The sequence below is a fragment of the Nicotiana tabacum genome, chromosome 4, assembly GCF_000715075.1.
Source record: "Nicotiana tabacum cultivar K326 chromosome 4, ASM71507v2, whole genome shotgun sequence".
Taxonomy (NCBI): domain Eukaryota; kingdom Viridiplantae; phylum Streptophyta; class Magnoliopsida; order Solanales; family Solanaceae; genus Nicotiana; species Nicotiana tabacum.
The window spans coordinates 68851797-68923885 of record NC_134083.1 but is presented as its reverse complement, the minus strand read 5'-3'; the positions used below and the strand labels follow the sequence as shown (position 1 = coordinate 68923885).

At 37.2% G+C, this 72089-nt stretch overlaps 5 protein-coding genes across 5 annotated transcripts; 2 read left to right on the top strand and 3 right to left on the bottom strand.

Moving 5' to 3' along the window:
- Positions 1-10823: 10823 nt before the first annotated feature.
- On the bottom strand, positions 10824-11426 carry LOC107797304 (uncharacterized). Its single transcript, XM_016620180.1, has one exon. It carries the CDS (start codon positions 11424-11426, stop codon positions 10824-10826), a length of 603 nt encoding a protein of 200 aa, XP_016475666.1.
- A 10531-nt stretch (positions 11427-21957) lies between these two features.
- On the top strand, positions 21958-25385 carry LOC107797365 (dihydrodipicolinate reductase-like protein CRR1, chloroplastic). Its single transcript, XM_016620251.2, has 9 exons — positions 21958-22359; positions 22442-22516; positions 22601-22666; positions 22762-22857; positions 23056-23172; positions 24243-24335; positions 24520-24621; positions 24720-24806; positions 24883-25385. The coding sequence occupies exons 1-9, from the start codon at positions 22105-22107 to the stop codon at positions 24913-24915; spliced, it is 924 nt and encodes a 307-aa protein (XP_016475737.2). The 5' UTR covers positions 21958-22104; the 3' UTR covers positions 24916-25385.
- Positions 25386-26964: 1579 nt separating this feature from the next.
- On the bottom strand, positions 26965-32972 carry LOC107797345 (protein COFACTOR ASSEMBLY OF COMPLEX C SUBUNIT B CCB2, chloroplastic). The gene is given in 8 exon segments (XM_016620236.2): positions 26965-27159; positions 27689-27880; positions 28033-28186; positions 28305-28448; positions 32192-32241; positions 32244-32262; positions 32355-32473; positions 32616-32972. Coding segments are annotated over 8 exon segments (927 nt in total). The 5' UTR covers positions 32818-32972; the 3' UTR covers positions 26965-27112.
- LOC142180323 (uncharacterized) lies at positions 29384-32022 on the top strand. The gene has a single exon (XM_075251984.1). The coding sequence runs from the start codon at positions 29424-29426 to the stop codon at positions 31902-31904; it is 2481 nt and encodes an 826-aa protein (XP_075108085.1). The 5' UTR covers positions 29384-29423; the 3' UTR covers positions 31905-32022.
- Positions 32973-56718: 23746 nt separating the features above from the next.
- On the bottom strand, positions 56719-57048 carry LOC142179965 (secreted RxLR effector protein 161-like). Its single transcript, XM_075250870.1, has one exon. The coding sequence runs from the start codon at positions 57046-57048 to the stop codon at positions 56719-56721; it is 330 nt and encodes a 109-aa protein (XP_075106971.1).
- Between the last annotated feature and the right edge of the window lie 15041 nt (positions 57049-72089).

The window sequence follows — 72089 nt, the reverse complement described above, 5'->3', positions numbered from 1 at the left end:
TTTAAAAACTAAATGTGAAGGCTCCTGCGGTGATATAAGGAAAGATTGAAATTTATTTATGATTTGGGACTATGAGGCGGTACATCGAGAGTGCCCTTTGTTGAAATTTATTTATTATTTGGGACTACGAGGCGGTACCTCGGGAGCACCCTTTGTTGAAATTTATTTATGATTTGGGACTACGAGACGGTACCTTAGAAGTGTCCTTTATTGATATTTCTCTATGGCTGCACTTACCTTTGGCTATTTTTTTTCCCGTGATATAAAAATTCTTGTGTTCTTCCGTGATGTATTATTTAATTTTATAATGTGTTTTGTATTCCTTGTTGTATTATGTTGGCTTTGGCTCTTTGTACAAGACTTTGAGGATTTGTGTATCTGATTTTTACTGGTTTTCGAGGTTTGAGTTATTTCGAATAAAATAAATTGCTATTATATTTTAATTTAATAAATTTTATATTTAATCAGTAGCTATGCTTCATTTTCATTGAAATGCCATTTTCTTTACCCAAATGAGTTCAAAAATAAACTCATTTCTTTGTTGATTTCTTACTTGGCTTAAAATTGTAAACTTACTTTATTGAAAATAAATTTATCTTGCGCATCTTATATATATTGATATTTTGGTACGTGAGTTGTCCGTGTGGGTGTAATAGAGATATGAGCACGAGGTGCCGTGAAAATATGAAAGTGGGCTGAGACCCGTGTTTGATTATGTAATGAGGTGTCACAGAGTGACTTTTATTTGAAAGAATTATACTCGAAGGATATTTATTTGAAGGAATTATATTCGAGAGATTTTTATTTGAAAAACTTATATGTTAAAGATTTATATATGAAGGACTTGATTATTTGGTTGTACTTGTGTTCCTTATTCGTTTGAGCAATATTTATGGTGTTCTTGTTGCCTTGTTGTTCATATCCCTGTTTGATCTTTGTGGCCGTAACTGCTACTTATTTTATATTATCCATGTATGTTACTATATTGCACAGGTTAAATGACTAATGAGTGTCTTGACAGTACCTCGTCACTACTCCACCGAGGTTAGTCTTGATACTTACTGGGTACCGACTGTGGTGTACTCATATTACACTTCTGCATATTTTTGTACAGAGCCGGGTATTGGGTATATCGGATTCGGACAAAGATTAGAGTGTGATCGCAAGGATTCAAGGTAGGACTGCTTGGTCATCGCAGTCCTTTGGAGTCTTTCCATTTTTATTTTAGTGTCCACTCTTATTCGAACAATATTGTATATTCGATCCTTGGGATCAATGCATGTACTTAGTTAGAGTTCGTGACTCAGTATTACCAGTCTTGGAGGTTTTTATATTTGTTTCTGCTTTTGGTTTCGACACTTGTATTAAATTATATGTTTAAAAAATGGATCGAAATGTAGTTGTAATCGGCTAACCTAGTCTTAGAGACTAAGTGCCATCACGACGCCTGTGGTGGGATTTTGGGTCGTCACAAGTTGGTATCAGAGCTCTAGGTTCATAGGTTCTATGAGTGACGAACGAGTCTAGTAGAGTCCTGCAGATCGGTACAGAGACGTCTGTACTTATCTTCGAGAGGCTACAGAGCTGTTAGGAAATTTTCACTTCTTTCATTCCTATCATGCAAAATTTGTTGATTTTGGAGTTTGAGCCTTTGTACCTCTATTCTCTCACAGATGGTGAGGAGACGCGCTACCGGCTTAGCTGAGCAGACACCCGCACATTCTGCTAGGGCTACAAGAGTCCAGGGCCGAAGTAGAGGCCGAGAAAGGGCACTTGCCGCAGCTAGAGCTCCTATCAGAGCAGCAATTAAGGAACCGCCAGTATCTCTGGTTGGGGGATTCATGAGACTTTAGCACAATTCTTGAACATGTTTGGTACATTAACTCAGGCGGAATTGATCTCTGTTTCACCAAATATTTCACATATTGGGGGAGGAGTTCAGACTCCTATCGTACGTACTCCAGAGCAGCAGGTTCACATTGGTCAGGTTTCGGGTATAGTACCGATACAACCTATTATTTCGGTTCAGCCTAAGGTAAGGCCAGAGGCATCAGAATAAGAACAAAAAAGACTTGAGCGATTTAAGAGGTATAGTCCACCTACCTTCAGTGGCACAGCAGCCGAGGATGCCCAGGGATTTATAGAAACAAATGTCACTGTATTCTCCGCACCATGGGCATTGTGGAAGTGAGCGGAGTTGCCTTTACTACATTTCAGTTGTCAGGAGCAGCATATCAATGGTGGCGAGTTTATGAAGAGGGTAGACCAGCCGATGCAATACCTCCAACTTGGGCTCACGTTTCGGAGATATTTTTGAAAGAGTTTGTTCCCCAGACTCTCTGGGATGCGTGGCGCACAGAGTTTGAATGGTTGCGTCAGGGCTCCATGACGGTGTCAGAATATGCCATCAGATTCAGTGAGTTAGCCCGTCATGCACTTATCTTGGTTCCTACAGTTAGAGAGCAAGTCCGCAAATTCATTGAAGGGCTCGATTATGATTTTAAAATATGTATGGCTCAAGAGTTGCAATCTGACATTCCATTTCAGCAAGTAGTAGAGATTGGGAGAATGTTAGAATATGTTCGAAGTGAGTCTAAGGAGGCCAAAAGGTCTCGGAACTCTAGAAGATTTAGTGGATTCTACTCTGCAGCTATGACTCATCGTGGCGGAGGCACGGGCAGTCGGTCAGCCCAGTCCGCAATTCAGAGTACTCGTAGTGCCCCAGTTAACACTTTTAGTTCACCATTAGCACGGGGTTCTTACAGTAGTTATTCCAGTTATCATGCACAGTCTCAGTATGAGCAGTTGCTCCCACAGAGGGGTTGTTATGAGTGTGGTGATACTAGGCACATCATGAGAGATTGTCCCAGACTTGGGAGAGGTGGATTTCATCAGAACACTCAGGCTACACACTCTATTCCAGTTACTACCCCACATGCACAACCAGTTAGGGGTGGAGGACAGGCGGGTAGAGGGCGCCCTAGAAGGGAAGGCCCAGCCTGTTAATATAATTTATATGGTATGGACGAGGCTTCTACACCAGATGGTTTCATTACAGGTACGATCCCGATTTGTTATAAAGGAATATTTTCCTTAGTTTGATTCGTTTTTGAGTATCGAGGCGAGTCCTCCTATTATGCTCCACTTATGGGTGGGCTTCATAATTCTGAAACCTATTTATGTGTTTATCCCTGTTGGGAGATTTGATGGTGTTAGCACGTGTCTATCATTTTTATTTTATACATTATTGTGGGCTAAGAGTCCGAAAGTGACTTTTTATTACTCACTACGGTGGGTTTTGATGTAATTTCGGGATAATTGATTACAATTTTATGAATTATATACCCTACTAGTATGGGGGTTCATTATGTGTTGTGAAATTGTTCCACGAAATTTATTAAAAGGAAGAAAGAAAAGAAATGGGAAAAAAATTCAGTTGGCACGATGTGCATAATACTTGTGATTCAGAGCTGAGGATGGGATCCTCGCATTTTTAATATAGATTGATATATTTGAACCGGGCTACGTGCCGTGGTGGAAGTTGAATCAAGATGAGATCTTTGTGGTTAAATTCATATGTTTTAAATTCTCCCTTGTGAAATTTTTTGCATTATAGTACAAATAGGGAGTTATGCCTGCTGGGCTTGTTTGATAATTCATTTGTGTGTTTATCTGCGCATGTTAGTCATAGTTGTGTTGTGCTTATTGTGTTTTAGCCTACGAGGTGAGTGCCCAGGTGGCATTAAATGTGACTCGTTAATCCGAGTAAATAATTATGAGGTCTTCATGCCTCGCGTATTGTTGTCAGTTTTGTAAAAAATTTGAAACGAGGTTTTGGATAATGTGAGGTTAATTGACGATGCTGGAATTAATTATGAACAACTTTTATGACCAGAGATGTGATTATGGGAATATGTATGATGTGTGTGTAGGCACGAGTTTCTACAGCCGGTTGAGACTAATACAGTGTGTTGATGTGAAAATCAGGTCTTTCGAAAATGTTTGGAGTGTAAGAAATTGATTTTAAAGTGTATAAATGTGTATAAAAGAAATAATCTCAGCTGAGATGGTGTTGTCAGACCCATGTTAAATTTGCGGTGACGTAGAATCACCTGCGAGTATGTGTGTAAAAATACACTCAGTAATTTAATGCCCTCAGAATAATTCTTGGCGCATTCGAGGACGAACGCATGTTTAAGAAGGGGAGAATGTAACGACCCGACTTAAGGTCCCGAGCAACTTCGTAATATGTATTATGACTTGCGTGTGCGGTCGAGTTTGGTTTTCGGAAGAATCGAAATTTAATTGAAAGAACAATTCTTATTTTTGGAGCTTAAATGAAAAGAGTTGACCGGAGTTTGAATTTTGAGAAACGACTCTGGAATGGGATTTTTATGGCGTCAATAGCTTCGTATGGTGATTTAGGACTAAGGCCTATGCCCGGATTTGGATTTGGAAGTTCGTAGGACAATTCGACGCATTTTGACGAAAGTTGGAAAATGGAAGACTTTTAGAAAGTTTGACCGAGAGTTGACCTTGATGTATTGGGCTTGGACTTCGATTCTAGAAATTTGAATAGCTTTGTTATATCATTTACGACTTGTGTGAAAAGTTTGAGGTCATTCCGAATCGATTTGTTATGTTTCGGCACAAGACCTAACTTAGGACGAGAGTATCTACATATATATAAGGATATATATATATATAAGGAGTTATATGATGGACAACCTATCAAATGAAAGATCTTCAAGTCTAGTTTCTAACGCTTTAATACGTTCTTCATTTAGATATTTCTACAAGAAGTTATGACCAAATTACCAAAGGACGGCAGAAAAATGAACTGCGGATGCGAAGCATTCGGGGCCGCATCCGAAAGGATGGATGGCAGTGAAGTGCTGCCATAGCATCTGGGGAAGCATCCGAAATCCAGAAATCTGGGCCTATAGATACACTAGGAAGGATTTTGGAGCTCTTTACTTGGACGGATTTTGGAGCTCTTCTCCACTCACTCAAGACCACCAACTCCTCTCTTCTTCAAGGTAAGCAATCCCCATTATCTTGGTATGAAATTTCATCATTTCTACACTAGTATTGATGAAATCTACACATAAAGTACTTAGATCTTCAAGAAATATCTTCAAGAACTTAAAGGAGGGCTTTGTAAGATTTCTTCCAAAAAAGGTAATCCTACACCCTTAGACTTACATGTACGAATTTATTATGCAAATATGAGTATGAATTAAGTATTGAAACTCATGATATGGTGATTGGAAGCCATAAATTCCCAATTTAAATACATAACCATGGTAGGGATTGAAAGGGGATTAATTGATGTAATTTTGTTGGTTGGGTGTAGATGAATGGTCACACATGTGATGATTGGAAGTTATAAATTGTTGGTAAATGGTGGTAGTTTGATGAACTAATTCCATGGTTAAGAGATGTAGAGATTTATATACTCTAGGTGTTTGATAAAATTCCTAAATGGCCTAAAAATCTGGAAATTTTTACTAATATTGGTACAATCGAATTATGTTGATGTAGATTGAAGTTATAAGAGTAGCTAGAGGTTTTAATACCACTAAAGAGCTTAATCAAGAAAGCTCGATTTGTGGCAAATTTGCCGAGGGATTTTCAAGGAAATATTCATTTGGATTCGAGCCATTCGGAGTTGGACAATCGCGGAAAAAGGCTTACCAGTAGATTGAGTTGCTTGAGGTATGTATATTGTCTAACCTTGAGTGGGGGAATTACCCCTTAGGCATTGAGTCTTATATGAAAATTGTGTAATTAAAAATCATGTACGCGAGGTGACGAGTACGTACTTGGTTTATATGTGCAAATTACATTGGTTGAAATTTGTAAACGCCCTTATGTATTAAATTAGAAAATTATTGAAACATAGTAAATCCTTTATTTGTCATGCCTAAATCCTGGTTTGTTGAATTTGTTTTTATATGATAATTTGGTGTGATTGCCACCTTGATTTTTATGTGAATCCCGTATTTTTATTGAGTTGATATTTAATGGAGATAATTTAATTATGGATAACTCATTTGCAAATAATTTATTAAATAAATTTAAAAAGGAGGCATTAATCTATTTGCCAAAAAAATTGGATTTAAAGAAGGCGTTGTTCCTTGATGAATTACTTTCCAGTTCATGTTGTTGAAATTGGTATTGAGTTATAAAGGCCGGATATCATATTGAGGCAAAGTGTTAAATTGTAAAATATTATTTTGTTGAGTTGTTCACTCCCGGATATTTTTGTTAAGATTTTGTGCACATTACGGTCGAGCCATGGGCTCCTTATTTTGGAAAATAATGTATTGTTGATTTGTGTGGCAAGTTGTGATATTTGAGCACTTGATGTGTAATTTGTGATATGTTGTAATATTTGAGCCATTGATGTGTAATTTGTGATATGTTGTAATATTTGAGCACTTGAGGTGCAATTTGTGATATGTTTTGATATTTGAGCACTTGATGTGCAATTTATAATATGTTGTGATATTTGAGCACTTGAGGTGCAAGTTGTGTTATCCTTTGATAATCGGGGCACTTGAGGTGCGAATTGCGATATATTGTGATTTTTATATGCATGCGGTGGTATTAGGCGTGGGTGTTGAAACGTATGCGGTGAGATAAGGGGGGCTTGATACGCATGGCTAGTAGGGGAACTACTAGAAGCCATGTGGTGCGATAAGGGTGGCTAAAACGCTGGATGCTATTTCGGAAAAAATAATTTTAAAAATTAAATATGAAGGCTCCCGCAATGATATATGAAAAGATTGAAATTTATTTATGATTTGGGACTACAAGGCGGTACCTCGGGAGTGCCCTTTGTTGAAATTTATTTATGATTTAGGACTACGAGAGAGTACCTCGAAAGTGCTCGTTGTTGATATTTCTCTATGGCTGCACTAGCCTTTGGTTATTTTATTTTTCCGTGATATGTAAATTCTTGTGTTCTTCCGTGATGTATTATTTGATTTTATTACGTAGTATGTGTTTTGTATTCCTTCTTGTATTATGTTGGCTTTGGCTCTTTGTACAAGACTTTGAGGATTTGTGTTTTTGGTTTTTACTGATTTTCGAGGTTTGAGTTGTTTCGAATAAAAGAAATTGCTATTATATTTTAATTTAATAAATTTTACATCCAAATCAGTAGCTATCGGATGCTTCATTTTAATTGAAATATCATTTTCTTCACCCCAAACGAGTTCACAAATAAACTCATTTTTTTGTTGATTTCTTACTTGGTTTAAAAATTATAAACTTACTTTATTGAAAATAAATTGATCATGTGGATCCTATATACATTGATATTTTGGTATGTAAGTTATATGTGCGGTTGTAATAAATATATGGGCATGAGATGCCGTAAAAATATGAAAGTGGGCTGAAACCCGTATTTTTATGATTATGTAATGAGGTGTCACAGAGTGACTTTTATTTGAAAAAATTATACTTGAAGGATATTTAGTTGAAAGAATTATATTCGAGAGATTTTTATTTGAAAAACTTATATGTAAAAGATTTATATTTGAAGGATTTGATTAATTGGTTGTACTTGTGTTCTTTATTCGTTTGAGCAATATTTATGGTGTTCTTGTTGCCTTGTTGTTCATATCCCTGATTGATCTTTGTTGTCGTCACTGCTACTTATTTTCTATTATCCATGTATGTTACTATATTGCACAGGTTAAATGACTAGTGAGTGTCTTGACAGTACCTCGTCACTACTCCACCGAGGTTAGTCTTGATACTTACTGGGTACCGACTGTGGTGTACTCATACTACACTTCTGTACATTTTTGTACAGAGCCAGGTATTGGAGATATCGGATTCTGACAGAGATTAGAGTGTGATCGCAGGGATTCAAGGTAGGGCTGCTTGGTCATCGCAGTCCCCAGAATCTTTCCATTTTTATTGTACTGTCTACTCTTATTCGAACAGTATTGTATATTCAATCCTTGGGATCACTATATGTACTCAGTTAGAGTTCGCGACTCAGTATTACTAGTCTTGGGAGGTTTTAATATTTGTTTCCGCTTTTGGTTTCGACACTTGTATTAAATTATATGTTTTAGAAAAAAGGCCCAAATGTAATTGTAATCGGCTTACCTAGTCTTAGAGACTGAATGTCATCACGATGCTTGTGGTGGGATTTTGGGTCGTGAGATAATCGGATTCCAAAAAGAAAAGGCTCCCTACAACCCACATAGCAAGTATGTTTCCTAATAACTGGCTTTGCACTCACTGTGGTAATACTGGCCATTTCAAAGATTCTTGTAAAGCAAGGTTTCAATCCCAACAGAAAAAAAAAAGTTTTTGTTGAAAAAGTATCTACTACAAAGGAACCTGGTTCTCTCAAAACGAAATGTGTGATACTGACAAGCGAAAAACACAACACGAAATTGATGCTCACTAATCAAAGATAGTATTGTATAATATCGTCTCTACAGGAATTGAATTTAAACAATGTTCAAGTAATTCCTGGTTTAATCGCTATTCAGGAGGATCAACACTTGAGTTAAATGATTATGATTTAAGTTTAACTACTAAAATAACGCAATTGACAATTGACAACAAGGAATCAGGGATTCGCAGAGTGGTTTCTTATCAATGTGAGGGATAAGGGTTTGACATGATAGGTTCAAGATAGCTATTTAGGACTTAACTCTAGTTTAATTCACTCTAATATTCTAATAATTCTCATGAATTCACTCGATGATTAGTTCAAACGTGTAGTCAAGACTCCTCTCTCGATTAAATCTTAACTCTACGAGATGAACTAATGTAAGCACTGTGAAGTATGCAAGCATGCGTTAATGGATTGGTCCTTAGGAAAACGTCTCTCGAATATTCTCCTAACTTGATTTAATCAACAATCCAACAAGCTCTTCCGATTACTTAAGAGAATCAATGAATTAAATCAGACAAAATAATGCAAAGATAATCACCAAAATAGTCCTATTTCGATTAAATAAACTGATGAATAAAGTTTCAACAATTCAAAACTCCATAAACGAATTCAAGCAAGAACTAGAGTTAAAATCCACAAATATTTATCAAAACATCATATCCGTCAAACTCTAAGGTAAACTACTCCATAATCATGGAGAAAGTCATCAAAAATATAATTAAAGATTGAGAAAAAATCAATCTAACGTTACAATCCAAACTCATGTATTGCATTGATGGAAAGATGATGGAATCATGTGTCTTGTAGCCTCCAATGCTCTTCCAAAGGTTCCAAGGTCAAAAGTCCCTTCAAAAATGTCTTTTTGGTGTATTTATACCTTATAGGAGTGGGCCCAGGCGAAATTACATTTTTCAAGCCAAAACAGGACAACTACTCTGAGAAAATTACACAGGCGCCCTGCGCCGCCCCATGCAGGGTGCTAGTGGGGAAGTTTAGAGAGCAAGTTCTGACATACAGTAGCAAAATGTACTATAGCGCCGCCCCAAGTTGCTCTCACAATTTACTGCAGCGCCGCCCCAAGTGCCGCCCCAAGTAGCAAAATGTACTGCAGTGCCGCCCCAAGTGGCTCTCACAATTTTTCAATTCTCTACAAATGGCTCTCACAATTTTTCAACTAGTGCACCTTTCTCATTTTTTCTATAGTTCCACTCAAAACTCGACCATACCTCACTTAGATTTTACAAGCTCATACAAAGTCAAGTGCTCACGAGAGGTAAAAGGTTCAAATAGATAGACAATTCAAACAAAGGTAGGGTCAAGCTTGTGTGGTTGCCAAAGAAATAGGAATATAGGCTCAACAGGGCTAAATAAGATACATATTCATTAGGTCGGTACAAGCATATGTGTGGATCAACAAAGAAATACCTATATCACGTCCTAGACTAAACAAGACTACTATTTCGCTTTGCAAACACACAGGGAAGGTTCTATACATCAACCGACATGTACAGACTATCACAAAACCTCACACACACATTGGCACATAACTCACTCAAGATTGGATATATCTCGACTCTCTAGTCAAAACAGTTAAGTAAATTTAAAATCAAATTATTTAAGGCACTTATAGACGAGTCAAAAACTGAGCCTAGGTGTCACAAATAAGGAACTCACCGCTCTCAAGTCACAACAAAGTCAAGGAAAGTCATCTCCATTTCATACATAGCACAAGACTTCACTACTCCTACTAAAAGAAAAACTAACTATACACGGTTCAACCAAAAACCTTGAAAAAGAATTGCGGCATAAAGAAAAAATAAGGGGGAATTATTACACTACCTAAGAAAAACAAATTATTTATTCTTCGGCTTTGATCCCTCAAGAAGACAGTCGAGGAAATCCATCGTCGGGAAAAGTCAAAAAAAATCTCAAAAGCATCAAAAGAAATGCCTACAAACACACATATACATATATACATTCTCCACCCCACACTTTAAATTATGGAATGTCCCCAAGACACACAAATAAAAAGCAAGAGGTAAAGGAAACTTCCCTGATTCATCTAGTTGGGGTCTGAATCAAAGTCGGTATCTCCTTTGCATGCCCGATTCATCTAGTTGGGGTCCGAATCGAAGTCGGGATCTCCATTGCACGCCCGACCCAGTGCACACATCCACGCAGAGAGCTTTTTTCCCTCCTTCTTTAGGTACACCCCACACCTATCTGCTTGACTCTCTCCAAGTTTCTCCCTCAGGGCCCCTCTTTCTCCTTCCATTTTGAAAATCAGCTTTTCATCTCCCACTCTGAGCATGAGCTGTCTTTCTTAGATATCCAGAATTGCTCTGCCTGTAGCCAAGAATGGTCTTCCTAAAATCAGAGGGACCCCCATATTTTCCTACATGTTCACCACAATGAAGTGCACAGGGATTACAAATTTGCCAACCCGAACCAACACATCTTCCACCATTCCTTTAGGTATGATTGTGGTCTGATTCGCCAGCAGCAAGAATATAGGTATCGACCTGATTTCTCCAGTCTCTCCCTCTAATTTCCTGAAAATAGACAATGACATAAGATTAATAGAAGCACCTAAATCGCACAAAGATTTTTGAAATATAGTACTTCCTAAAGAGCAAGGTATAGTAAAACTCCCTGAATCTCCACATTTATTAGGGATCTTATTTTGCAAGATGGCACTACAATGCGCTGTCAGCTTGAGAACCGATGTATCTTCCACTTTCCGCTTCTTGGACAATATCTCCTTCATGAAATTAGCATAAGCTGGCATCTGAGAGAGCACCTCTGTGAAAGGTATATTCACATGCACCTGCTTGAACACTTCTAGAAAGCGCTCGAATTGTTTGTCCAACTTCTCTCTTCTTTGTTTCCGGGGGAAAGGTAGAGTTGGCATGTACTTGCTATCTTCAGTCTCATTATTTGTTGATTTTTTTTTTCTGAGCTCTAATCTTCCCCTCTTCTTCAAATCTTCATCTACCATCACTCCTCATTCTTGGATGTTGTTATTTTTCTGTTGGTCCACAATCTCTACATGTCTCTCAATCGGCTTATCCTTTTACTTTGCTATGGGATCCTCCAACTTGTGCCCACTCCTCAAAGACACTGCATTTAGTTTCCCTTTTGGATTTCTTTCAGTATTAGCAGGGAGCGTTCCTGGAACCCTCTAAGACAATAGAGTGGCTAGTTGCCCAACTTGTCTTTTCAGGTTTCGAAAAGATATGCCCAGTTCTTTGATAACTGCACTGTGGGTGTCAAGCCTCTCATCTGTCTTAATAATAAAGGCCTTCATCATATCTTCCATGCTAGACTGATTGGACTGTGGAGGATGATATTGCTACCTCTACTGATTTTGAAAACTTGGAGCTCCTTGTCCCTAGGGTCTAGAGTTACTTTATTTCCATGAGTTCAGGCTACCACTGGGTGAATTCCAAGAAAAGCATGGGTGCCTCTCTCTCATAAGATTGAAATTATTACTACTCTGGTGGTTGCCTCTATCAAAGCTTCCCATAACATTTACCATTCATCTGCAGCTAAGGCATGACACTCATGTGTTGGATGACCCATTCCACAGAAATCACAAACTGGCGATGGATGGCTCTGGACCTTGGCTAAGGTCAACTTTCGTATCTCTTTGGCCATGGCGTCTAGTTAGGATTGCACTGTGGTGTTAGAATTTACTTGATGAACCCCAATTGATCTTCTTCTATCATTACTCTGAGCAGGCCACTGGTTAGCATCTTCAGATAACTCATCAAGATTTGTCACAATCTCCTCAGGAGTCTTTTTCATTAAAGGACCTCCGACTGCAATGTTCAGAGTTCGTCGTGAGGGGGGTATCAGTCCATCCCAAAAGTTATGGAGTTGCATCCACAATTCAATTCCATTATGCTGACACGTTCTCATTATCTCCTTGTATCTTTCCCAAGCCTCGAAAACTATTTCAGTGTCCGTCTGGCAGAAGTTGTGAATTTCCCTTCTGAACTTCACCGTTTTTGCAGTTAAGAAATATTTGTCGAGAAACTTTCTAGCCATCTCTTCCCATGTCCTGATCGACCCTCTTGGTAAGCTACGAAGCCAGTGCTTCACGTCATCCTTTAGTGAAAAAGGGATGCCCTTAAGTATACTGTATCTTTTGACACTCCGTTGTACCGGAAGGTGTTCATGATTTTCTCAAAATCCATCAAGTGATTGTTCAGATCTTCATCCACATTTCCTCTGAAGACACAGTTGTTCTAGATAGTTTGAAGCACGCCTCGCTTCTATTCGCTGCTACTGGTGGAGGTCTGACACTGTACAGTCCCTGATTGTAGACTGGTCTGGCGTAATCACCCAATGCTCTACCAGGCTTGGGTACTACATTCTCTAACTGATCTTCAATCAAGGGTCGATTCATATTGAATCTTCGACCCCCATCATCGTTGACCGTCTCATCAGTAGCTCTAAGGGCTGCCTCAGCTGCTATCTTTGCAATTTCTTCTTTGTGATGTGTTGCTTCTCTTGTAGCTAAATTTACCTCATCTTCACTGTTATTAGCCATGTGTTCTTAGGTTGAAGGTTTCCCCAAGAACTTTCCCGTGAGTTCTTTCTCTTTCCTCAATTGTCGCAAACTCTTTTCTACCTCTACATTGTATGGAATCATTTCCTTTGAAGAAGATCGAGTCATACACCAGAGACCTCAATTTGTTGCCCGCACATGAAAGAGGAACCCGTGAAGAATAAAAAAGAAAAATAGAATAAAACAAAATAAATTCCTGAAATTAGCACCAAAAACTAATTTGAAAACTATTGATTGTCAATCCTTGGTGACGACGCCACAATTTGACGAGCACAAAATACAACACGAAATTGATGCCTGCTAATCAAAGATAGTATAGTATAATATCGTCCCCATAGGGATTGGATTTAAACAATGTTCAAGTAATTCCTAGTTTAATCGCTATTCAGGATGATCAACACTTGAGTTAAATGATTATGATCTAAGTTTAACTACTAAAATAATGCAATTGACAATTGACAGCAAGGAATCGGGGATTTGCAGAGTGGTTTCTTACCAATGTGAGGGATAAGGGTTTTACAGGATAGGTGCAAGATAGCTATTTAGAATGTAACTCTAGTTTAATTCACTCTAATCTTCTAATGATTCTCACGAATTCACTCGATGATTAGTTCAAACGTGTAGTCAAGACTCCTCTCTGGATTAAATCTTAACTCTTCGAGATGAACTAAAATAAGCATTGTGAAGTATGCAAGCATGCGTTAATGGATTGGTCCTTAGGAAAATATCTCTCGAATATTCTCCTAACTCGATTTAATCAACAATCCAACAAGTTCTTCCGATTACTTAAGAGAATCAACGAATTAAATCAAACAAAATAATGCAAAGATAATCATCAAGATATTCCTCTTTTGATTAAATAAACTGATGAATAGAGTTGCAATAATTTAAAACTCCATAAACGAATTCAAGCAAGAACTAGAGTTAAAATCCACAATATTTATCAAAACATCGTATCCGTCAAACCCTAAGGTAAACTACTCCACAATCATTGAGGAAGTTATCACAAATATATTTAAATAATGAGAAAATATCAATATAATGTTACAATCCAAACTCTCGTATTGAATTGATGTAAAGATGATGGAATCACGTGTCTTGTAGCCTCCAATGCTCTCCCAAAGGTTCCAAGGTCAAAAGTCCCTTCAAAAATATCTTTTTGGTGTATTTATACCCTGTAGTTGTGGGCCCAGGCGAAATTACCTTTTTCAAGTCGAAATAGGATAACTACTATGAGAAAATTACACAAGCGCCCCACGCCTCACGCCGCCCCATGCGGGGCGCCAGTGGGGAAGCTCAGAGAGCAAGTTCTGACAGACAGCAGCAAAATGTATTGTCGCGCGGAACCATGCGGCACGGCAGTGGAAGTTTTTTAGAGTAAAATATTTTTCTTCGATTTTTGATATCCAGACTTGGTTCTCGACCCCCGATCTTGATCCCGGATTGATTTCTTGGGGCTTTTACTCAGACTTCAGAGCTCCAACTTGTTCAAATTAACTCCAAAGTATGTTAATAGCTCGAAATCATTTCCTACAAAGCATAAAATACATAAAAATGCAATACACTAACAATAAGCTCAAACACAAGTAAAATGCATTAATTGGAGTGCAAACTATGACTAAAATATGGGTTTCTAGCCTACCATCAGATGCTTGCTTAGACAAAATGAAGTTTAATCTGCCCATTTTCCTCATTACAAGGGACCCAAACTTGTTTGGGTTCTTAAGTCTAATCTCTAATTTTCTTGTGCATGCAGCAATGAAAGAAAGCAGCCAAAGATGGTACATGGATAGTGGCTGCTCTAAACACATGATTGGAAGTACTGATGGTTTCCTTTCACTCAAAGCCCTGCAAGGTGGGTGTGTGTCCTTTGGAAATGGCAAAGAGGGATACACTCTAGGAGTTGGAAAAATTAGGAAGACACTCACTCATTCAATTGAAAATATGTATTATGATTTCAAGTTGTTGAGTGTCTCTCAAATATGCGACAAAGAAAACAAAGTGGAGTTCTTATCAAAGCCTTGCATTGTCACTAATTTTGTAACTGGTGAAGTAGTTCTGGTGGCAAAAAGATTTAAAAACATCTATGTTGCAGACTTTGAGTCTCTGAACAGTGGCGATCTTACATGTTTGAGTGTTGTTGTTGTTGATGATACTGAACTGTGGCATAGAAGATTGGGACATGCAATCTTTTCTCTGTTGAACAAGCTAATCAACATGGACCTGGTTCATGGGTTGCCTAAGTTAAAGTTCAAATATCACAAGGTGTGTGATGCATGTGTGAATAGGAAGCAATTCATGTCCTCATTCAAGCCAAAGAAGGAAGTAAGTACCTCAAGGCCACTGGATCTTCTCCATATGGATCTGCGTGGACCAATGAGGATGCCCAGCAGAGGGCGAAAGACGTACACCTTTGTTATTATTGATGACTATTCTAGATTCATATGGACCTTGTTCCTCAAAACCAAGGATGAAACCTTTCCAGTCTTTGCTGCCTTTGTGAAGCAGATTCAAGTGAAGATGAGCCATAATGTTGTGAGCATAAGATCTGATCATGGTACCAAGTTTGACAATGCAAAATTTGATGAATTCTGTGCTGAAAATGGTATAAGTCATAATTATTCGGCTCCCAGAACACCCCAACAAAATGGTGTTGTGTAGAGGGAAAATAGGACTCTTGAAGATATAGAAAGGACTATGCTAATTGATAGTGGTGTACCAAAGAGCTTTTGGGCTGAAGCAGTGAACACTGCCTGTTAACTAATAAACAGGTGCATGATCAGGTCCCTCCTCAACAAGACCCCGTATGAATTGTTAAATAGGAGAAAACCAAAGTTGACTTACCTGAAAGCATTTGGATGCAAATGTTTTGTTCTTAATAATGGCAAGGAAGCGTTGAAAAATTTGATGCTTAAAGTGATGAAGGAATTTTCTTGGCTATTCTTAACAAAGTAAAGCATACAAGGTAAAAGACTCAATGTGTAGAGGAAAGCGTACATGTAATCTTTGATGAATCACACCACTCAAGTGGGAAGGATTTACATGATAAGAATGATCAAGATGGAGATTATTCAAAGGTACCTGAAGAGGTCATTGATATGGTAAATGGGAAGACAGATCTAATGAGTCAGGTCAAGGAGTCTAGTGAAGAAGATGAAGTATAACCTCCAGCTGATTATGAGGAACCAGGTCCCTCCATCACAACAACGGAAGCTAAAAATAGAGTTGTTGATGTTGTGCTAAGCACCCCTGATGCAGAGCAGAGAAATGGTACTCACACTTCCATGGATGCCAATGATGGGTCTCACATGACGGAACCTGGTCCCTCACACCATGAGACTCAGGTGTCTAACTGGAAGCATAAAAGCTCACATCCTCTCCAAAATATTGTCACTCCTCTAGATTCATGAATTCATACTAGATCAAAGACAAAAAACATGTCTACTTTCTCAGCTTTCCTATCTCAAATTGAGCCGAAAAATATCAAGGAAGCATTAAAAGATACTGATTGGATTGTTGCTATGCAAGAAGAGCTCTATCAATTTTAGAGGAACAATGTGTGGCACTTGGTTCCTCGACATTCAGATAGAACAAATATTGGAACTAAGTGGGTGTTCATAAACAAGCTTGATGAGTTTGGCAATACAACAAGAAATAAAGCCAGACCGGTGGTTCAAGGCTATAATCAAGAGGAAGGAATTGACTATGATGAAACTTTTGATCCAGTTGCAAGAATGGAAGCGATCAGAATTCTTATTGCTTTTGCGTCTCATATGGAATTCAAATTGTTCCAAATGGATTTTAAGAGTGCATTTCTGAATGGATATTTGAAGGAAGAAATTTTTGTCAAACAATCACCTAGTTTTGAATGCCATGAGCATCTTGGACATGTCTTCAAGCTTGACAAGGCCTTATATGGATTAAAGCGGGACCCTCGTGCATCGTATGAAAGGTTGTCCAGGTTCCTTCTAGAGAATGGCTTCACTAGAGGGAAAATTGGCAACACTCTTTTTCTAAAGAAAAGAGGGAGGAACCTGATAATTGTGTCTAATTGGTTTATGTTCTAGATTCCAATCAAGTCCTAAAGAATCACACTTGAAAACTGCAAAAAGAATTCTGAGATATCTCAAAGGAACGCAGGACATGGTCCTCTATTATCCCTCAGGAGATAATTTCGACTTAATTGAGTATGTTGATGCTGATTATGTTGGTTATCTGGTGGATAAGAAGAGCACATATTGCATGGAATATTTTCTGGGATCATGCTTGATTTCATAGGGTACAATGAAACAAAATTTTGTGGCTCTCTCAACTGCAAAAGCTAAATATGTGGCAGCTGCCTCATGTTGTGCTCAACTACTGTGGATAAAGCAACAATTAGAAGATTTTGGTGTATTCTCTGACTGTGTTCCACTGTTGTGTAATATCACAAGTGCCCTCAATATGGCAAAGAACTCGGTTCAGCATAAGAGGACAAATCACATTAATGTGCGACACCACTTCCTAAGGGACAATGTTGAAAAGGGAGCTCATCTGTATGAAGTTATGCAAGAAAGAGGACCAGGTAGTCGATATCTTCACCAAAGCATTGAGCAAAGAGAATTTTAAAAGAATCAACTAGAGTTGGGATTGATCAAATTGAACTGAGAACCTGGTTCCTCGATGACTGGCTATGAAATGATGGTAAGGTGAATTGCTAAAAATTGTTTTTTGGCAACTTCTAACTCAATTATATACCGTTACATGTAAACACATATAGTAACTATAGGACAAACAAGCAGCTAATGACATTGCAATTTGTTAGAAGGATGATGCTCATATTTGCAAAATTAGTCAGGGAACCTGGTTCCAATGACTTAGGTTAGTAGTTTCTCTTACACTCATACGCTTTTTGAACTGCTAGTGTGCCACATCATTAATTGTTTCCTCCCTCTCCCGTATCTCTTAAACCCAAACATCACACCCGTTCAATCGCGTCTTATTGTAACTGGTCTCTCATTTCCTTTTAATATCCCTAAAAGACAAGTCTCACTTATAACTATCTACATCAAATCCATCAAACTCTCTCTCTCTATCTATCTCTCTCTCTCTCTATGTCTCTGAAAACCCTCTCTCTCTCTCTCTCTCTCTCTCATTCTGAAAACCCTCTCTTTTGTGTCTTCACTCTAAAAAATTCACCATGTCTTCATAGCAATCTGAGTCTCCAAAGGCCACCACTGAAATCCATGTTGTGTCTTCGTCCCATGAAGCATAACTATCAGGATCGGAGCCCCAACCTTCACCTACTGAAACCCCTATTTCCAACCAACCACCATCCACTGTCTTCTCCCCTACTCCATCGAGTTCTGGTTCCCATCGTAGCCGGAAAAATCAAACTCCTAAGAAGTTCGTTGCTTTAATCTCTCCTTCTACTACAACAGAGAAAATGGAAGTAGAATGACTGGTGAAAAGAAAAGAAGGTACAGAGGTTTCACCGCGTTGAGGAAGAAAGTGTGGACTAAGTGGTTGTCACTGGTCTAGTGGAGCTAAGTCAGCATCTAGTGTATGACACTCCCACAGTTCAAGGATTTGATCTCAATGTTCTGTCATCATCAGGTAATGCTCCACTCGCTCTTACTGATTCTGCATTATTGGAAAATATGGGTGAGAAAGAAGATGTTGAAAATATTTTATCTATTGCTACTGAAGGGAAGTCTGGTTGGGGATTTTGTGTCTGGTTGTGTAAATGCTGGGATTCAGGGGGAAGAATGAGGGAATGGGGACGGGAATAAGGACCTAGTGCCTTAAGGTGACACGGCACAAGTCAGTACTACAAAGGAGCCAACATAGGGACCTGGTCCCTCGACCCAAGAGGATTTCTCCGCTCCTACTTGGGATGAAACTCCATGCGCCCCTGGACAGTACTGATCCTACCCCTTCCCCTCACCTTGATGAAACCCCTTTAGATATTGTATATCCTGAAATAAAGTTTGTGTCTGAAGAAGAAGGAGATGACAGTGAGGAGGACTGTGACAATGTGTCTGTATACCAGTTCATCATTGCTAGGAGTGGTGGGAGAGCTTCTCAAAAGTTTGTTCTTAAAAGACCCACCACTAGGCAGCAGAAAAAGGTTGCCCTTGATAATGTTTTAAAGGAGAATAAGGAGAAAAAGAAGAGAAGAAGACTGGTGAAAAGTAGATTAGTTGATGAGGAGGATCTGCCTCCGGCCAATGTTGTGGAAGTTGAGGATGAAGAGGTGAATGAGCAACCTGCTTCCCTTGTTCGTAAATCCTCTAAGAAGATTGTCTCTATAAAACAAAAGAAGATATCATCTATGAAGGTTGTTGAAACTGGTGGTGAAGAAAGTTCTGAAAAGAAGTAGTCTGGTGAGAAGGAGAAGCCTGTTGGGAAGGAGAAAGGTGTTGGAAAAAAGAAGTCTCACAAGAGAAAGCCAAGCGACAGTGAGGAACCTGGTTCCTCAAAGAGGGCCAGAGTTGATGTGTCTGAGATTGAAAGGAAAGCAAAGCTAAAGAAGCAAAAAGTCCTGTGGGGAAGAGTCTTTGATACTGACATTCTTGACAAGTCAGGCATGAGGCAGTTGGTTGAAATCTGTGAATTCCAAAAGTGGACTCATCTCTTTATTTTTCAGAGTCCAAAAGTCTATGAGTAGGAAGTTCGCAGTTTCTATGTTGATCTATTCACTATGAAAGGTGACACCATCTGCTTGAAGTTCAATGGAGTGGACTTCATGATTGATAGGGATGTGCTAGGAGATATTCTTGAAGTGCCTATTGAGGGGATCTCAACTGTTGAGGGGACCTGTTCCCCAAGTTTTAGGAAGCTTATTCTAACGCCTCAAGTTGTTCAGCAAGGGGAACGAGTGCACAAGAAGGCACTGCTTCCAGAATACCAACTCTTATTCGAGTCGGTGAACAAGGTACTGCTACCTCGAGCTAAAAGACGATTCATTGCATCTATAGCAGACCTGGTTCTTTTGGAGGCATTGGACGGATACACTGCTATCAATCTGCCCAGAATTCTGATTGAACACATGAAGAAGGTGGAAGACTTCAAGGATGGAAACCATGGGTTACCATATGGGTTCCTATTCACAAAAGTCTTTGAACATTTTAAAGTCCCTTTGGGGAGAGCAGTTGTAGGAACTCGTAAGAAAATGTTCTCAAAGAACACCTTGGAGGAATTCAAGTGTATTGATAAAAAAGGGGGAGTTGGCAGCAGTTCTATAATCTCTCAAATAATCGATGCTCAGAGTGCTGCTAATGAGGAGATAAGGAGGTTGAAGGCCCAGGATTCCATTCTTGAGGGAAAGCTCAGTCAAGCCAGCGCGGAACCTGGTTCTATAAGTGCTCAGGGTGTAGAAGTTGGTCGCTTGACGGCTGAGAATGCAGAGCTAGGAAACAGGTGGAGAACCTGAAAGAGTAGTTGATCAATGAGCAGGGGCTGTTAATGCTCGTGTAGATGGTCTCCTCAAGGCTCTTTCTCCTTCGTCCTTCCCTTCCTCTTCCAGTGCCCTCTGAATTGTCTTCTCCCTATGGTTGTGGTACTCTAGTAATGTTTATTTTGTGAATGTTTTGTAATGATGGTACTGCTACTTATTTTTCTTCTCCTTAAATTTAATGAGCATCTTAGTCCCTTTTTAAATGCATGTTATACTCTTGTGTCATGCTTTTAGCTATGTTGTGTGCACACAAGTGGCATGAGTTAACTTTGCTAGACTTTTTTTGCATTTACTTGTAAAATTATTTTTATGATGCCAAAGGGGTAAAGAACATTGAAGGGGAGAAACAGGTTCTCATGGGGGAATATGGCTATTATGCAGGAGGAACAATATAGAGATCTAGTTCTTAGGGAGAATATCAATTCTAAGTTTGTCATCATCAAAAAGGGGGAAATTGATAAGTTATGTGACCTTTTATTTTTATGATTTAACAAACTTCACATGAGAACCAGATAGGGAACCTGATACAACTAGCCTCTCCGCGCTCAGAACAACAAGTCAAATGTCTGGCACAAGTTTCAATGAAATCACTTATGGGAACAGCAGAGGGAACAGATAGATATCAGTTCCTCCGGTTACAGTACAAGTCAACTCTTACAGTTATTAAAGTTGTTGCACTGCACACGCAGCAATGCAGCAGTCATTGTTGAAGCATGTTGTGTACCGGATACTTCCTTGCATTATGCTTGATGACCTCACTTATATATTACCAACATGAGGTAAGGGATTACACACACTTGCAAACCCTAAAACATATTTTACTCTCAAGTATGCAACCGCCTTCATTCACTCCAAGGCACTGAAGAACAAAACAATAGCATAACAAAGGATCAGATCCCAGCATTGAATACATTGTGTGTCCTTAGTATTGTTGTGTCTTTGTTTATGTTATTAACTTGTAAGTCCTTATCTAGAAGCATCTCGTATGACACTTTGTAAACCATAAACCTTATGTTTGTGTTGACTAGAGTTAGTCAAGGTGGTTAGCTTTGTAATAGAGTTATTACAAAGATGCTTGCAATAGAGTTATTGTAAGTAGGTGAGGGATTAAGAGTTTAATTCCTAGGTTACAATAAGTTGTAATCTAAAGTTGCTTAGTTAGTGAAGTTGAAATCCTACGAGTGTAGGTCATGATTTTTAATCCCGTGAGTAGGGAGTTTTCCACGTAAATATTATTGTGGTATTTACTTACTGTTGTGTGTTCTATAGGAACTGATAGAGAACCAGTTCTATATAGAGTTTGGAGAACTCTTAGTTTACTTCATGTCATTCTCATATGTAACTTTTTTCATTTTGCCCTAGGAGAGGGCCTAGTCGCGCGAGTGCAATTGGAATCAGATACGCGAAATTTGAACACTTTGATATAATTGTGACAAACTGACAAAGCAATACCGCGATATATGCAAGCTTTGGTGTTAATTAAGTTTATATAGTGACCAACTAAGAACATGCACCAACATGTGCGCGCCCCAACAAGGACATAATGAAAGGCAGAAAAAACCTTATCTTTTAACAGAAACAGTGAAGTTTTATCCAAATTTGAGACCAATAAGGTACTAAGACACAGCAAGCAAAGAGACCAAAAGGCTGTAAGCATACATATCAATGGCGGCCTCGAGCTGCCAATTTCAACCCACATACTATATTAATTATAATTATAACGTCAGGCCTAAAAAAGTGGAGACAACAAAGCCATTTATCTGTTGCTCAGTACAGCCATCTCAAAACAATGTGAAAGTAATCATAAATGGAGCTGCAAAGGAGATAGGAAGAGCAGCCGTAATTGCTGTGACTAAAGCTAGAGGAATGGAAGTAGCTGGTGCGGTTGATTCTAACTTCGTTGGACAAGATATTGGACAGGTCACATTGCTTAATTCCATTATTCACTATTCTTGATTTTTGCGTTTGTTGTTCTTTGATTACTTTTAACCTAGTATTTCAGGTTTGTGACATGGAAGAACCTCTAGAAATACCGATAATAAACGACCTTACCATGGTGTTGGGTTCAATATCTCAGGTAAAAATATGGTCAGGAATTAACTCAATTGCTTTAATTCTGGTCAAATTATGATTTCTGACTTTGTGAAATCAAATTATGCAGTCAAAAGCAATTGGGGTAGTCATTGATTTCACTGACCCTTCTACAGTTTATGACAATGTCAAACAGGTCCAATAATCTTAAACCACTTCTTTAACAGAGGGAAAAAGTTTAGAAGGTGGTCCTTTATATTGTGAACATAATCATTTGGTTTCGTTGGGCAGGCAACAGCATTTGGGATGAATAGTGTAGTTTACGTGCCAAGGATTAAGCAAGAAACTGTCATGGCTTTATCTATGTTCTGCGAGAAGGCCAGCATGGTGAGGGTGCAGGGTGAGATTTACAGATTTATACAATTCATATAACCACATTCTCAAACAATGCCCTATATGCATTCTTTTTTGCTACTTTAGTAGATGCAATTCACAAAATTCATTTGTTCATTTACATGAGAAAAACACTTGAAGAAACAATTACTTAAACGGATTTTATTTCACATGTTTTGGCACTGCTATCAGGGTTGTTTGGTTGCACCGACTCTTTCAATTGGATCCATACTTCTCCAGCAAGCAGCAATTTCAGCTTCTTTTCACTATAACAATGTAGAAATTGTCGAGTCTAGAGCTAATGCAGTGGTAAGTACATTAACCTCTTTTGTGCTTTTCACGTTTTCTCGTTTATTTGGACTATATTTGAGTTCGGCATGTAAATCATTTGCACGCTTGGTAAAGACAAAAGAGTTTAAAGTCTGCATAAAAATATTTTCAAACCAAATAATATAGAAACCAACTAAATTTAAATGTTTGTTATTTTCTAGAACCGGTCATATTACTTTTATACCATTAGGGGTCATTTAGTTCAATCGTGGGATATTTAAAGATATTCCATGGGATTAGCTAGGATAACTAATATCATCATTTTAGTATAAAATTTATACAGGTATTAGCTAATACCCATTACTAAACATAAGATAAGTACAATCTCAAATTTTATCTCAGGATTAGTATCCTTATCCCGTAAACCAAATGACCCTCAATGACTAATGCTTAGATTCAAGTAAATATTTTTCCTTGGTACAAAATGTTAGAGGGAAAATTCCATTACTTCAACATTAGAACGGGCTCAAGGCCAAGACCTAACACCATCTAATTTGTTGCAATGCCTTAAAATCCTTCTTTTCCAATTGAATAATGATAGTAAAGCATAGTTCATGGGTCCATAACCTAGCTGGATCCAGTCTTTGTCGCTTAATTAGGTACAAGAATTTATTGTGATCTTAAAATCTCAATCAAACAGCACATAGTAACAGTGACACGATCGTCGTCTCTAGACCTTTGGACACCGAATCTTCTTTTTTATTCTTTTCTAAATACACCATGTCTTTTAGTTTTTCTTTCAAAGAGCTTTAAGGGCATTAAGCGTCTCATCTTTTAATTCTCTAGATCAGCTAAAGCTAATTTAATTCTGCCTTTTTTATCCAAAGAAATTAACTAGGGATTGAACTGACGCATTGGCGGAGGATTTCACTGATAACTAGTGGTAGTAACTTATTCTCACCCATATCATGACAGTGAATATATATAGACTGAGGAGTATTTCTTGCATTTAAATCATAGTTATAAGAAAAAGAATCCTGTCATGCATTAAATGCTATTGAATTACCAAAATCAGCGGTCAAAAGTAATGAAATTATTGCTGGTTACAGGATTTTCCAACCCAGGATGCAGTTCAAATTGCTAACAACCTTTCCAATTTGGGTCAGCTGTATAATAGAGATGACATTTCCACAGATATTCCGGTATGAAGCAACAAATCCTTATTTACGAACTGGTAACCCCATCATAATAAGCCAAATGGGATCAAATAACATGAGAACATTAATTACCAGCAAAACTCTGCAGCAATTGGATTTATGGACTAGGCAATTTCTTGAATTCAACTGCATTCTGATAATTTGTTGCTTTTATCTTCTGTGCTGCAAGGCAAGGGGTCAAGTTATAGGGGAAGACGGAGTACGTGTTCACAGCTTGGTTCTACCAGGGCTTCCGTCTAGTACGTCAGTATACTTCTCAAGGCCAGGAGAGGTGTGCTTCTGAACTGTACTCTCCGTTGACTATGGTAGAGAAGGGCCATGGATCCCCCTTGTATTATGAGAATCTCATCTATGGTTGTTGTTCATCAGGTTTACACACTAAAGCATGATATCACAGATGTGCAATGTCTCATGCCAGGCTTAATTCTGGCCATCAGAAAAGTTGTTCGCCTCAAGGTACCTATTGAATAACCATGTCTTGACATATTTCACCATGACACTAAACAACATACTCTTTGTTTTCCCTTGGCAGAACCTGGTCTATGGCTTGGAGAAGTTTTTATAAGAAGCAGACACTAAGAGGCTAAAGGGACTGTAGGCAACATCCAGATAGCTTGTGAAAAGTACATGAATGGGGAGACATGAAAGACAGACGCAGTCAAGAGATAAACTCCCAAAATACTGCTGTCAAAAGAATGTTACAAGAAATTCGGATCACAATATGCAACTTATAACAGCTAATAAAATCTGAGAATATATGTTTTTCCCATGTCGCCTAAAAGTGAGAATATAGAAATTGTACCCTCTAAAAACTTTCAGACTTAAACTGAATAATTCCCTTTTATTTTTCTTTTTTATTGCGGGAAAATGTGAGAGAGCCCTTTATCCTTTTTGCAATTGTTCTTTCCTCCCGCCAAACCCACTTGGTGGATTGGTAGTAAATAACATTAATTTTAAGTTGCATTGTGGTGCCAATTCCATCTCAATGCTCTACGACTAGGGTTCTTTTAAATATTTTTTCCCTTTGCCTCTTTAGATTCTTGTTCGCCTACTATGTAAAGTTTCATTATTTGCTGTATAGTCTTAAACAATAAGAATCAAATTAAAGCCATAGCATTTCGAAGACTGAAAAGGTTTTTGGAGTTGTAATTGCACAATTGAAAGAATTTCCTCAAATAAAGAGCTAACAGGAAACAGAGCTTTCAAATTTTGTCTATAAAGGAACAAAGACAATTGTCACAGAATGCTGTACACTTAAACCGAAACGTTTGACATGGTGAAGAGACAGTAGTAAGTTGCTAAAGACTTGAAAAAAGCAAGAGACAAGCTATATTTACATATAAACCAACAACTACCTTAAGGCGAATAACTAAGACAGCTGGCTTCTAAAGTAGTTAAAGAAAAAAAGAAAAAGATATTTTATGCACCAGGGGCTTCTGTAAAGGAGAAATTAATCACAACAAAGACCTAAAGAACCGAGGGATATTTTTAATCTCTGCACTTCATAGAACGGCTGGCAATTTCTCCTATTCACAAACTATTCTTATGATGGATCATTTGCAATATCCCGACATGCTCATGAAATGAGAATACTGTAATTTGCAGCATATTAATATAGAGAGGACAACTAAAGCAAATAAAAGCATAAAAGAAGTAACCAGATAGGGAAGTCCTAGAGGCTAAAGGAAGCCGTACTTTGGTCATTTGCTGAGCCCCATAAAAAAGTTTTGCCATCTTCCCATTAAAAGGCTGGGAATGGAATTAAGACTCATAAATTTTCATTAACCTGCTTTTGGTAATTAAAGCATGTATATATTTAATGGTGAGATGTACATATATTATTATTCCGGCAACCCTTATGTGAACAATTTACACCAAGAGAGAAGATTTTAATTGTCCATCAGAACTCCATAGTGAAGCACTTATCAGAAAGATTGTTACAGTACTTGTCAAACAAAAGTCATCGTCACCTATGGTACACCCCCAGTTGATCTACCACACCATCAGACCATAAGCACTCTTCCTTTTCTATTAGGTAATATAGTATTGTTATGCACGATGATAATCAATTTGGTCATTGTGGTCGGACCCTATTATAGATTTTTAACCACATTCTCCATAGTCCATAGGGTCTTATCTCTTTAGTTTTTTTTTTTTTTTCTGTAAGTACCACTATCCATATTTAGCAACCTTTGGATTGAAGCAGACGGTCAATGCAGTTTAAACAATGATTCTATGTCCTAGAAGCAGTTTTATCCCCAGAACATTTCAAACAGTATCCAAATCATAACGAAACTAAGCTCCTCAGTGCAAGCTCTAGTTAGAGAATTCAAATGTGAAAGATCATAATCTAATGATTCAGTATCTTGATATCAAAAATCAAGAGGACCAAGCGTCCTTGCAGGTCATGACACTTCGCCAAAATTGTACTAATGTCCTTGCATGGAATTTGCGGACATGATTAGGTTCACCATTGACCATTCTTCCGAAACTTATTAGGTCAATGATGTTTATGACAGGGGATGTTCAGGTTCCATGCACCTCTTGACCATATTATTACATCCCTGCTTTATATGATGCTATATGCCCGATCAGCTGGCAGAATGTAGCCTGATTTTTGGACAGAAATGAATAAGCATATACTCAGGTGGGTTGAACCAAAAAAGGATCTACTACACCATAGAAAAATATATGTGTCTATTGCCTGCTGGATGGGAAAGACTTGAATTAATCTACAAATACCACGGATTCTTGAATGCTGCTTATGTGATCATAAGTTCTGGATGCCAGCTGCTACCCTTGTTGCCATCTATAGTCAGAAATTAAGCTTTCACTTTTTTTTCCAATTCCTCCCATAGTGGACAAGGAAGGAAAGGGTGGTCTAGCACAGAGTACAGCTCAAATCAGAAAGACTAGCTATTAAATTTCACCAGCAGAAAGCTAAATTATTAAATACAATCAAAATAAAATGTTATGGATAATCTCAACCGCAAGTTTATTTAGAACCATCTACTAGAATTTAGTTCTTCTCCTTCACTATTTTTTCACATAAGTGTGTCTGGCATGCATTGATCATTGATGTATCACAGGTGAAATATTTTTCAAAAGTAAGCATTGAACACTTCCCTAAGTATATGGTAAAGAAACAGGACATCTAGCAGCAAAAGGTTAAGTCAACTAGTACATAGCATATCAGCAACCAAGCTTGCACCTAAACACAGCTTTGAAGCTTTTATGGATTTCATTGAATTAGCTCAATGAGCAAATTTTGAACAATTGTTTAAAGCATATTTTGAAAAACTATTAGAGTCTCTATAGATCTGCATGGATGCACTTACCTTCAAACTTCTTTGCGACAGCTTCAACCCAGGCTCTATCCTTATTGTTGTATGCATAACTGTTGCTGGAAGCCACAAGCACAAAACCATCTTTCTTCCACTTCTGGCCAGAATCTGAAGTTTCAGCTTGTAACACCGGTTGCACAAGGAGAGAACGGGTTCCTTTTGGAAGCATCTCCAACAGTTCAGAGTCTAGACCATCACGAAAATGTGGAGAGAACCACAATATCATAACTTAGTTATAATACATCAAAGTGCAGTTTCACCTTAATTCACACTGCGGAAAGTGTAATTTAATATTTGAAAGGACATCACTCTCATAGAAACGAAAAAATAAATGATACCTGAGACCTCCGGAAAATAAAGTGTCTCCTTCAAATTACGAAAACCACTTTGCTGGATCTGTTTGTCAAACCAGTCACATAACTGATCTTTTGATGCATCTTTTGGTGTTCTCCAGTAGCCACGAGCACAAATTGTATCTTGAAGTGAAAAAAGCTACAAAATCAACATAATCTTCACGGTTATAAGTTTTCTTCAAATTGTGGTTGTACTATCTTCTTGTAAGATGCTCTGACTACTCCATGTTGGCACAATGTTTTCTGAAGATACATACCACTGATATGGTGCTTGTGTTGCGCAACAAAACATATGTTCCCCAAGCCAAATCCTCCTTCAGAGTATCTGATATTTTTTCTGAGATGACAAAGGCTTGCTTAGCATCCTCAGGAACATTTCTTTCTTCTACTAGAACAGCACCCTGGAGCAATTTAGTCATTAACAATTTAGTGCACTCAAGGATGTGGCCTAGCGGTTAATATAGTGGAAAGAGAACCATAAGGTCTCAAGTTCAAATCTAAGCAGAGGCAGAAATACTAGTTGATTTCTTCTCATCTGCCTAACCCTTAGTGGGTAGAGTTACCTCCTACCTGTGACCTGTGCTGATCAGGGGCGGCCCATCCATAAAGCGGGTAAATCAATTGCTTTAGGCCCCACATTTATGGGGGCCCCATTTTTTAGTTATATCTATATTATATATATAAATTAAAAAATATATAAAATGAAACGGAAAGTTTAAACACAAATTTAAAATAGTGGACCACGAGTCCACAACTTTCTCAATGTTTGCAAAGTGAACACAAGCAGAGCGTGTGCACTGTGCATTGTGCAATTGTGCACTGTGCACTAATACTCTAATAGCTATGCCATTATATTATATATTATACTTTGTTCTTACTCACAAAACTTTGTTGAGCAAAGTGAAGACAAGTAGACAACTTATGCAATGTGCACTAATAACTATGACACTATATTATATTTTATATTTTGTTTTTACTTCATTTTTCAACGGTTCAACTTATACCTAACGTGAGTAACACTATTGACTATACCACTATATTATATTTTTATACTTTGTTCTTCATTCTTCAATTAATCACACTCCATTCTTCATTCTTCAATAGCCAAAGATCAAAGCTTTATTTTGGATCTTCAGACTTCAGAGTTCAGTGTATTGATTCAAGAAATAGTGGAGTATTTTTGTTTGTTCTATTTTCATGATTCAAATCTTACAAGTTACAACAAGCATACTCGAACAGAAAATTTAATTTCATATCAAGCTATCCGTTTTTTAACCAGGTTCTATTATTCTATCTTTTATTATTTTCTCATCTAAAATTTAATATTTTGTTATTTAGTGCATTTTTAGATTATTTATTATTATTAGAAGATAAGTATGTCAAATAGAAAGTGTGAATCTGGTTATGAAAAACTCAAGAAAAAAAGAAGAATTCAAAATCTAATACAATCTCAAAAAGGTACTCTTGACAAATTTTTATTGAATAATAAAAATCTTGAATCAGAAAAGTTGGGAGAGTGTTCTCTAGATGACCAAGTTAGTAATTCAGTTGAGTTAGATAATTCGAAAATTAATAATATTCAAGTAGAAAAAGAACAAGTAAGTGACAAGCCAGAAATAGATCCTCAAAATAATACATTGATGCTTATGAATGAAATAAATAATTCAACTCCTATAAATATATATGATCCTAGTCAATGGACTAATATAGATACAAAGTTGAGAGATCTATTGGTAGAAAATGGGCCAATTAGAATAATTGACACAAATTTTCCGAATGATACATTTTCAAGACATTTTTCTACTACACATTATATTCAAAAATTGGTGAATGGTGAAAGACATGATAGAAGATGGTTAGTTTATTCTAAAGACTTAGATAAAGTATTTTGTTTTTGTTGTAAGTTGTTTAGTTTGAGTTCCGGAACTTGTAGTAGTAAACTAGCTAGTGAAGGTAGTAATGATTGGAGAAATATTAGTACTAAGCTCAAAACTCATGAAACAACAAATGAACATATTATTAACATGGCTGCATGGATTGATTTAGAAATAAGACTGCAAAAAGATAAAACAATCGATAAAGATGTTCAAGAACAAATCAATAGAGATAGAGAGCATTGGAAAAATGTATTGTCAAGAATTATTGCCGTGATCAAAACTCTTGGAAAAAATAATTTAGCATTTAGAGGAAAAAATGAAAAGATATATCAAGAGAATAATGGAAATTTTTTAAGTTTAATTGAAATGATTTCAGAATTTGACCCTGTCATGCAAGAACATATTCGACGAATTAAGCATGATGAAATTCATAGTCATTACCTTGGGCATAGAATACAAAATGAATTGATAAACTTATTGACAAGTGAAATTAAGAATAAAATTATTAAAAAAATTATAGAAGCAAAATATTTCTCTATCATACTTGATTGCACTCCAGATACAAGTCATCAAGAACAAATGTCTTTTATACTGCGGAGTGTGGATATTTCGGCAACTCCAATAAAAATTAATGAATATTTTTTAGAATTTTTAAAAGTAGATGATACAAGCGGAAAAGGTCTTTTTGAAGTTATTATAGATGAAATAAAAAATATTGGACTTGATATTGATAATTTAAGAGGGCAAGGATATGATAATGGGTCAAATATGAAGGGAAAACATCAAGGAGTGCAAAAAAGACTTCTAGATGTAAATCCTAGATCATTTTATACACCATGTGGTTGTCATAATCTAAATTTGCTACTTTGTGATATGGCTAATTCTTGTACAAAAGCTATATCATTTTTTGGAGTGGTACAACGTATATATTCACTATTTTCATCTTCTACTAAGCGATGGAAAGTATTAAAGGATAGTGTACCTAGTCTAACTCTTAAATCATTGTCACAAACTCGTTGGGAAAGTCGTATTGAAAGTATTAAAGCAATAAGATTTCAAACTCCAAAAATAAGAGATGCTTTATTGAAATTAGTAGAAATTAGTGATGATCCAAAAACTAAAAGTGAAGCTAATTCCTTAGTAACATATGAACTCGAAAATTTTGAATTTTTATTGGGTATGACTATTTGGTATGATATATTATTTGTTGTTAATTCAGTTAGCAAAAGTATGCAGTCAAAAGACATGCATATTGATGTTGCCATAGATCAATTAAAAGGTTTGATTTCTTTTTTTAACAAATATAGAGAAGAAGGATTTGTAACTGCTATGATTTCTGCCAAAGAAATTGCATTTGAAATGAATATTGAATCCGAATTTCGTAAGAAACGTGTGATATCTAGGAAGAAATTTTTTGATGAGAATGTTGCTAATGAAATCTCAAAGTCTCTTGAAGAGTCCTTTAGAGTTGATTACTTTTTATACATTGTAGACAAGGCTATTATTTCACTTCAAAATAGATTTGAACAATTTGAAGCATATGAAAATATTTTTGGTTTTCTATTTAGTGGTAAAAAACTAAGATCACTAAATGATGGAAATTTAAAAACACATTGCCTTAATCTTGAATTTTTCTTAAAGCATAATAATCAATCCGATATTGATGGTTTAGATTTATTTTCTGAGTTGAAAGTATTAAGGGAAATAGTACAAGTAGAAGATAATAGTTTAATCGATATACTCAATCAAATAAAGAGACTTGATTCTTTTCCAAATGCCTATATTGCTTATAGAATAATGTTAACAATTTCAGTTACCGTTGCTTCAGCGGAAAGAAGTTTTTCAAAATTAAAATTGATAAAATCATACCTAAGATCAACAATGTCTCAAGAGAGATTAAATGGGTTAGCTATATTGTCAATTGAGAAAGACTTATTAGGAGAAATTGATTATAAGAAAATTATTAGTAACTTTGTCTAAAAAAGCTAGAAAAATTGACTTCAAATAATAATAAAAAAATTAAAACATTAAGGCCCCTCATTAAAATTTGGCTTTAGGCCCCAAAATACGTCGGGCCGCCCCTGGTGCTGATGCAAGGATTGCAAGTACCTAGTGGAATATTCGAGGTGTACGACAAGCTAGCCGGCACACCACCGTCATAAACATATTTTACAGTACATTTTCAATAACATATCCTCCCGTTTCGGGAGGATGTTATAGAACTTAAGCTCTCTAATATCTACGTAAAACATAGACAAAGAGATTACCTTAAGAAACTTTCCAAGGTAGGGAACCATAACAGAAAAAGCAGCCAAAAAACACCTAAAACTTCCGTTCTCTATACAAAACAGAAAACGCTGAATTAGAATTAGAACTACATTAAAACAGACAACAGTTATGTATAGAGTTGAATACAAATTGCTAACTCACGAGCTGTGCAGCGGTGATGGCGGATGAATCTGAACCGAGAAAGTGATTCAATACCAAAAGAGAACCAAATGCGTAGCCTATGTACCGAGGCAAATACGATTCGTCCAATCCAGGTATTCCTATCCAACACGTGAACACGCGCGCACAATTTGACACACAAATAATGAGCATATATTACATGAAAGTATATACTAATTGAAATATATAAAGAAAAATACGAATTGAAATTGAGAGAGAGAAATAGAGGAGTTTTGGACCTACCGAGAGTGAAACGAAGAACGGAGAGATTAAGCTGTTGCTGTTGGGTATCAGCAGACTTATCGAGACGACTGTAGAGTGTCATTGGCGATGATTTTCTGGTTTTCCGGCACCGGAATTCCGCCGGAGGAATGGATTTGCCGTATCTTTTAACGGGAAACACTGACGGCGTTAATGAGTTTAACGATTGACAGGTGTAGCCCATTTTTGCCAGTGGGAACTTCTCCTTTTGCTAAATTGATTACTGGTGATTCCTACACTCTCAGTCAGTGAAAAGCCTCGCCCGTTGGCGAGAGTCGTCGGGATGTTGTTGTACCACGCTCCGTTAACAAGTGTGTTCCATTGAACCAAAAATAAGGGAATTTCCCTTTTTCTTTTCCCTTCATATTTATTACTCGATAAAACAATGCACCGAGTGAGCATGCATTTTTTTTTTGTTATGTGGGATCCTATTAGAATTTGGGATTATATTTATTTTTTATTTGATATAAATATTAGTTTATTTCCGGATAAGTTTTACGGAAAGGTCGTTTGGTATGAGGTATAAGTAGATATAGTGCTGGTATAAATTTTTAATACTATCTTAATATTTTGTTTGGTTAGCAAATCTGGTATAAGTTATTCCGAGATTAAAATTGATACCGGGATAACTTATACCTTATAGGGGTGGGTTAATTAGTACCGGTATAACTTATATCTTCTTCTTAGAAATTATGCAATTATCATTTTTAATACAACATACCAAACAGTGGATAAAAAATAATATCAGGATAACTAATCCAAGAATAAGCCGTATTCAAATCAAACGACCCCTAAAATGATAGGATTAAATATCTCGTATAAAAGGTGGAATATATATCCTATGAGATATCGTATAATATTAATTCACTTATCTTTAAATGAAATTTTTTGAACTTAATACCACCAATTAGGAAAAGAGGAAGAAAAAGAAACTCCACTTTTTGGGGGGTAACTAACAATTTGCATTAATTACTAGTGAAGAAATTACAAAGCCATAACTCTAACTTTCACAGCTAGCTAACTCATCTACAAACAGCAAAGCAAAAGAATTCTACTTTAAACATAAGCTGTTGCAGTAGGATCCTAATTTCAGGTGGAACTCGCGCATTATTACAAACATAAGCGAATTCCTTGGCCAAGCAATCCCAGCTCCTGGATTTTTTCCAAAAACTCTCTGATTTCTCTAAAACTATTGGAGTAGTGATCACATTTGTATTTCCACGCACATGCAATTCTTGATGCTGGGATACTCTTTAGCAACATGAACAAAGGTGATCGAGGGGCATCACTGTAAATTTCGTAAAATGAGTTTGATATTTGCCATCCACAAATCGCATTTCATAAATACGTTTTATCAATCTCATTTGGTCTGGCATTTGGTAATTGCGTTTTATAAATCGCATTTGTAAATTGTGTTTTATAAATCGCAGTTTGACAATTGCGATTATAAATCGCATTTAGATTCCGTTTCACGGATCTTATTGATTAAGTGGGATTTTGAAGCTCTATTTATAGTTATCTCTATGTATTAAAAGGTCTTTAGGCAAAACTATGCTTAACTGGTACTAATATCATTATAGAAATTAGTCTAATAAATTAATTACGGATGGTAAGCAAGATATTGGCAAGGAGATTCAGTCAAATTTAATGTTTTGAAAAAGTAAAGAAAAAAAAATAGCTGACATTGTAGATAGTAGTAAGCTAGTTTTGCCAATACTCTATTTTTGTTCATACAAAGCTTCAAAAGAAGTTGTAATGCCATACTTCTGGTCCTTTACATGATTAGGCAAAATCTTTTACAAAAATAATCTATTTACTTAAAAATATATTAGCATTCGTTCTTAATTGAACCTAACAGTGAATTTAAAAAAATCACGAAAATTTTATATGGTAAACTAATAACATCTAATCTAATTTAAAATTTTGGCTCTCACCGCAATTCTCAATATTTCTAAGTATCAAGGTCTAAAGAAAAATAAGGAAGCAACATAAAATGATAGAAGGGGGCTCCGGAGTCTGCGGACACTGGCAGATGTACCTCGAAATCTCCGTGTGCAGGTAACTCACTGACGTCTAGGCTGGTAAGATGTACCTGAATCTGCACAAAAAGATGTGCAGAAGCGTGGTATGAGTACACCACAGCGGTACCCAGTAAGTGTCAAGCCTAACCTCGGTAGAGTAGTGACGAGGTCAGGTCAGGCCCTACTAGAGAATAGATAATGACATAGAAAATATTTAAACAATTTAATAAGATAAAATGACTATGGAAATGAATCAAATAGTATGTCACATTTAATGACACCAAATAATTTCAAATAATATCTCGTGAAATCAAAACAAAATTCCTTTCAACTTTATGAAAATCACAACAATTAATCGAAGGCAACTATGGCCATAAATCAATATCAACAAGGGCACTACTGAGGTACCGCATCGTAGTCCCAAATCATAAATAAATTCACAATATCTCATTTTTTTATCTCACTGCGGGAGCCTTCACAATTTATTTGAAAGAAAACATTTTTCCCGAATTAGCATCTCGCGTTTTAGCCATCCTTATCACACCGCAAGACTTCTAGTAGTTCCCCCTACTAGCCACGCATATCAAGCCACCCTTATCTCACCGCATGCGTTTCAATACCCAGACCTTATACCACCGCACGCGTATCAATATCACAATTTGCACCTCAAGTGCTCAAATAATGTAACTTGCCAAAATAATTCAACAACAATATTTTTCCACAATAAAAAGCTCACGGCTCCATCACAGTGAGTACAAAAATCTTACAAAATATTCAAGAATAAATAATTCAGGAAAAAAATATTTCAAAACCTTTAACACGTTGCTTTAATATCAAATTTAAAATGTCAAATACTTCATATTAATAATGTTTAATTTTTAAAAAATCACCCTTCAAATAATGCACAGAATAAAAGAAACCAAGTTTCAACTAAACAGGTATAACAATTAGCAGGAAAAGGTCAAACAAATTTAAGGTATATATCTCAGATCAATGATGAAGAATATAACAAGATAAAATAATTTAATAAATGCGCAACAATGATCTACACAATTTAAAAATATAATCTTTCACATTTAGCCCGTGTACACACTCGTCACCTCATGTACACGACTTTCAACACATTTTAATAAACACATTAATGTCAATTCTAGGAAAAATTTCTCCCACACAAGGTTAGACAAGTCACTTACCTCGACTTGCTCCAATTTAACCAATTAGTATGATTTTTCCTCGATCTTCCGATTCCGGTCGACTCGTATCTAGTCATAATTAATTCTATATAGTCAATAAAAATTATAGAATTAATTCTATAAGAAAATACTATATTTTTCAATAAAAATCCGAAATTAACTCAAAAATGACACGTGGGGCCCACGTCTCGGAATCCGGCGAAAGTTACGAAATATGAACGAACATTCAATCACGAGTCTAACCATACCAAAATGACTAAATTCCAATAATAATTCTACCCTCAAATCCTCAAATCTATCCATGAGGGTTTTTCAATTTTTTCTAACTTAAATCACCAATTAAATGTTAAAAACAGTGAGGGGTTCGGGTAATCTAACCAAGATTGAGTTAAGAACACTTACACCCGATATTTTCTCTGAAAATCTCCCAAAAATCGCCTCAATCCGAGCTCTAAATTATTAAAAACCCATTTTCTGAACTTAAACATTATGTCCAGTGGTTTCTTCTTCGCGAACGCAACCCTTGACTCGCGTTCGCGAAACACAAAAATGTGTTGCCCAACTTTCCTCTTCGCGAACGCGAAGCTTTGCAAACTCAGACCTTCGCGAACGCATCCCTTACCTCGCGAACGCGTAGAACAAAAGACTGGGGTTCCCAGCTGCCTCACTATCCTTCGTGAACGAACGCCACTCACACGTTCGCGATGCACACACTGCCCTACCCTTCGCGTTCGCGTCCTCTCCTCCGCGAACGCGTAGAACAAAATTCACCGGCTCAGAACACTCTTGGCGAACGCGAGGCTCCTCTCGCGAACGCGAAAGAGGAAACCAGAAAAATTGCAGCAGCAGATATCAGTTATCTCACCAAGGCCAAAAATGATCCGTTAACCATCCGGAACACGCCCGAGTCCCTCGGGACCTCACCCAAATATACCAACAAATCCTAATATATCATACGAACTTAGTTGAGTCTTCAAATAACATCCAACAATACTAAAAAATACGAATCACATATAGATTCAAGCCTAATAAACTTTGAAACTTTCAATTTCTATAAACGATGTCGAAACCTATCAAATCAAGTTCGATTGACCTCAAATTTTGTACACAAGTCATAAATGACATAGCATATCTATTAAAATTTTCAGAACTGGATTCCGACCCCGATATCAAAAAAATCAACTCCCCGGTCAAACTTCCAAACTTAAATTCCTATTTTAGCCATTTCAAGCCTAATTTCACTACGGACTTCCAAATAAAATTCCGATCATGCTCCTAAGTCCGAAATTATTATACGGAGCTGTTGAAATCATCAAAATTCTATTCTGGGGTCGTTTGCATATAATTCGACATCCGGTCACTATTTGAATTAAAACTTTTAATTTTTCTTCAAAATTCCATATCTCGGGTTAGGGACCTCGGAATTTGATTCCGGGAATATGCCCAAGTCCCAAATCACAATACGGACCTACCAAAACTGTCAAAGCACTGATCCGAGTCCGTTTGCTAAAAATATTGACCAAGGTCAACTCAGTTGAGTTTTAAAGCTCAAATTCACATTTTAATCCATTTTTCACATAAAAACTATCCAGAAAATTTTACGGACTGCGCACGCAAGTCGAGGAATGATAAATAGTAATTTTTGAGGTCTTAGAATACAGAATTAATTATTAAATTTAAAGATGACATTTTGAGTCATCACAAAAATTTAAGGAGGAATTCGTAGGCAGGATTTGCATCTAATTAGTAAGAGACGATGATTAGTAGCTGGTTCAAGCCTGATGGAGCAATATCATGCGGAGGTTGAAGACCCATGTGTCATTAACTTCTTTTTTAAGAGGAGCAATGACAATATATTAGAAATAAGTATCAGCTAATTGTGTGCCAATAGTTATTGATAATATGAAGGGAAATAAACAAGAGAAACGGAAAGTATTATTATTGTAATTATTGTTGTTACTATATTGTTATTATAATTTAACTTGTAAACAATTCATATGGTTCACCGCATTGTACTAACCTCATATGTCTATTCCTAATGAATATACTTATGAAACTGTATAAAGAGGCCGGACAGAAGAAATCATAACTGCATTGAATTCCATTGCCGACGCACATTAAACATGTTACTATAATTACAATATTTTATATATTGAATTCTACCAATGGGTTTGAACAGAAGAGCAAAATATAAAAATAGTCCTACTTTAATTTATCAGCTTTAGAATGCAAAACTGGTCAAAGATTCTTCTCCCCCACCTCGCCTTTTTTCCCCTTCACTTTATTTCTCGTTCTTCTTCCTAAAAATCTCTATGAAGAGCAAAATGGAAGAGAAAATAAAAGATAGTCCTAAAAGAGATAAAGAAGGACAAGGAGCAATTATAATGGAGAAGAAAACAACTCGAGCATTTCTCTTTTCCGTATTTCCATAGATAAATTAACGACTAATTGAATAATACATACAAACCCATTGGTATCTCTCACGATATATGGTCTTTTAATTTTGGGAAAACTTTACAACTATACACATTTTCAAAATATAATATAAAATCCTAGCACAATAATGAGATTTACATTGGATGGCAACAAAATATTGCTTTCCATATCAAAGATATGATTAACAAACGAAATCCCCTTAGTCACTTCCCACCCAAATCTTTTTCATTTTCTTACTGAATAATATTAGTCATACAAAATGGTATAATAATGGAACAATTTCATCATATCTTTATAGAATAACTAGTTTCAGGAGAACCTCGATTCAAGGAAATCAAATTTTTAAAAAGCACATAAAATTATTTTAAAATTGTATTTGAGTTATATAATAAAAGGTAACGAAAAACTATAAAATTATAAAATTGATGATTGTTGATTCTATTTAATTAACCAATGAAGGAAAAAGTTCTTCCTCGTAAAAATCCTCAAAATTCTAAATAGTTATGTCATAAGTTAATTATTAATTGTAATTATAATTTATCCGACATGAAAAGCGTTTACGAAAGGTAAGAAAATTTATCAATATTTCGTATTAGGATTACGTGCTTTTATAATTAGAGTAGATATATATAGATATTGACAAATAGATATATTATACTCGTCTATCAACAAAAATCAATGCAAAAGTAGATCCTTAAATCACATTTTACTAACATTACGGTAAATTTTAATTAGTTGAATATAAAGTTCTAAATATTAGATTTTAGATTTTAATATTTTAATAAAACTATTTAACATAGATTTATTTGTTGAAGGAATATTTTAATAAAACTATTTAACATAGATTTATTTGTTGAAGGAATATTTTACTTTTTAAAGGCATCGACCAGCTTCAACTATGTGGCAATAATTAACTCCATATAAATTACTCCATCAATTTTTAGGTTGTTAGGTACCTTAAATATTTTTATTATTTGTTAGGTTTATTCTAGAACTTGAAGGGTTATTTTTATACTTCCACAATATTCAAAATTAACATATATAGTAAACATCCATTTAATTATTTAAATATATATCGCATTTAGTTTAATATCAATTGCAATTTATTACCAATTTATTCTTGTATACATTTTATATTAATTGGCATGCTGCGCACGTAATAAAATTGCTAGATTATTTATACTTTTAAGTTTTATTTATGTTAGTTTGTGTCTTGAGAAAGAAACATATAGTCATATTTATAAAGTAAATAAGTATATATAATGTTACGTACGTGAGAGGGTAACTTTTTAAGAAGCAACATACTCATAATGATAGGCTAGTAGTTATTTTTACCCAAATTCAAATAAGGAATATATTTATTTAAGTTTAAGTTTACTTGACTTTAAATTTTTAAATATTAGAACTTTTTATATAATTCAAATAAGGAAAATCCTAATAGTCAAAATTTTATTTAGTTTCAAGCTCCTAAATATTAGGAAAATAGGTAAATGACGATTTTGTTGAATATAAATTCTATTTTAAAAGGGTAAAAAAAGCAAACGATATTTCGCTAAGGATTTCCGTGCTTTTAATATAGTACTAGTTTCTATGTACGTGTGTTGCACGTATATCTCTTATCAATTGTTATAAAATATATTTCAAAAAGATAAGTTCTTAATTACATGTATTCACCAAGTCCATAAATAAAAAATAGTTAAATATTGTCTGAACCTTCGAAGATGGATAACTAAATTAGATAATTGGTGTCCATGCTCTAGATTTCCAAATACTAATTATTAGAGTCATACTATAAAGTATTTATTTTTTCTCTACCGATATTTAACTATCCCCTTTTCAAATATAACCCATCATCCTTGTGAGGAATAATCTCATATTGACTTCGCAATAGCTATATAAATCTCTCATTCTCCCACAATTACATATTTATCTGAAAGGATCAACGTTTCAACTTCTCTTTCGCTTCTATGGGGATAGAAGTTCCAATGATGGTTAAGTCCACAGCAATTACATTTGCTCAAGTACTTCCAATAAATTAAGGATTTTAAACTAAAGTCCATCTTATTCCAATTAGAACTTGATCGGAACCATTTAGTTATGCAATGAAGAAATTGGATTAGATGTGCAATCTCTAATCTCAAGTAAACTTGTTTTTAGAAGGTAATAAAATTCCTTTTTTCAATTGAAATGGTAAAAAGTCTTACAAAAATAAGTGTGACAAATACTATAGATTTAACTTTAAAGTTTAAAATATTAATTCAAGGAAAAAAAAGAGAACTTATAATATCGTTGGAGAACTTTGCTTCTTTCTACAGCAAAACCACAAATTATGTGCAATACTCCCTAAAACGTTTATGATAATTATGTGGAACAATGCTTTCTTTTATAGAAATATTTGGCTTGTTCTTTTTCTACATGAATTCATGCAATAAATCTAAGTTCCATACAAACTGGAAAATCAAATAGCAAGCTTACACGTAATAAATATTTATATTTATGTGAATATTGATGTGCAAAACTAAACAAATACATAGAGCAGACTCCAACTTCAACTCAACATGTTATTTCATGCACACATCCTGTATTGTTTAGCTCCTCACATCCAGGTTTGAGCACGAGTATTTGTGGTGCTTAAGGTGATAATAATTTTGTGTAATTATGAACAATAATTTTTTAAAAATAAAATTATGGACGTGTCTTTCTAATCCAAGTATTTTGAGACAGTTGAACTTTAAAAACTTTACAAATTTCAATTATTCTCACTGTCCTAAAAACGACTATTCGAATAATTCGTCCCGTAAAATTCAACAGAAATTTGGTCCGGGCTCTGGGATGGATGTAGCCTACTGGCAACGAATTTATTTGAACTCATAACTTTCGACACGGAATATAGATGTATATGTAAAAACATACTAAAATCTTTAAAAAATATTAAATCCAAATCACAATTTAACAATACAATGAGTTTAATACTGAAAATTTTAAAATTAAACCTATTAAATTTAAATTCTGAATCCGCTTTTGTCCGGGCTCAAATCAAAAGCGAGCTAAAATCCGATGACAAAAGAAAAAAAGCGATATATGTTATTTCTCTGATCGATCCTCCATGACTCCGATCAATGACGCCCTCCATCTATAATTTTAGTAACCAAAGTTGTTCACATCACACTTTCTTTTGGGGTTTTGTATGTGTATAGTGCAAGTTACCAGGTTTATCCATCCTTATTAGGAGATTGAGCTGGGTTTCATACATTCTGGTTGTTGAAAATTGCCATGCACCGCTGTATCAATTGGGTGGGTAAGACGAAGTCAGCATCTAGCTACTTTGTAAGGTGGGTATGTACAGTTTAAATCGAAAAATAATTTTATTATTGGGTAATTTATAATTAGATCCTTATATTAAACAAATATTTAAGGGCATAAAAGTCAATCAATATTTCAGGAATATTTTAGTCGTTCAACATTTAGCATAAATTATTCGTACTTTTATAATAATATAGATATAGATAAATAGATATAGTTAGATAGCAAGATTATAATATTTTTAGGAAATAAGTGTGGAAAACTTCATCATATATTTAGGGAACAGTTGTAGTATTTGTATATTTTACTTAGCAATATTTATTTAAATGAATGGTATAATAATGATAATGTATATGGATATGTGTTTATTTATGCATTTTATTTAGAAAAGATTTCTAGTATGTTTACCGAATAATTATGATATAATAATGATATAATATATGCATTTTATTTAGAAAACATTACCGTGTATAATATTAAATGTATAACTTGAAATTTACATGCTAATTTTTGAGTATATAGCTGGTTTATTTATGTCAATGAATCTGAATAATGTAAAAGTGATTATATATTAAAATTCTCTTCTCCCTATAATCACTCTTTTTCTAATCCATGGAAACTGTTGTTATTTTTTCGCTCATGAGAATAAATGATAAATTTGGCTTGGTTTTTAATAAATATTGATTGTTTTTGTAATTGCCGTGGATAATTGGGGGGGTGGGGGTGGGGGTGGGGGGAGGGGGTGTGATGACCCAAAAGGCACATCTTTAAATTTAATAATTAATTCTGTGTTCTAAAACCTCGAAAAAAATACTATTTATCATTCCTCGACTTGTGTGCGCAGTGCGTATAATTTTCCGTAAAGTGTTTATATGAAAAATTGATTAAAATGTGAAATAAAGTTTTAAAACTCAACTAAGTTGACTTTGGTCAACATTTTGAACAAACAAACCCGGATTAGTATTTTGACAGTTCCGGTAGGTCCGTATCGTGATTTGAGACTCGGGCGTATGCCCGAAATTTAATTTTGAGTTCCCTAACTCAAGTTATGGCCATTTAACGAAAACTGGAAATTTAAAGGCTAAAATTTTTTAAAATTGACCACGGATTTGACTTTTTGATATCGGGGTCGGATTCTGATTCCGGAAGTTGGAGTAGGTCTATAATGTTGATTATGACTTGTGTGCAAAATTTGAGGTCAATCGGACGTGATTTGATAGGTTTCGGCATCGGTTGTAGAAGTTTAAAGATTTAAGTTCATTAAGCTTGAATTTGTGTGCGATTCGTGTTTTTGTTATTGTTTGATGTGGTTAGAGGGATCGACCAAGTTCGTATGGTATTTTAGGACGTGATGGTATCATGGTTGAGGTCCTGAATGGCTCGGGTGAGTTTCGGGGTGAGTTTTGAGCGAGTTCGGGCTTTTCGACACTCTAATGTTGTTCTGGGGTCTTTGGAAGTGCGGACCGCGCATTTTGGGAGTGCTGAGGCAAAGGGAAAGTGCGGACCTCAAGGGAATTGTGCGGACCGCACAATTTTGTGTGCGGCCGCACTTCAGGCCGCACTTCAGGAATTCTCAAATTCGTTGGTTCGATTTCGAAAGCTTATATCTTTTGATCTACAAGGAAATTTGGGTTGATTCAAAAACAAAATCTGTAGCCCTTTGTGTCTAGTTTTCAGAAAGGTAAAGAAGTCATCATTTGGACATCTGTAGATAAAATTATGGACAAAATACTAAAGCCTAGCAGTGTAGTCACAAGAGTGCGGTCGCACAATTTTTGTGCGACCGTAGAAGGTGGGATGTGCGGCCGCACTTGAAATTTTGCGGACCGCACATTGGAAGTTCAGAGGATGTACTATATAACCGAGGTTTAGGTTATTATTTTATTTTTAGACTTTGGGAGCTCGGTTTGGGACGATTTTTCGTGAGTTTTTCAAGAAATTTATTGGGGTAAGTGATTCTAACTCGGCTTTGGTCAATATACATGTATATATCACTGATTTTATCATTTAATTAGTACTCTGAGATGAAAATTTGGGAAACATTGTAGAAACTTCACAAACCACAAATTTAGGATTTGAAGGTCGAGCTGTGATCGGAATTGGCTAATATTGGTATGGTTGGCCTCATGAGTGAATGTGTGTTCATATTTTGTGACTTTTACCCGATTTCGAGACGTGGACCCGAGGAGGCTTTTTGGGTGTTTTTATAATTTCTTGCTTTAACTTTAATTTCATTAGCTAGATTAGTTTCTTGAAGCTATATTTACGTTATGTAATTGATTTGGCTAGATTTGGGCCACTTGGAGCCGGATATTCGTGGGAAAGTGTAACAACCTGACTTGTCATTTTAAAAATTAATGCCCTGTTCAACGACTTAAGGTCCCGGGCAATTTCATAATATGTATTATGACCCACGGGTGTGATCGAGTTTGATTTTCGGAAGATTTAGAATTTAATTGAAAGAGAAATTCTCATTTTGATGCTTAAATGGAAAGAGTTAACCAAAGAGTTGACTTTTGAGCAAACGACCTCAGAATAGAATTTTGATAATGTCAATAGCTTCGTATGGTAATTTCGGACTTAGGCGCGTGTTCAGATTTAGATTTGGAAGTCCGTAGGACAATTCGACGCATTTTGGCGAAAGTTGGAAAATAAACGATTTTCGAAAAGTACGATCGAAAGTTGAATTTTTGATAACGAGGTCGGAATCCGATTCTGGAAATTTGAATAGGTCTGTTAGGTCACTTATGACTTGTGTGCAAAATTTGAGGTCAATCGGACTTGATTCGATAGGTTTCGGCATCGAATGTTGAAGTTGAAAATTTCATAATAGACTAAAGTTTCAAATGAGTTCACTTAAGACCTAACTTCAAACGAACATACGTCTCTTGATATGAAGATTTATATGGTGTGTTATATTCAAACTAAAGGTCTATGTGTCTAGTTTCCAACGCTTCAAACCGTTCCTCATTTGGACATTCATACAAGAAGTTATGACCAAATTACCAAAGGCTGGAAAAATACAATTATGCGACCAATTATGCGATCGCAAAACAGTTATGCGATCGCAAAACTGCTTCTGCGACTGCAAACTGGTCGCAGAATGGACCAGGAGAGCCCAGTTCTAGGCACTGATTTTGCGATTAATTTTGCGGTCCGCATACCCATTCTGCTTTCCATTATGCGACCGCAGACCTGCTTTCGGAGGGTTAATTTTTCTATTTTCATAACCCGGCCCCATTTTGATAAATAGGCTTTAGGGCTTATTTTGGAGTGTTTTTATGAGGGTTTTAGGGAGAGGTAAGAGCATTTTAGAGAGACAAGGAGGGAACCTAATATTCTAATCATCCAATCTTCAAGAATCAAGGAAGTTAATCACAAGATCTTTATCAAAGAGGTAAGATTCAACCCCTAGTCTTCAATTTCGAGTTTGGGGTAAAAGATTGGTGATTGGGAGTATGATTATTGGGTGTAAGAGTATTATGTATATATGCTTGTACCAATAAGGTTTGTGGAAAGATTGTTGAGATCAAATAAGTAAAGATTAGGTTGTGGAATGAAGAAAATCTTGTAGAAGAATCTTGTAAACAAATTTGCACACCTAGTGTTTGATAAAATGCTCAAATGAGCTGAAACCATAAAAATCTTCCTAATTATGGTTCACTTTTGTTACGTTTATAAATAGGTTGAAGTTGCTAGGATTTACGGAACCTCGTAGTAATGTAAGGAAGGCTCAAGAAAGATTGGAGTCATCCGGAGGTCAATTCACGTGAGAAAACTATTTTGGAATATCGACCTAACTTCAAAAAGGTAAGTGTCTTGCTTAACCTCGAGTGGAGGAATTTTCCCTTAGGCATTGAGTCTTATATGCAATTTGTGTAATTTAAAACCATATACGCGAGGTGACGAGTACGTACTTGGTTTATATGTGCAAATTTTATTGAGTTAAAGTCTTGAGCATATTGTGTAGTAAATTAGATAATTGTTGGCATATATTTAATCATCTATTTGTCGTGCCCAAATCCTTGTTGTTGACTCTGTTGTTATATGAAAAGTTGATGTGATTATTATTTGACTATTTATGAAATTTTATGAATTTGCTGGTTTGATAATTATTGGAATTTAATTTCACTTTGAATTTTTTCTTCTACAAATAATTAATTAAATGAGCTTAAGAAGAGGTGTTTATATAATTATTGAAAATTTAGAGTTAATAAAGACTTTGCTTTATGTTGAGTAATTTCTATCTCTGTTGATTGTTTTTGAGTGTTGTACACATTGTGTGGAGCTTTCGACTATTTGTTGTGAAATTAATTGACTTGGTTGTATCTTTGGAATTTTGGTTGTAGCCATGTGGCAAATTGTGATATGAATTGATTTTGTTATGTTGCCATGATAATTTCCCGTGTAAATTATTGTGTTGTGTTAATTATTATTTTGAAGATATAATGGCGGCATTTCACCGTTGATATTATGTGGGTATAAGGGTGGCATTTCATTGTGTTTGTGTTTGTTGGAATATTGTCTGGGCGGAGCGATAAGGGTGGCAATAGGAGCGATAAGGGTGGCTATTGATATTGTCTGTGTGGAGCGATAAGGGTAGCTATAGGAGTGATAAGGGTGGCAATAGGAGCGATAAGGGTGGCTATTGTCAGGGACGATATGTGATGATGTGGGGTTGATGATTTTCATGTGATGTTGTGATATTCTTGTGTTTATTTTTATACCTTGTGCAATTTTTCTTATTGTTGGTAAATTGATGCTAATCTGATTTATGTTAAAATTGAGAGCATGTGGCTATTGCCAGGCGGATTATAAAATAGAATGTGGGCACGAGGTGCCGTGAGTAAATAATGAGGATATTGGCACGTGAATTGTCCGTGCAGTTGTGATATGAATTGTGGGCACGAGGTGTTGTGATTAAATGATAATGATATTTGGTACGTGAATTATCCGTGGAGTTGTGATATGAAATGAGAGCACGAGGTGCCGGGAAAAATATGATGATTTAATTATGGGCACGAGGTGGCATGAAAATATGAAAAATGGGTTGAGACCCGTGATTACGAAAAATATAGAAATGGGTTGAGACCCGTATTTTTATGATTATGAAACGAGGTGTCACATGGTGACTTTTTAATCGAAAGGATTGTATTCAAAATATTTATTTTAAAGGATTTTTATGTAGAAGGTATTATATGAAAGAATTATATTTGAAAGGTAATTATTTGAGAAAATTATATTTGAAAGAGAGTTATTTGAAAGAATTATATGTGAAAGACATTTATTTGAAGGATTTGATTTATTGTGTGTAATTGAATTTATTAATTTTTAAGCGATATTAATGGTATTCTTGTTGTCTGCTGTGCATATTACTGGTTATTTTATGTTACCCTTATTGTTATTTGCTTCCTATTATTTTGTATATTATATTGCACAGGCTATTAGACTAGTGAGTGTCTTGACTGTACCTCATCTCTACTCCACTGAGGTTAGTCTTTGATATTTACTGGGTACCGACCGTGGTGTACTCATACTACACTTCTGCATATTTTTTAGCAGAGCCAGGTATTGGAGTTATTGGGCTTGAGAAGAGTTAAAGCGGTATCGTAAGGATTCAAGGTAGAGCTGCTTGGTCGTCGCAGTCCCTTGGAGTCATTTTATTTCATTGTACTTTTAATTTTTAATCAAACAATACTGTATATCCGGTCCTCGTGATCATTCCATGTATTCAGTTAGAGTTCTTGACTTAGTACTACCACTCTTGGGAGGTTGTACATTCATATTTGTTCCGCGGTTAGTTTTGGTTACTTATTTAATTAAAAACAAAATGGCTCCAAAAAATAAATGTAATTGAAATCGGCTTACCTAGTCTTAGAGATTAGGTGCCATCACGATGCCTGTGGTGGGATTTTTGGGTCGTGACAAGTTGGTATCAGAGCTCTAGGTTCATATATTCTAGAAGTCACGAACGAGTCTAGTAGAGTCTTGCGGATTGGTACGGAGACGTCTGTACTTATCTTCGAGAGGCTACATAACTGTTAGGAAATTTCCATTTCTTTCATTCCTGTCGTGCGAAATTTGTTTAATTTGGAATTTGAACTTTTGTATCTCCATTCTCTCACAGATAGTGAGGACACGTGCTACTGGGTTAGCTGAGCAGGCATCTGCATATACTGCTTGGGCTGCAAGAGGCCGGTGCCGAGGTAGAGGTCGAGGAAGGACACGTGCTGCGACTAGATCACCTGTCAGAACAACAGTTGAGGAGCCACTAGTAGCTTCAGTTGGGGGACAGGTACCCGAAGCACCTGTTGGTACCCCAGGACTTCAGGAGACTTTAGCACAATTCCTGAGTATGTTTGGTATATTAACTCAGGCGGGATTGATCTCTGTTGCAACAAACGTTCCGCAGATTGGGGTAGTAGCTCAGACTCCTACCACAACTCCAGAGCAGCAGGTTCACGTTGGATAGGTTCCGGGTGTATTACCGGTACAACCTGTTATTCCGTTTCGGCCTGAGGTTAGGCCCGAGGCATCAGAAAAAGAACAAAAGAGACTTGAAAGGTTTAAAAAATATGATCCACCAACTTTCAGTGGCACAACTACAGAGGATGCCCAAGGATTTTTGGAAAAATTGTCACCGTATTCTCCGCACCATGGGTATTGTGGAAGTTAGCGGAGTTTCCTTTACTACATTTCAACTACCAGGCGCAACGTATCGGTGGTGGCAAATCTATGAAGAAGGTAGACTAGCCTATGCCACACCACTAACTTAGGCTTAATTTTTGGAAATATTCTTGAAAGAGTTTGTTCCCCAGACTCTCAAAGATGCGTGGTGCACAGAGTTTGAACGGTTGCGTCAGGGCACTATGACAGTGTCAGAATATGCTATTAGGTTTAGTGAGTTAGCCCGTCATGCACCTATCTTAGTTCCTACAATCAGAGAACGGGTTCGCAGATTCATTGAGGGGATCGATTATGATATTAAAATATGCATGGCTCGAGAGTTGCAAACTGATGCTCCATTTCAACAAGTAGTGGAGATTGCAAGGAAGATTGAGGGTGTTTTAGGCGAGGAAAGGGAGTCTAAGGAGGCCAAAAGGTCTCGAAGGTCTGGAGGATTCATTAGGTTTTACTCTTCAGCAAGAACCCATTTATAGCGGAGGCTCGAGCAGTCGGTCAGCTCAGTCCGCACATCAGATTACTCGGAGTTCTCCAGTTTACAGTGCACCACCGACACGAGATTCTTACAGTGGTTATTCCAGTTATCCAGCATAGACTCAGTATGAGCAGTCGCGACCTCAGAGGGGTTGTTATGAGTGTGGTGATACTAGGCATATCATGAGAGATTGTCCCGGACTTGGGAGGGATGGATTTCATCTGAACACTCCAGCCACAAGCTTTATTCCAGTTGATACTCCACATGCACAATCAGCTAGAGGTGGAGGACAGGCGGGTAGTGGGCGCTTAAGAGTTGGAGGCCCGACCCATTGATTTAATCACTATGATTTGGCTGAGGACAAAATACCAGATGGTGTTATTACAGGTACGATCCTGATTTTATTATAAAAGGATATTTTCCTTAATTTGATTCGGTTCTAAATATTGAGGTGAGTTCTCCCATTATGCTTCACTTATGGGTGAGTTTCGTAAATTTGTGAACCTCTTATATGTTTATCCCTATTGGGAGATTAAAAGATGTGAACCCATGTCTGTCATTTTATTTTTGGTACACCATTGAGGGCTATAAGCCCAAAAGTAATTTTTATTATTCATTATAGTGGGTTTAATGTGTTTCAGAATAATTGATTCTAATTTTTATGAATTATATGCCCTACCGGTAGGAGGATTCATTATATGTTGTGAAAATTACTTATGAAATATATTGAAAAGAAGAAAGAAAGGAAATTGAAAAATTCAGTTGGCACAATGTGCAACATACTTGTGATTCAGAGTTGAGGATGAGATCCTCGCATTTTTACATGATGTGAAATATTTAAACCGGGTTGCAAGCCGCGATGGAAGTTATGTAAGGACGAGGTCCTTGTGGTGAAATATTTGTGAGTTTAAAATTTTTCCTTTGTGAAATTTAATTGTACAATAGTATTAATAAGGAGTCATGCATGTTAGTCATATTTGATAATTATTGTATATTTTTTTGTGCATATTCTGCCATTTTCGTGCTGTAAACATTGAGTTTTAACCTATGAGATGAGTGCCAAGGTGACGTTAAATGTGACTCATTAATCCGAGTAAGCAATCATGAGGTCTTCATGCCTCACATTCTGTTGTCAGTGTTGTGAAAATTCGAAATGAGGTGGTGGTTAATATGAGATTAATTGATAATGCTGGAATAAATTATGAACGACTTTTAAGACCAGAGATGTGGTGATGAGCATACATATGATGTGCTTCAGGTCCTGATATAATTATGATAATGCAGTGCTTGTAATGCTGAGATTAGTGCTATTGATATACACATTGTGGTATTTTATTGGGTTATGGATGTGTTGTTAGGAGTTGTTTTGGTGTTACTCTGGCAGGTGGATAGGCCCAATTACAGGGGGGGACTCTGCCAAAATTTCTGAAAAATTTGGGAGTTAGTAAAATTTGGAGGATTGAGATTTGCAAAGGAAAATATAAATATGTTATGTGTTTGAGGGTGAATGATTCTAAGCGGGGAAGAGAATTTTTATTTTTAAGTACTTCAACACTATCAAGAAAGTTGATGTGTGCGTAGGCACGAGTTACTATAGCCAGTTAAGACTAATACCGTGTGTCGAAGTGAAAATCAGGCCTTTTGTAAATGATTGGAGAGTTAGGGAATTTGCTTTAAAGCTTATAAGAATGGAGAAAAGAAGTAATATCAATTGAGATGATGTCGTCAGACCCGTGTTAAATTTTGGGAACGTAGAATCACCCATAAGTATGTGTGTAAGAATACACATAGTAATTTAAAGTCCTCAGAAAGATTCTTGGCACGTTCGAGGACGAACGAATGTTTAAGAGGTGGAGAATGTAATGACCCGATTTGTCGTTTTAAGAATTAACGCCCCGTTCAACGACTTAAGGTCCCGTACAACTTCATAATATGTATTATGACCCGCGGGTATGGTCGAGTTTGATTTTCGGAAGATTTAGAATTTAATTGAAAGAGAAATTCTCATTATGAAGCTTAAATGAAAAGAGTTGACCAAAGAGTTGACTTTTGAGCAAACGACCTCTGAATAGAATTTTGATGATGTTAATAGCTTTGTATGGTGATTTCGGACTTAGGCGCGTGTTCGGATTTGGATTTGGAAGTCCGTAGGATAATTCGACGCATTTTGGCGAAAGTTGGAAAGTAGACGATTTTCGAAAAGTTCGATCGAAGGTTGAATTTTTGATAACAAGGTCGGAATCCGATTCTGAAAATTTGAATAGGTCTGTTAGGTCACTTATGACTTGTATGCAAAATTTGAGGTCAATCGGACTTGATTCGATAGATTTCGGCATCGAATGTTGAAGTTGAAAATTTCATAATAGACTAAAGTTTCAAGTGAGTTCACACAAGATCTAATTTCAAACGAGCATACATCTCTTGATATGAAGATTTATATGGTGTGTTACCTATGAAACGAAAGATCTATGTGTCTAGTTTCCAACGCTTCAAACCGTTCGTCATTTGGACATTCCTACAAGAAGTTATGACCAAATTACCAACGGCTGGAAAAATACAATTCTACGACCAATTATGCGATCACAAAACTGCTTCTACGACCGCAAACTGGTCGCAGAATGAACCAGAAGAGCCCAGTTCTGGGCATCGATTTTGCGAACAATTTTGCGGCCCGCATACCTATTATGTTTTCTATTATGCGACCGCAGACCTGCTTTCGGAGGGTTAGTTTTTCTATTTTCATAACCCGACCCCATTTTGATAAATAGGCTTTGGGGCTTATTTTGAGGTGTTTTTATGAGGGTTTTAGAGAGAGGTAAGAGCATTTTAGAGAGAGAAAGAGGGAACCTATCTAATCATCCAATATTCAAGAATCAAGGAAGAAAATCACAAAATCTTCATCAAAGAGGTAAGATTCAACCCCTAGTTTTCAATTTCGAGTTTGGGGTAAAAGATTGGTGATTGGGAGTATGATTCTTGGGTATAAGAGTATTATGTATATATGCTTGTACCAATAAGGTTTGTGGGAAGATTTTTGAGATCAAATAAGTAAAGATTGGGTTGTGAAATGAAGAAAATCTTGTAGAAGAACCTTGTAACCAAATTTGCACACCTAGTGTTTGATAAAATGCTCAAATGAGCTGAAACCATGAAACTCTTCCTAATTATGATTCACTTTTGTTATGTTTATAAATAGATTAAAGTTGCTAGGATTTCCAGAATCTCGTAGTAATGTAAGGAAGGCTCAAGAAAGATTGGAGTCGTCCGGAGGTCAATTCACGTGAGAAAGCTATTTTGGAATATCGACCTAATTTCAAAAAGGTAAGTGTCTTACTTAACCTCGAGTAGGTGAATTTTTCCTTTGGCATTGAGTCTTATGTGCAATTTATGTAATTTAAAATCATGTACGCGAGGTGACGAGTACGTACTTGGTTTATATGTGCAAATTTTATTGAGTTAAAGTCTTGAGTATATTGTGTAGTAAATTGGATAATTGTTGGCATATATTTAATCATCTATTTGTCGTGCCTAAATCCTTGTTGTTGACTATGTTGTTATATGAAAAGTTGATGTGATTATTATTTGACTATTTATGAAATTTTATGAATTTGCTGGTTTGATAATTATTGGAATTTAATTTCACTTTGAATTTTTTCTTCTACAAATAATTAATTAAATGAGCTTAAGAAGAGGTGTTTATATAATTATTGAAAATTTGGAGTTAATAAAGACTTTGCTTTATGTTGAGTAATTTCTATCTATGTTGATTGTTTTTGGGTGTTGTACACATTGTGTGGAGCCTTCGACTATTTGTTGTGAAATTAATTGACTTGGTTGTATCTTTGGAATTTTGGTTGTAGCCATTGGGCAAATTATGATATGAATTGATTTTGTTATGTTGCCGTGATAATTTTCCGTATAAATTGTTGTGTTGTGTTAATTATTATTTTGAAGATATAAGGGTGGCATTTCACCGTTGATATTATGTGGGTATAAGGGTGGCATTTCATTGTGTTTGTGTTTGTTGGAATATTGTCTGGGCGGAGCGATAAGGGTGGCAATAGGAGCTATAAGGGTGGCTATTGATATTATCTGTGCGGAGCGATAAGGGTGGCTATAGGAGTGATAATGGTGGCAATAGGAGCGATAAGGGTGGCTATTGTCAGGGACGATATGTGATGATTTGGGGTTGTGGGGTTGATAATTTTCATGTGATGTTGTGATATTCTTGTGTTTATTTTTATACCTTGTGCAATTTTTTTTATTTTTGGTAAATTGATACCAATCTGATTTATGTTGAAATTGAAAGCCTGTAGCTATTGCCAGGCGGATTATAAAATAAAATGTGAGCATGGGGTGCCGTGAGTAAATAATAAGGATATTGGCACGTGAATTGTCCGTGCAGTTGTGATATGAATTGTGGGCACGGGGTACTGTGATTAAATGATAATGATATTTGGTACGTGAATTATCTGTGCAGTTGTGATATGAAATGAGGGCACGAGGTGCCGGGGGAAATATGATGATTTAATTATGGGCACGAGGTGGCGTGGAAATATGAAAAATGGGTTGAGACCCGTGTTTACGAAAAATATGAAAATGGGTTGAGACCCGTATTTTTATGATTATGAAACGAGGTGTCACATGGTGACTTTTTAATTGAAAGGATTATATTCAAAATATTTATTTGAAAGGATTTTTATGTAGAAGGTATTATATGAAAGAATTATATTTGAAAGGTAATTATTTGAGAAAATTATATTTGAAAGAGAGTTATTTGAAAGAATTATATGTGAAAGACATTTATTTGAAGGATTTGATTTATTGTGTGTAATTGTATTTATTAATTGTTAAGCGATATTAATGGTATTCTTGTTGTCTTCTGTGCATATTACTGGTTGTTTTATGTTGCCCTTATTGTTATCTGCATGTCTGCGTGTCTTAATTGCTTATGTGAACTCTGTGCAGCATGCTTAGTGAATTTCATGCTTCTTCTTTGACTGGTACTTAGTCTAAATCGTAAGATTTCGTGATGTAGTTGTATTTCTATTATTTGCACTGCGTATTTACTTTGGGACTAGGAAACGGTATTCCGGTAGATCCCCCATGTTCTGCATATTTACTTTGGGACTACGGAATGGTATTCCGGTAGATCCCCCCTGCTCTGCATATTTACTTTGGGACTACGAAACGGTATTCCGATAGATCCTCCCCCCTCCCCCCTATTTTTGCACATTTATGTTTGGGACGACGGGACGGTATCCTGGGAGATCCCCTGTTGTTATTTTTGTGTACTGAGCTATTGACTTGTTATGATTTCATTCTTGTTAAATTTCAGTACATTTTTTTACTGCAATATTTTATTTTATCTTTTGTTATTATTTATACGCCAGTAGGGCCTTGGCCTGACCTCCTCACTACTCGACCGAGGTTAGGCTTGGCACTTACTGGGTACCGATTGTGGTGTACTCATGCTACTCTTCTGCACATATTTTTCGTGTGCAGATCCAGATACCCCTTATCAGTCCCACTATCAGTGAGTCGGGACAGCTTTGGAGACTTCAAAGTATATCTGTCGCGTCCGCAGATCTCGGAGTCCCCTTCTACTCTTCCCCATGTCTATTATCTTTTGTATTTTCTTTTGATAGACTCTGATGTATAGAGACACTAGATTTTCCTTCCGTATTTTGTAATTCACGATATTCCAGATTTTTGGAATGCTATGTAGTATACTAAGGAGTTGGTTATTGTACATGCCAAGCGGCATAGTATTCAGTTATGGTGTTATTGCTACAGTTAGTTGTTGAATTTATGTTTTTATTTTATTATTCCGCAAATGTTAGGCTTACCTAGTCACAGAGACTAGGTGCCGTCACGACGTCATACAGAGGAGAAATTGGGTAGTGACTAGTTGGTATCAGAGCTCTAGGTCTGTAGGTGTCGTGAGTCATAAGCTAGTTTATTAGAGTCTCGCGGATCGATACAAAAACGTCTGTACTTATCTTCGCGAGGCTATGGAACAGTTAGGAATATTTCACTACTTTGATTCCTATAATTTTTAATAAATCTGCTATTTTTAAAAAATAAATCAATTAATAATGTTACTCGTTAAAAAATAATTCTTAACTAGTGATCGACAATGTAAAAGTCTCTTTAATATATTTTAATTAAAAAAATCTAGTAATTTAAATTATGTGGATAATTACAAGTTTTTACTAGTGATTTATCTTTCAAGAAAAAAAAAGAGGAGATCTTTTTGTTATCATAAGATTATTCCAAGTTCGTTTATACTTCCAATTATATTTGGTATTTACTCCACTATAATACCATCTAGTAACGTTGTTGCAAAGCAAATCAAACTAGTCAATAAGTTTTTTCTTCTTCTTTTGTGTGTGTTGTGTGTTAGCGGACTAATGAAGCTTGCACCTCACTCAAATGAATAAGCTACAGGCTGTCTTAAATACAATTGTTTTTTTTTTTAATAAAAAAAAATCTAAGCAGGCTTGAGTCACTGTCAACTAGACTCAAATTTTATTTGAGCTTATAAAGTATAAATACTTATTCGAACAATACAATCAGCAAGCCTGATTACCACCATTTTACCGAATTCAACTTCTATTTATAATTAAACTGATTTTCTTCATCATTATTGGTGCTTTTGCTATTTAACTGAAAGTCTAATTTCCATGTAATTACCAAGTTTAAATCAATTATCAGTACTCCAATATTTAACTTAGACAATCAAACTAAGCAGGGATAGTGATCCCATTTCTACCTCAGTTTGATAGTCTTTTGTCCATATTTCATTAGAGGAGAAGGGGAAGAAGAAGGGGACATTAGTATTTTCAGTTTCTTGATTATAAACTTGAATAATCTAATTCATGTTATTCCAATAATTTCAAGATCATGGAACTTCATGGTTTTCACAATAACACATAACTACAGTAGTTTATTCAAGAATAACATATCAGAATCTATGACGAGTTTTTCTTGAACTTGTGCGGAATTGCTTTAATCTTGAATTTGATAGGACTGATCTCTCTCTCTCTCTCTTTTCCTTCACTTACAGAAAACATCTGATGGAAAACGTTATTCCTTAATTGGCAGAGAGAGAGGACCCTTATAAAAGAGAGTTTCATTTAAGCAGTTATTTTTACGTTCCATCAACGTGAAGGAGTTGAGTAATTTTAAAACCACTAGGTAACTTCCCATCCTTAATAGGATTTAATATATTATTATCATTAAATTTATTAAACCAAATAAATGCCATGTGGGCCACAATTTACATTCTCCCACTTGGCACACATTCTTAAACGTTTAATAAATAATCATCATGTGCAGAATTAACATTAAATCCAACATCATTAGTCATTATTAAGAAATAAACTAATATAAGTCATGGCAGTTATATATCATTTTATTCAACATAATCCCTTCCATGTACTATGTTATTAGTCTATCACCCAATACAACATTTAAAATTACGTAATTGGTCCAAAAATTGTGATTAGAATATCTTTATCTAAGCCAGATCCTGTTATTTTTATTCTCAACGTAATGTATACAAGAGAAAACAGAAAATAATAGAAACATACACGTAAATGAGCTCAAAGTGTCAATTGCATAAACATAAAAAAGTTTTTATGTAAATTCATACATTGCTATCAATAATGCCCCATTCTTTCAACATGTTCTATAAATGTTTTGGGCGGTAATCCTTTCGTCAAAGGATCGGGAATCATAAATTTAGTGGTAATATGTTCAATTGACACTTTATGTTTCTGGACTTCTTCTTTGACGACAAAGTATTTCACTTCCATATGCTTAGCACCCTTTAAATACTTGTCGTTCTTAGAGAAGAAGACTGTTGCAGAATTATCACAATAAATTTTTCGCGGTTTGGCAATATTGTCGGTTAGTCCAAGTCCTGAAATAAAGTTTCGCAGCCCATTAGCCTGAACTGTAGCCTCAAATCATGCCACAAATTCAGCTTCCATAGTGGATGCAGCTATAACAGACTGTTTCGTACTCTTCCATGATATTGCTCCTCCGATTAACAGGAATAAATAACCAAATGTAGATTTTCTTGTATCCATACAACCAGCATAATCTGAATCTGAATATCCAATCACGTCAAGATGATCAGCTCTTCTATAAGCGAGCATATAATCTTTCGTTCCTTGCAAGTATCGTAACACTTTCTTTGCAGCCTTCCAGTGGTCTATCCCTGGATTACTTTGATATCTGCCCAGCATTCCAACAGCAAAACTAATGTCTGGTCTCGTACATATATGGGCATACATTAAGCTACCAACTTAGATACATAAGAAATATCTTTCATTTGCATATGTTCCAATTCATTCTTTGGACATTGGATGAGACTAAATTTATCTCCTTTCTGAATTGGAATGGGACTTGGTGATTCCATTATAAATCTCTCTAACACTTTATTAATATAGGCTTTTTGAGATAACTCCAATAATCCTTGTGATCTATTTCGGAATATTTCTATCCCGATCATGTAGGATGCCTCTCCTATATCTTTCATTTCAAAGTTGTTAGAAAGAAATTTTTTGGTGTCATGCATCATACCAAGATCATTAGTAGCAAGCAATATATCATCAACATACAAGACTAACATAATAAACTTACTCCCACTGACCTTCAGATATATACACTGATCAACAGTGTTTTTCTTGAATCCAAAGGTGACAATAATTTCGTTAAATTTAAGATACCACTGTGGGAAGCTTATTTAAGTACGTATATTGATTTCTTAAGTTACACACCATGTGTTCCTTTCCTTTAACGGCAAACCTCTCTGGTTGATCTATATAAACTTCTTCCTCTAAATTTCCATTCAAAAAGGTGATTTTTACATCCGTTTGATGTAGCTCTAAATCATAATGAATGACCTACTAAAGCCATTATAATTCTAAGTGAATCCTTTCTAGAGACCGGTGAAAATGTCTCTTTATAGCCAATGCCATCTTTCTGCGTAAAACCTTTGGCAACAAGTCTCGCCTTATGACGTTCGATGTTGCCATTTGAGTCGCGTTTGGCCTTAAAGACCCATTTACACCCGAATCTTTTGCAACCTTATGGTAATTTAATAAGGTCACAAATCTAATTTTATTTCATAGACTTCAACTCATCTTTCATAGCATCTAACCATTTATCAGAATTATTACTTTTAATGGCTTGTGAAAATGAAACTGATCATCATCAATTCCAAAGTCAATTTATGGCTCATGTTGATAAACTAAATAATCATCTGAAATGACAGATCTCATTTGTCTTTGAGACCTTCTTAATGCTACTTCTTGTGGTTCATCTACTGTATGTTCATTAACTACAACTTCATTGTTAGTAGTAGTATTATTTATTTGTTGTTCTTGCTGATTGTTAGGTTATACAACAACTTCAGGAACAACAAGTTTAGAAGAAATGCAGGGCAAAGGAACTTGCACCCTGACTTCTTTAATTTCCACATAACGTGGTTTTTCACTCCCACTAACTTCACCATTCTCAATGAACCTAGCATTTTCAGTTTAAACTATTCTCATACTGTGATTAGGACAGTAAAATTTATACTCTTTTCTTGTGGATTATAAATTCTTATTTCTGTCGGACAATCCCAAACATGCAAGTGCCTCAAACTAGGTTTCCTACTAGTCCAAAGTTCAAAAGGAGTCTTTAGAACTGCTTTACTAGGAACCCTATTTAGCAAGTATACGACAGTTGTCACACCATTTTGTTGTGGTGTGATAGTTGATAAGTGTAGATTTTGACTACTTATTAGCATCTTTTTGCTTTCATTTTAGTTCAAAAGTGCTTAATTGTATTCCTGTAAACTGATAAAATGTGCTTAATTACAGAAAATTGGAAGATGAGCTCCCAAGATGAAATTCAACTCAAGAAGGAGTGATTTGAACTCAAGGACAAAAAACAGGCACAAAAGCTCACAAGTGCGGACCATAGATTATCATTTGCGGCCGCAGGATGTGAAGAAACGACCATTAGAGAAGTGTGAAAAGTGCGGTCCTCACATGAAATGTGCGGCCGCAGAAACTGGATAAGAGCAAAAGTTCAGAGAACCTACATCTCAAGTTCAACAAAAGTGCGGACCGCACAATTATTGTGCGGCCGCAGAAGAATAGTTATGCGGCCGCAATCACATTTGAGCAGATCGCAGAAGAGCAAGGTGCAGCCGCAGACACATTTGTGCGGACCGCAGATTCCTACTCCTATCAAGCTAAAAAAAAGTGCGGACCGCACATGGAATTGGGCGGCCGCAGAACCTCCAAAAGGGCATTTTTGTCCGAAAATTCTAGCTTTGTATAAGTAGAACAGTTTCACTTTATTAGGTTAAGTTTTGACATCAGCTGCTACATTATACGGTTTCTGTTACTCTTTTAGTAGTTTTTGCTATTTAGAGCTTTTTGAATATTGATTTCATCATTTTAATTATTAATATGGGTTTAATTATCATTTCTTCTTCTATTTCTTCTATCTTAAGCATGAGTAGCTAGATTTTCACTAGGGTTGTGACCCAACCCTAGATTGTAATCTTAATGGGTGTTTGATTTATTGCTTGTTTATGGTTGAGTGTTTATTATTTAGCCTTGTTCTTGCTTTTAATTGTAGAATTAATGGTTACAAATATTAGTTCATGCCTATTTGACTTGGTCTCTACTTGAGAAAGAGAGACTTAGTCTAGAAAAACTTGGCTAACAAGAAATTAGGTAAATCGAGAGATTGATAGTCCCAATTAAAGGTGATGTTTGGCATATTTCGATATGTGTTGATGTTACTTTACCCATGTTTTAACCACTTCTTGATGTTATTTAATCTTTAAAACTCCCAACATGGTGTAATTATTGGTTTGATGACTAATTAAGTTATGTGTGACGATTTAAGGTATTCGGAGTGCAAAATATGAAGAAAAGGTGGTTTAGCCAGAGGAAGAAGGGTTGGATGCGTCGCATCCAACCTAGGAAAACATCATCCTGCGTGCAACCTTAGCAGTGAAGTTGGGCCATAGCGTTCGCCATCGCGTGCGAAACTGGGAAGTAGAAGAGAAGGCTGGATGCGTCGCGTCTACCCTCACATGCAAAGTTAAGAAATGGAGGACGAGGTGGATGCGTCGCATCCGCCTTAGCATCAACCCCTGAAGCCGATTTGGACTAGAGTTAGGAGAACTCTAGATTACAACTTTTGGACGCAATATATAAGCTTTAAAACGCCTCTTGTAGAGGAGAGAGACGGGGGAAGAGAAGAAAAAAGGCTATAACCAAGTTCAAAGACCACGGAATTCGTCTGGAGTTTTATCCTTTCTTTCTTTTATTGATTTTTATGCAATCTTATGAAATTTGGGATGATTGCCTGAATATGAGTGGCTAAGAACCCTATTATTTTAGGGTCATGGGTATACATGAATATTGATGTTTGAAGTTTAATTTGACGACGTTGGGTTTATTATATTGGGTTGTTTATTTAATTCTGTTTCTAATTATTTTGCTGAGTAATTAACAGTGAAATACTATCTACGAATCTAGAGTTGAACTCGAAAGTGGGAACCCTAGACTGCATATAGAAGTAAATAGAGTAAGTTTTCAAAACCCGGGCATCGGGGAAAGGATTCGCGATTAGGATAGACATATACCTAATTGCCTTACTCGGTTAAAATACAGGAATTGTAAATGAGTTCTTGTTAAACTTAATTCCATAGACATATAGGTATTAAGTTAACTTGAGCATGCGAGTAAGAACTCGACAGATTCTTACGAGTGAAATTAACCCTGTGAATCAACAATTCAGATAAATCAATTAGCTATTTTAAAATACGAATGCAACATGAATGTTAGATGACCCGTGACCCTGGAATATTATATCCTATTGATTGTTGAACAAAACTATTTAAGTGTTGTGTTGAATTCTTAGCGATTCATTATTTGATCGTCCGTAGGTAGTAAGTTAGAAAATTATATATTTTGTTAGAAATATCTTGAATCAATAAGCTATTCGAGTTTGAATTAGTCAAAGTTAATCATAAGTCTTCGTGGGAACGATACTTTATTCACTACTTTATTACTTGACGACCACGTATACTTGCGTGAGTGTGTTTGGCCGTAATAAGTTTTTGGCGCCGTTGCCGGGGACTTAGAAATTAGCTACGTGACTAAGTTAAGCTTTTATTAGATATTTGTTTTCAAGTTTTAATTTTCAGTTTGCCTGGTTTGTGTCAACGCAGGGTCTTCTCTCGAATGCAGAGGAGTAGAAGTGCAAACAACCTCATTCCTCTTGATCCAGAAATCGAACAAACACTACATAGAGTGAGAAGGGAACACGAAGCTAGAACGAGAATAGAAAGAGAGTTGGACATCGCAGTCCAACCACAGCCAATAGATATGGCAGGCAATGAAGAGCGTCCGGTAATTGAAGCCGCAAGGCCCAATCTTGCGAATATGACTCAGGCTATTGTGAAGCCTGATATCACTGGGCATTTTGAACTCAAACAGTACATGGTACAGCTGATTCAGTCCACAGGACAATATGTGGGTCTATCTCATGAGGACCCGCAGAGGCATATTCAGAACTTCTTGGAAATCACGGACACTTACAATTATCCGAACGTCTCCAAGGACTATGTCAGGCTGACACTATTCCCTTTTTCACTGTTGGGGGAAGCTAAAGAATGGTTGCAAAAGGAGCCCGCGAACTCTATCCACACTTGGGATGATCTAGCAAGGAAATTCCTGATCAAGTTTTTCCCAACTAAGAAGACAAAGTCGCTGAGGAGCCAAATTCTTGGGTTCCAACAACGGGATGGCGAGACACTTCGTCAAGCTTGGGAAAGATACAAGAAGCTACTCAGAGACTGCCCGCATCATTGTCAAACTGATGAGGTATTGGGTCACACTTTTGTTGATGGGTTAGATGAAGCATCAAAGATGAATCTTGACTCAGCTTGTGGGGGTAGTTGCATGGCAAGACCGTATAGTGAAATACAACTCTTGCTAAATAATTTCACTGCTAATGACCATAATTGGCAAGGAGAGGGGGATTCACGAAGGGGAATTAAACAGAAGGCCGCCGGTTTGATTGAGCTTGATGACTTTTCCGCCATGAGAGTCGATATAGCAAAATTGGCAAATCAGATGAATAGAATGACAACACAACAAATGCAACATGTACAACAGATGTCTATTTGTTGTGAACTATGCGGAGACAGTCATATGATTGACATGTGCCCCACGAATCCTGAATCTATATACTATGTGGGGCAACAAAACAGAGGTCCTATGAATCAACATGCGCAATATGGGAACACTTACAACCCAAACTGGAGGAATCATCCTAACTTCTCATGGGGCGGAAGTCAACAGAATCAGTATAGGCCTCAAGGGAATTTTACTCAACCTCAGAAGCCACCCCAACAAATGGAAGAAAGTACGAATGACTTGCTGAAAAAGTTGTTGCTAGACAATCAACAGCTCAGGACCGATTTCAGAAATCTTGAGAGGCAAATGGGGCAGTTAGCAGCAAACCAAAATACTAGACCTACAGGCTCACTTCCCAGTGATACAGAGAAGAACCCTCAAGTTAATGCAGTTACACTTAGAAACGGGAGGGAACTAGAGGAAGTGCCAAGGAAGATAAAAGAAAAACCTATACCTGGGGGGAGTTGACACCTAAGGCAACACAAGAGTCAAAGGAAGATGATGCAGGTTCAGAGCGAATGGAGGTTACAAGGCCACCACCACCTTTCCCCCAAAGATTGCAGAAAAGGAATGACGATCGCATGTTCAACAAATTTCTCTCCATGTTGAGTCAGGTTCAATTAAATATTCCATTAGTGGATGTACTTCGTGAAATTCCAAAGTACGCTAAGTACATAAAAGACATAGTGGCTCATAAGAGGAAATTGACTGAGTTCGAGACGGTTGCACTTACTGAGGAGTGCACATCAAGGGTCCAAAACAAGCTTCCCCAAAAGCTTAAGGATCCTGGCAGCTTCACCATTCCAGTACAAATCGGTAATATTGACGTGAGACGTGCTCTGTGTGATTTGGGTGCAAGCATAAATCTGATGCCTTTATCCTTGTTTAAGCAATTAGGTCTGGGAGCTCCGAGACCAACCACCGTGATGTTGCAATTAGCTGATAGGTCCATAGCCTACCCCGAAGGAGTGATTGAAGATGTGCTGCTGCAAATTGGAAAATTCATCTTCCCAGCTGACTTCATTATTCTAGACTTCGAGGCTGATGAACAAGTTCCAATCATATTGGGACGACCTCTCTTGGCTACTGGCGATGCAATAATTAAAGTGAGAGAAGGGAAAATGATTATGAGAGTGGACAACGAGGAAGCAGTCTTCAATGTCTACAAAGCAATCCAACTTCCCCGCCACTATGAGGAGCTCTCTATGATATATGTGGTGGAGGTGGATGAGAAACTTCTTGACACGAGTGTATATCTAGACGACTGTTTAGAAAAAGCAATCATGACGTTTGATATCTTGGAGATGGATGATGAGGTTGAGGAGATGATGCATATCCTAGATACATCATGTGGTTACATGCAAGGAATAATCCCGTTTGAGCCCCTGAATAGGCCAAGTGGCCCCCCACCAAAGCCGTCAATTGAAAAAGCTCCAAATTTGGAACTTAAACCCCTACCCCCTCACCTTCAATATGCTTATTTGGGAAGTTCTGACACTTTACCTGTTATTATTTCTGCTCACTTGTCTAAATTACAGGAAGAAAAGCTATTAAGGGTGCTACGTGAGCACAAGCGAGCAATTGGGTGGACAATGTCTGACATTAAAGGCATTAGTCCAGCTTTCTGCATGCACAAAATCCTCATGGAGGACGGACACAAGCCAAGTGTAGAACACCAACGCCGACTAAATCCAATCATGAAAGAAGTGGTAAGAAAAGAAGTGATTAAGTGGCTTGATGCAGGTATTGTATTTCCAATCTCTGATAGTAAATGGGTAAGCCCCGTTCAATGTGTGCCGAAGAAAGGGGGGATAACCGTAGTAGTTAATGAAAATAATGACTTAATTCCTACAAGAACTGTCACTGGATGGAGAATTTGCATAGATTACAGAAAACTGAACAATGCCACCCGGAAAGACCACTTTCCCCTTCCTTTTATTGACCAAATGCTTGATAGATTAGCTGGCCAGGAATACTACTGTTTCCTGGACGGTTATTCAGGGTATAATCAGATTGCTATAGCCCCAGAAGACCAAGAGAAAACTACATTTACATGTCCTTATGGCACGTATGCGTTCAAGAGAATGCCCTTCGGTCTTTGTAATGCACCTGCGACTTTTCAAAGGTGTATGATGGCTATTTTCACTGACATGGTTGAAAGATTTGTAGAAGTATTCATGGACGATTTTTCTGTGTTTGGATGTTCTTTTGATAGTTGTTTGATGAACCTTGATAAAGTGCTAGCTAGGTGTGAAGAGACGAACTTGGTGCTAAACTGGGAAAAGTGCCATTTCATGGTACGTGAAGGTATAGTTTTGGGGCACAAGGTTTCAAAAGATGGTCTACAGGTGGATAAAGCAAAGGTGGAAACGATTGAAAAATTGCCCCCGCCGACATCCATCAAAGGCATTCGCAGTTTCTTGGGTCATGCAGGTTTTTATCGTCGTTTCATTAAAGATTTTTCGAAAATTTCTTCCCCTTTGTGCAGGCTTCTAGAGAAAGATGTTACCTTCAAGTTTGATAATGCATGTCTGAAAGCATTTGAGGAGCTGAAGGTAAGATTGGTGACTGCACCAATTATCATTGGCCCCGATTGGGCACAACCATTTGAGTTGATGTGCGATGCAAGTGACATAGCAATTGGAGCGGTGTTGGGGCAAAGGAGGGATAAAATCTTTCACTCCATTTATTATGCAAGCAAAACTATGAATCCAGCTCAGATGAATTATACAGTGACTGAAAAGGAGTTGCTTGCAGTGGTGTGGGCGTTTGACAAGTTCAGATCCTATCTAGTGGGAACCAAAGTCATCGTCTACACAGATCATTCAGCTATCAGATACTTATTTGAAAAGAAAGACGCCAAGCCGAGGCTGATTCGTTGGGTCCTCCTCTTGCAAGAATTTGACTTAGAGATCCGAGATCGAAAAGGGACAGAAAATCAAGTGGCCGATCATTTGTCCAGATTAGAAAGTCGGGACCATGTAGCTGAAGGAGGGTCAATTAAAGAAACATTTCCGGATGAGCAAATATTAGCAGTCACCTCAGGTGAAGCCCCATGGTATGCAGATTATGTGAATTTTATCGTAAGTGGGGTGACGCCACTAGAATGGACAGCTGACAATAGAAGAAGATTCCTACATGATGTAAGGTTCTACGTGTGGGATGAGCCATTCCTATATAGGCAGTGTGCAGATCAGTTGGTGAGAAGGTGTGTTCCTGAGGAAGAGATGAAGGCTATACTACATGACTGCCATGCGTCACCATATGGAGGTCATCACGGCGGGGATAGAACCACCCAAAAAGTGCTACAATCAGGTTTTTATTGGCCAAAATTGTTTAAGGATGCACATGCCTTCGTTAAAAATTGTGATAGATGCCAAAGAACTGGAACTATCACGAGGAAGCACGAGATGCCCTTGCAAAATATTCTGGCGGTAGAACTTTTTGATGTTTGGGGGATTGATTTTATGGGACCATTCCCATATTCTAACGGGCACAGATACATCTTGGTGGCGGTCGACTATGTTTCTAAGTGGGTAGAGGCCATTGCTCTTCCTACTAACGACGCAAAGGTTGTGGTAGGCTTTGTAAAGAAGCACATCTTCACATGTTTTGGGACTCCAAGAGTGTTGATAAGCGACGGGGGAACTCACTTTTGTAACAAACTGCTGAATAATATTCTTGCAAAATACGGAGTCAAGCACAAAGTTTCCACTGCCTATCATCCCCAAACGAGTGGTCAAGTAGAAGTTTCCAACAGAGAGGTCAAGCAGATTTTGGAAAAGACAGTAAGTATGAATAGAAAGGACTGGGCCGGGAAGCTGGATGACGCATTATGGGCATATCGCACTGCGTACAAGACCCCAATAGGCACTTCTCCGTACAGGTTGGTTTATGGGAAGGCCTGCCATCTGCCCGTCGAGCTTGAACACAAAGCATATTGGGCGATTAAAAAGCTAAATATGGAGATGGACTTGGCCGGTGAGAAGAGATTGCTACAACTCAACGAGCTTGATGAGTTTCGATTGCATGCGTATGAAAATGCCAAATTGTATAAAGAGAAGACCAAAAGATGGCATGATAAGCATATCCAACATCGTGAGTTTGAACCAGGTCAAGAAATTCTACTGTTTAATTCAAGGCTAAAGCTTTTTCCAGGAAAGCTTAAATCTCGATGGTCGGGTCCGTTTGAAGTGGTTAGTGTGAAACCTCATGGTGCGATAGAATTGTGTGATAAGGGGTCCAATACGACATTCTTGGTAAATGGTCAAAGAGTAAAACACTATTGGGGTGGTGACATTGCACGTCACAAGACCACAATGGATTTAGTGGAGGCATGAAGAACATGTTGCGTCATGCCGCGACGTTAAATCAGGCGCTTCTTGGGAGGCCACCCAAGTTAGTTAGTTTATTTTTATTTTTATTTTTATTTTTTTTTGTAGGACGTAGATCTTAAAAAAAAAAAAAAAAAAAGTTCCCCAGATATGAGAAAACGAGGCGGATGCGTCGCATCCCCCTCAGCAAAAAAATTTTTGACGGGCCAATTGCTCAAGGCAGTGAAGTCTGCCTATCGCGTCCGTGTCGCGTCCGAAAATTTTTTGAAGGAAGACAAGGGGATGCGTCGCGTCAAAGCTCGCACGCACAGGTAAGTACTATATTTTATGCCATTAATCCAGTGAATATTTTAGTACATTCATCCATACATCAAAACATGAATCACCCCCACCCCACACTTAGGACTGTGCGTTGTCCCCAACGCACACAAACAAGGTAAAGTAGGGTGAGAAGAACTCCCTCAAGTCAAGGTGGAGGGCTCATCCGCAGTCTGTGGAGGAGCATCTGCATCCATAGCATTCCTATCATCAACAACTGGTGCTGATTCTGTAGCAGGTGTTACAGCGACCTCAGTAGGCCTGTTGAGTGGAGCCTCAGTGACTATGGGAGGAACAGGAGTGGATGGTCGCAGTGGATGATGCAATCAGCTGGGAGATGTCTGTACCTGCACATTGAACCAGAGCTCTGAGGAGTAATGATATCTCCTTCATCATCGTGGCCTGCTCGGTCTGAACTCGGCTTAGATCCGCACGAGTCTGTCTCAACTCATCCCTGGTGGCACTCAACTCGACACGAGTCGCTATCAGCTCAGCCCTGTTCTCTTGCATATCTGCTTGCATTTGCTCAAATAATTGTTGAATGGTGAGCTTAGAAGACCTTCCCTTGTTCGGCTCTAGAACATGAGTGACATCATATGGTCCTGGAGCTTTAGCCTCAATGTCGTCATTCTCCTTGTCCCATAGTACTCCCATCTCTGTCAAAAAAACCGTTAGGGTATTAGCAAAGAACAGCCTCCACTTGTAATTCATCCTGGTTCGCTGCATTTGATCATGCATGATGGCTCCTAAGTTGAGTGGTATCCCCTCTAATAAAGCATATAATACGAGTGCGCGGTAACGAGGGACATCAGTTTTATGTTGGCATGGCATCAGGCGGTTACATATGAAATTTAGAGCCACACGTGCTAACGCACTCATGAATTCCTTGGCTATAGAGTGGTACTCCATACTCCCATGCTTCCATTCTGCATCCTTCCTGGTAGGGCATAGGACAGACTTAATGTGTGCATAATCTGGTGTTTTGCATATGGAGTCAAACCTATCTGTAAGTGTGTGTGGCACCCTTAAGAAGTTATTCAGAGCTTCAGCTGACACATTAATATCTACCCCTCTTACTCGCACAATGTTTCCCCTGGCGTGACGCCAATTGGCGTAGAGCTCTCTAACAATGGTGAGGTTGGCTTTGCCGTGACCTTTCAAGATGGGTCCCCATTTTTGCACCTCTCGAATTGACTTTAGAAACTCTGAGTACTTTTTCTTAAGTGGTCCGATGTTTATCGGCTTTTCCGGAATATACTTCTTTGAAACCAGTATCTTCTTATAGGCTCGAAATGCCTTCTCATTAACAAAGTTTTTCTCCCAATCAACTCGGTCTATGGGTTCACCCTCATCTTCATCACTCATGTTGACATGTAGGTGGTCATTGTCCGAATCGGAATCGGATTCAGATTCTGTAGTAATCTTCTCCTTCCCTTTATCAGTCGGATCACTCATTTTTGAAGCTTTTCTTTGGTATGTCACAGGCTCTCTTATCTCTATTCCTTTGCTTGGTGTAATACCCTTCTTCACTGTCCTCCTGACTAATGTTTCCTCCTCCTCTTGCTCTGAATCATCACTTAACTGCCTAGGCAGCAGTTCCATTTCCTTCTCCGTCCGCTTCCTTTTTTCTGTGGATTTGGACCGCCCGCTGCCCTTCCGGTAGGCTTTTTGGGCGGTTGCTTGTTACCATCTTTGTCTTGTTGCTTGGATGGTTTACTCACTGCTGTCATTTTACGAATCTAAGTACCTGCAATGCAAAGAATTCAACAATTAGCAGATGAAACAGCGAAGTTCAGCTTGAAAGCAATTGCAACAGCTTGCAGACTTCAAATTATTCGTAAAGTCATGCCATTCACTACTTCATGGAATTGTAGCTCATGACTTTCAGCAAGTATGTGATAACTCTCTTCAAAAATTCAATTTCACATAGCCCCTCACTCGACCCCACACTTATTCTCAAGCATACACCAATGTTGCTCGGTTACTCAGACTTCACCGACGCCTAAATTTTCCTCAGGGACAATTCGTCGAACATGTGGTATGCAACAAGTGTGCCTAGTTCATTCTATCAGTTGAGCAATGCAACTACCCTCCCAAAGTTTGACGAGATGAAGGGAATTATAGTTTATCATCTCGCAACCATTACAACGACCAAGAACGACAGCCCTAAAAAATTTTGAAATTGCAAAACCTACTTGTTGCTACCATTGAGGGAGGGAAGAGAGAAGAATTAGGAGAGAAGCCAACGGAAGAACGAAGAGGATGATGCGTACCTGTCGCGTTTGTATGCGTTGCAATTTCGATTAAAGAAATCCGTTCTGCGTTCGTAGGCGTCGCAAAAAGAGACGAGCAACAAATTGTTCCCCAGATATGAGAAAACGAGGCGGATGCGTCGCATCCCCCTCAGCAAAAAATTTTTGACGGGCCAATCTTAAGATAACGAATTCGTTAAAAACTCTTCTTGCGACGCATCCACTCGTCTCTTTTTGCGACGCCTACGAACGCAGAACGGATTTCTTTAATCGAAATTGCAACGCATACAAACGCGACAGGTACGCATCATCCTCTTCGTTCTTCCGTTGGCTTCTCTCCTAATTCTTCTCTCTTCCCTCCCTCAATGGTAGCAACAAGTAGGTTTTGCAATTTCAAAATTTTTTAGGGCTGTCGTTCTTGGTCGTTGTAATGGTTGCGAGATGATAAACTATAATTCCCTTCATCTCGTCAAACTTTGGGAGGGTAGTTGCATTGCTCAACTGATAGAATGAACTAGGCACACTTGTTGCATACCACATGTTCGACGAATTGTCTCTGAGGAAAATTTAGGCGTCGGTGAAGTCTGAGTAACCGAGCAACATTGGTGTATGCTTGAGAATAAGTGTGGGGTCGAGTGAGGGGCTATGTGAAATTGAATTTTTGAAGAGAGTTATCACATACTTGCTGAAAGTCATGAGCTACAATTCCATGAAGTAGTGAATGGCATGACTTTACGAATAATTTGAAGTCTGCAAGCTGTTGCAATTGCTTTCAAGCTGAACTTCGCTGTTTCATCTGCTAATTGTTGAATTCTTTGCATTGCAGGTACTTAGATTCGTAAAATGACAGCAGTGAGTAAACCATCCAAGCAACAAGACAAAGATGGTAACAAGCAACCGCCCAAAAAGCCTACCGGAAGGGCAGCGGGCGGTCCAAATCCACAGAAAAAAGGAAGCGGACGGAGAAGGAAATGGAACTGCTGCCTAGGCAGTTAAGTGATGATTCAGAGCAAGAGGAGGAGGAAACATTAGTCAGGAGGACAGTGAAGAAGGGTATTACACCAAGCAAAGGAATAGAGATAAGAGAGCCTGTGACATACCAAAGAAAAGCTTCGAAAATGAGTGATCCGACTGATAAAGGGAAGGAGAAGATTACTACAGAATCTGAATTCCGATTCGGACAATGACCACCTACATGTCAACATGAGTGATGAAGACGAGGGTGAACCCATAGACCGAGTTGATTGGGAGAAAAACTTTGTTAATGAGAAGGCATTTCGAGCCTATAAGAAGATACTGGTTTCAAAGAAGTATATTCCGGAAAAGCCGATAAACATCGGACCACTTAAGAAAAAGTACTCAGAGTTTCTAAAGTCAATTCGAGAGGTGCAAAAATGGGGACCCATCTTGAAAGGTCACGGCAAAGCCAACCTCACCATTGTTAGAGAGCTCTACGCCAATTGGCGTCACGCCAGGGGAAACATTATGCGAGTAAGAGGGGTAGATATTAATGTGTCAGCTGAAGCTCTGAATAACTTCTTAAGGGTGCCACACACACTTACAGATAGGTTTGACTCCATATGCAAAACACCAGATTATGCACACATTAAGTCTGTCCTATGCCCTACCAGGAAGGATGCAGAATGGAAGCATGGGAGTATGGAGTACCACTCTATAGCCAAGGAATTCATGAGTGCGTTAGCACGTGTGGCTCTAAATTTCATATGTAACCGCCTGATGCCATGCCAACATAAAACTGATGTCCCTCGTTACCGCGCACTCGTATTATATGCTTTATTAGAGGGGATACCACTCAACTTAGGAGCCATCATGCATGATCAAATGCAGCGAACCAGGATGAATTACAAGTGGAGGCTGTTCTTTGCTAATACCCTAACGGCTTTTTTGACAGAGATGGGAGTACTATGGGACAAGGAGAATGACGACATTGAGGCTAAAGCTCCAGGACCATATGATGTTACTCATGTTCTAGAGCCGAACAAGGGAAGGTCTTCTAAGCTCACCATTCAACAATTATTTGAGCAAATGCAAGCAGATATGCAAGAGAACAGGGCTGAGCTGATAGCGACTCGTGTCGAGTTGAGTGCCACCAGGGATGATTGAGACAGACTCGTGCGGATCTAAGCCGAGTTCAGACCGAGCAGGCCACGATGATGAAGGAGATATCATTACTCCTCAGAGCTCTGGTTCAATGTGCAGGTACAGACATCTCCCAGCTGATTGCATCATCCACTGCGACCATCCACTCCTGTTCCTCCCATAGTCACTGAGGCTCCACTCAACAGGCCTACTGAGGTCGCTGTAACACCTGCTACAGAATCAGCACCAGTTGTTGATGATAGGAATGCTATGGATGCAGATGCTCCTCCACAGACTGCGGATGAGCCCTCCACCTTGACTTGAGGGAGTTCTTCTCACCCTACTTTACCTTGTTTGTGTGCGTTGGGGACAACGCACAGTCCTAAGTGTGGGGTGGGGGTGATTCATGTTTTGATGTATGGATGAATGTACTAAAATATTCACTGGATTAATGGCATAAAATAGCAGTAAATTCATCTATATGGAGTAACTATCAGTTTATCATTATTAAAAATATATATATATATATATATATATATATATATATATAGTATCTTTGTAGATAGTAATAATCCCCTGTGGTTTTTCTTTGTATCTCGGTTCTTTTCCATGGGATGTAGTTTGAACCGGGTAATTTTGTTTTCTTTTTAGAGTAGAGTAGGAATGTAGGGAATAAAAGGAGGAAGAATGATGAACCTAGGTGACCTTGACTTGGTTGATAATGGCATATTTAGGCTTTTACATATGTAATATCTTCCCTTCTCACTCTGAAATTATTGATGATGCCTTGTTAAAATGGATAGCATGTTTTGTGGCGCCTATTTCTCATTTTCTTGACTTGTGTTCACTTTGCGCTTAATGCTTAATATCTCGTTGCTCCGTGAATACTTGCATTGTTTGAGAGTCGGAATGTGACCGTCCTTAATGAGTCATGTGCCATGTGTGGTAAGGTTTTTGTGTAGTCCATGTAGTGTACTTGTGTCTAGAACTTGCCCGGTATGTGAGTTGAAGCGAAATTTGAGGTGATGCTTAGTTTGAAAAATGATTTTAGGCTTTCTTTGAATTTTTTTTTTTTGAGCTTAATTGCTTATCACAAATAAAATCTATCCCTAGTTAA

Bases quoted from the DNA above. Each gene is read 5' to 3' on its own strand.
- LOC107797365 (XM_016620251.2), top strand. From the start codon at position 22,105: ATGGCGGCCTCGAGCTGCCAATTTCAACCCACATACTATATTAATTAT. The intron at 24,336-24,519 runs GTATGAAGCAAC...CTGTGCTGCAAG, and splicing joins ACATTTCCACAGATATTCCG to GCAAGGGGTCAAGTTATAGG. The intron at 24,807-24,882 runs GTACCTATTGAA...TTCCCTTGGCAG, and splicing joins GAAAAGTTGTTCGCCTCAAG to AACCTGGTCTATGGCTTGGA.
- LOC107797304 (XM_016620180.1), bottom strand. From the start codon at position 11,426: ATGGTAGATGAAGATTTGAAGAAGAGGGGAAGATTAGAGCTCAGAAAA.
- LOC142179965 (XM_075250870.1), bottom strand. From the start codon at position 57,048: ATGTATGCCCATATATGTACGAGACCAGACATTAGTTTTGCTGTTGGA.
- LOC142180323 (XM_075251984.1), top strand. From the start codon at position 29,424: ATGTCAAATAGAAAGTGTGAATCTGGTTATGAAAAACTCAAGAAAAAA.